General features: G+C 40.1%; 2 protein-coding genes, 1 long non-coding RNA gene and 1 pseudogene across 3 annotated transcripts in view; 2 read left to right on the top strand and 2 right to left on the bottom strand.

The window, feature by feature from the left end:
- Nucleotides 1-9,234, top strand: part of ppp1r14aa (protein phosphatase 1, regulatory (inhibitor) subunit 14Aa) — a 9,772-nt gene extending 538 nt beyond the window's left edge. Inside the window, exons 2-4 of the mRNA XM_077547543.1 lie at nucleotides 1,458-1,538; nucleotides 2,749-2,781; nucleotides 8,262-9,234. Of these exons, the coding sequence (XP_077403669.1) occupies nucleotides 1,458-1,538; nucleotides 2,749-2,781; nucleotides 8,262-8,435 (288 nt within the window). The 3' untranslated portion in view covers nucleotides 8,436-9,234. The remainder of the gene's footprint in view (nucleotides 1-1,457; nucleotides 1,539-2,748; nucleotides 2,782-8,261) is intronic.
- Nucleotides 9,235-11,978: 2,744 nt separating this feature from the next.
- LOC144036539 (E3 SUMO-protein ligase ZBED1-like) lies at nucleotides 11,979-14,512 on the bottom strand (annotated as a pseudogene).
- Nucleotides 14,513-19,034: 4,522 nt separating this feature from the next.
- Nucleotides 19,035-40,442, top strand: exoc3l2a (exocyst complex component 3-like 2a). Its single transcript, XM_077546855.1, has 12 exons — nucleotides 19,035-19,217; nucleotides 20,739-20,956; nucleotides 21,654-22,413; nucleotides 22,495-22,609; nucleotides 22,683-22,793; nucleotides 22,867-22,967; nucleotides 23,148-23,258; nucleotides 23,368-23,503; nucleotides 24,168-24,290; nucleotides 24,374-24,529; nucleotides 36,512-36,633; nucleotides 39,050-40,442. Exons 1-12 carry the CDS (start codon nucleotides 19,162-19,164, stop codon nucleotides 39,369-39,371), a joined length of 2,331 nt encoding a protein of 776 aa, XP_077402981.1. The 5' UTR covers nucleotides 19,035-19,161; the 3' UTR covers nucleotides 39,372-40,442.
- LOC144036323 (uncharacterized) lies at nucleotides 36,402-51,795 on the bottom strand. The gene is made up of 6 exons (XR_013288624.1): nucleotides 51,310-51,795; nucleotides 42,728-42,792; nucleotides 39,197-39,283; nucleotides 38,980-39,071; nucleotides 37,796-37,900; nucleotides 36,402-36,607 (listed from the first exon to the last, which is right to left on the bottom strand). It is a non-coding gene; the product is annotated as an uncharacterized LOC144036323 (long non-coding RNA).
- Nucleotides 51,796-72,089: the final 20,294 nt, after the last annotated feature.

Raw genomic sequence — 72,089 nt, forward strand, 5'->3', positions numbered from 1 at the left:
ATTTAAGAGTAGAACAGAGGTGGGCACTGAGCAGGTCCGCGTCTCCTTACAAGGCCAAGCACCCTGTCCGATTCTCCCAGATCTGTATCTGTCTCAGGAGTTATTTCCTTTCATGGGCTGTCTGGAACTGTGAGGCGCTTAAATGATGAGAAAAATAAGCAAGAGGAGGGAAGACAGCATGAAGATAAACATGTGCATCACAGCTGATTGTGCAGCCGCCATTTAGATTACATGTGAGGAGACGGATTCTTTTAGTTTGTATATAAAATCTTCAACTTGGTCTTGTGGCTCGCATCCAAACCATAATGTAAAAAAAAAAAAAGGACCTATAAAGAGAGACAGTACGATACACAACAGTGCATAGTGAGGATGAATCTGAACCCCCTCCTTCACCCCACTTTCCTCAGAGAACACTCAGTTGATACAATAGCTACAATGGGCATTTGTTCAAAGGGAGCAGGCCACTGTCGCGCTGGTATGACGAAACAACAGTTTTAGTATTCAAGCCCGCAGCTTGCACAAATGACTGAGATGCAATTTTCTAATATCGGTCTTTGCATGTGAGGAACTTTTCTTATCTGCCATGATTTACCTCATGAAGACAATTAAAAACACTTATTATTATTATTATTATTCAAAAATGAGTGAAAATAGAGATTGTGTTGAATGACTAAATCCCCTCTTGAATAATTTCAAGTTGGTGTTATATATATTGACGTATATGAACCCATATATGAACTCTTCTTTGAATAAGACCAAATAAGGCTGTGCAATTAATCAGAATTCAATTACAATTTCAATAATTACACGCCACAATTACAAAATCAGCATAATTATAAAAAAGAAGACTATTAATACTAATTTGTGAGTTGTTTAAATTGATCCATTTGCACATTTTTAAAATTTTAAAATAACTAAATACATTTTGTTTAATCCAAAATAAACTTGCATAATTATACTGTTTCAAATAATTTTATTTGTCTTCATTTTTTTTATTAGTTTTTAATGTTTAAACATTTTCTTGTTTTGTATCCAAAAATAAATTATTATCCTACTGCACAGTGGACAAGCTGCACTCCAACTTTAAGTTTTTGCCAACATAAATAAATAAATATATATATTATTATAAATATATATTATAAATTCTGTTTAGTCCAAAAGGAACTTACATAATTATAGTATTTCTATTAGTATTATTTCTATTTTTTTCTTAATATTTTTAAATGTTTGAAACTTTTCTTGTTTTGATTTTGTTTGAATAATTGTGATTTCAGTTATTGCGAAAATAATCGTGATTATTATTTTTCCATAATTGAACAGCCCAAAGACCAAACATTAGACAAGAGTTTGCCTTTTTTAGTTTACCCTCACACACACGTTTTGATATGGATGTGGCCTTTCTATGATAACCTTTCATAAGTTTTTTGTCTTTATCTTACTTATTTCTGTGGTATCAGGAGGGAGATATGCCAGAAGAGGTGAATATTGATGACTTAATTGATCTACCTGATGATGTGGAACGCATTAAAAAACTGCAGGTATGTAAAATAGAGATAGACCGATATGTTTTTTCCAGGGCCGATACAGATGCTGATAGTAGTCAAGGAGTTCAATAACCGATATTTGAAGCGGATATTCATTTTTAGTAAAAAGGAGGAAAAAATATTGGCATCAAATTTTTTTTAAATACAAATGCCAATCTTGACTTTGTTGCAATCTTAGACAATATATTTAATTTCAAATTTCTAAAAAATGTTCAGGGAGTTCCCAAGGTTATCAGTACATCTTAAAAAGTTAAATGGACACTTAAATAAGTAAATAACATAGCTCAGTTTTTTCTTAAACAAACCCAAGCCCCCCCCCCCCCCCCCCGGAATTTTACTTTCACTTTTCTATGTTTTAATATCAAACAAAAACAAAAGGTTCAGAAGGTTCCCAGGGTCAGCAGCAATTTAAATGAATAGCTTCCTGAGATTAAAATGGTTTTAGCTTTACCTTTCATTAGCCGTCAGATTTTGAAAAAAGGCCGATACCGATATTTATCAAAATGTCCAATATCGGTGCCGATCATCGGCCAGGCTGATTATCGGTCTATCCCTAATGTAAAATTCTGTTTAATTGGAATGAGTTCATAGCATTATAAAGTATTGTATGATTGTTGATTTCTTACTATATAGAGCAGGCGCTAACATTTTACACCGGGTTTTATTCATGTGTGGCATATTAAATGAATATTATAAACATGTTCCACATTAGAACATTACAAAGGTCAGGGTCATGTTGAAAACAGGAGATCACAACAACAACCGCCAAAAGTGTAACTAGAACAAGTCCAACCGTTGTTTCAAGATCAAATTAGATGTTATATTCTTAAAATATATTTGACTCCTTTGGTTTTACTGTATTGTGTTTAATGAAAAGAAAAAGTGGCCCATGCATAATTAATTTTTCTGTATGTGGCTTATTGCAAAAAGGTTGCAAATGTGTGTTTGACACAAAGCTGCTTTGGCAAAACGAAATCAGTTAAGAGCTACGTGAGTTCTATTAATAGGTCTATGACAGACAGATAACATCAACATTTACTCAAGTGTATGCACTGCAGCTGTTTTTCCAATGTAGATCTTTGCTTCGACACCAATTGTAAAGTCTCTCTGTCTCAATTTGTTCTTGGACCCTTTGGTGAAGTACCTACCAATATGTTGGAGACTAAAGTAGTATTTTTTGTATCCCTGTTTTGTTTTTTTATAGGAGCTACTTCACACCTGCAATAATGACACAGAGGTAAAAATTGTTTTTATTGCACAACATATGAACCTATTTTTATGCACACAAACATAAATGGCAATTTTGACTTGATCTTCTGTACTTCTTGTACTTCTTCTGTACTGCTCAACCTGTTGACAATTGTGGGCAGAGGTGGCAAATCCAAGTCCAGAAAGTAAAAACCCTGCCACAGTTTGGCTTTAGCCCCAGGTTCTAGCTAGCTAGCTCCCTAGCAAGTGCCCATGGTGCTCGTTTATCTGATAGGGAACTATCTAGCATTTGGGGGGTAAAGCCAAACTGTGCCTGTGTCCAAATTCACAAGGCTGGGTCCTCTGAAGGTCGAATTTGTCGGCTGCATGATGTCACTCATGGCGCAACTCGACAACACGTACAGACTTACACATGAATGTAGTGTCAGTCAATGCGTTATCGACAAGCAGCATTGACAATCCAGGTGGTCTAGAGGCACCAAATTTTATGTACTACTATATAGCTAACCAGCTACAATATATCGTTCTATGGGCACAACCCAACAGAGACACTAACTGTTGGTTGGAACTAGAACAGAAGGATTGTAATAACCTCAGACTTCGAGATTTACTCTTTATTACAACATCGATTAAGCGTCATAATTGTTTTAAAAACCCAATGATTTCCGCCACCGTGACTGCCTGGTGGAAGGCACTAGAATTGACAAAAGCCCAAGTGGAGCCCTGTGGACTCTCTCCCCTATGGCATAACCCCGACTTTCAACTTAACAACCAACCGTTTCATTTAGCTGTGTGGGAGCAGAAAGGAATTACACATCTCCACCATCTCTTCTCAGATAATATGTTTATATCATATACATCCTTGCTCCAAAAATACAATATAAAAAACGGAATTTTTTTACATTATCTACAAGTTAAAAATATGATAAAGAAAAAAATTCCAACACTTCGGGGTACGCTCCAACCGCCTGTTTTAGCTAAAGATATTAACAAGCTTTCTCCGACAACAACAACAAAAACTTTCAAAAATATATAAGTTACTTTCATATACTGATAAAATGTCTTTACCCATCTCGAAATGGGAGACAGACTTGTCTATAGCACCGGAACCTGACTTTTGGATTCAAGTTTGTGAAAACGCATTTAAAATGACAAAACACACAAATTTACAACTTATCCAATATAAAATTATTCACAGAACATACATTACTCAATATATGATGAAGAAAATGGGACTCTCAGACTCCGACATTTGTCTCCAATGCTTACAAAACACTACAGACACTTATGTTCATGCTTTATGGTTATGTACTCCGGTTATGTATTTCTGGACTAAAGTCTTAGAAAAACTTTCCGCTATTTTGGACTGTAGGATACCTTTATCTCCAAACTTGTGTTTGCTAGGTGACCTAACAACAACTGACTTACCATATAAACAATTTCAATCTACACTTGTAGCCCTTACTATCGCTAAAAAAACAATTCTTGTTAACTGGAAAAATAAACAAACTCTGAATATCGACCAATGGTCTAACCTCCTCATAAATCACATTTTAATGGAAAAAATATCTGCCTCAAATAAAAACCAAATATCAAAATTTATAGAAACATGGTCTACGTATATAGAATTTTTTAACCTAATTCTGGTTACTTAATTCTGTCTGTTAGCGAGAGCCACTACATCGTGATAACTTACATTGATGTTTCTGCATTTGGCAATTTATTATTATATTATATTATTAGTATGGGATTTTTTTTAATGGGCTTTAGGTGAACTGATGAATACACACACACTCGCACGCATGCACGCACACACACACGCACATACAAAAAAAAATATATACATATATATACATATACACACATATATATATATATATTTTTTTTGTATGTGCATGTGTGTACATATACATATACACACATATATATATATATATATATATATATATATATTTAAAAAAAAAAATTAAAAAAAATTATTACTTTTTTTTAATTTATTTGTTTTTTTAAAAAAAGGAGAGCAATGATGATGTCAAATCGAATGAACAATACTGAGCTCTCCTGGAAAAAAAAAGAAAAGAAAAAAAAAGACAATCCATTCATATGTAAGTCAATGCGTGCTGTCGAGTCGCGCCGGGAGTGACATCATGCAGCCGACAAATTTGGCTTTTGTAGGACCCAGCCTTGTGAATTTGGACACAAGCAGAGGTAGGGTTTTTACTTTCAGGCACTAGCTAGTTAGTTGCCTAAACTAGCTACCACGGTGCTCGTTTACCTGCTAGGGAGCTAGCTAGCTAGCTAGCTAACGCCGGGGGCTAAAGACAAACAGTGGCAGGGTTTTTACTTTCTGGACCTGGATTTGCCACCTCTGACAGTAACTAGTAGTTACAGTAACTATTAAAAAATTTCATTAGCAACATAATCCAAGTGCCATAATATTAAACTAATGTAAACTTGATTACTTTCAATTACTTTTGGATTAATCCAATACCAAATATGCGGGAAAAAAGGGAGGTGGGGGGGAATCAATATGGTTTATATTTACTGTACTGTATATTTTTTTGTTATTTTATTATGGTTGTATAATATGAATGGTTTTGGAATTCAAGAGGAGGCCTGAGCACCCGCAATCCAAAGCACAGAAACAGAGGCAAACATTCTACACTTGTGCACCAGAGATATAGAGATAGGTAGATAGATAACTTCGTCCCATCCATCCATCCATCCATCCATCCATCCATCCATCCATCCATCCATCCATCCATCCATCCATCCATCCATCCATTTTCTTAATCGCTTATTCCTCACAAAGGGTCACGGGGGTGCTGGAGCCTATCCCAGCCAGCTTTCGGGCAGTACACCCTGAACTGGTTGCCAATAACTTCGTCCCGTGAGAAAAATTAGATTTGCTAGCTTCATAAAGTTTTTCAAATTTTTCCATATGACCAGATGTTTGTTATAACAAGTGAAGGGTAATAAAGAGAAGTTAGCTTCAATCCCAACGGCTATAACCATGAAAAAAAGTATGTAGCCCTCTTTATGTATTTATATATTCAATTCCATGTCATTTATTTTGCAGATATATCAATAATATGGCATTTAAATTGTATAAATAAATAGTAGTGGGTGCTTTGTGACTGGAGTCATTGATATATTTATATTAATTGCAGGCGTAGCGCTAGCAGTTAGCCACTACAGTATAGCTCCATATGGTAACCAGCAGTCCAGATCATTTTGATAGCGCACACATCTCTATCAATTTTATTTAAAATGAACAAGTCCTCCAGTGAATATGATACAATACAGTCATCATCTATTCATTCTCTTTGAGACAGTTTTGACCTGACCGCTTTAAGAACCACACATATCCAGTGACCTGTCCCATTTAATTGTTGACCAACAAAAACCTTATGTGGGACAGCAAGCGCAGTCCAGTGGTCTATATTGTGACCAGTTATCCACTTCATTCTGGGAAAGTTTGTTTTGCCAATCAGTTTGAGAGTGGGGAGCACTCGACACCGGCAACTCTGTCGCCACATTAAAAATGTAATCCTGCAAACTAATTGCCATTTTTTGTATTAGGGCCAAGTATAAATATATTTTTGGGGAGGACGGGGGCAATATTCAGGAAAAAAAAAGTCATAAATTTGCGAGTTTATAAAGTGGCAAATTTGCGAGTTTAGTGGCAAATTTGCCACTTTATAAAGTGTCAGATTTGCGGGGGGAAAAATTTACGAGAAATACATGTAGCGTAGCCATAGTCTAATGTGAGGATTCATTGGTGGTTAATGGGACACTGTTTATAAAACGAAAAGGCAGGTTGGAGACGGATTTATTACTAAACTTTACTCGTCATACACGGCAGCTAGAGCGACAACACTTCCTGATCCCCTATCAGCTGACCAAACACTAACCGATCAGAAGCTAGCATACTTTAGGTAAATGCAAGTGAATGACGGAGCGCAGCAGATTCGACACATCAACTTAGCTACTTGTACAAAAAAAATACCAAAATATATGAATGTGCAAATAATAATAATTATGGAAACACAAATATACTAGTAAATGTTTAATTTAACAAATTAACTCAAATGTTTGATGTGGAACTTCACAAAGCAAGAAGTCTTTGTTGCTGGCCGTACCTAACGCTTCAAAGTGCAAATGCTTAACATGATATGGTTAAAGCCTTTACTATCTCCTTATTTGAAAACCCGACCGAAAAGTATTGGCACAAACATCCGAGTAGTACGCTACGTGTATTTTTCGTAAGTCTCGAAAGTTTTTCTCTCGCAAATCTGCCACTTAATAAACTCGAAAAATGTGCAAAAACATATACAGTGGTACCTCGGAGTTTGAACATAATTCTTTCCTGCAAAGTGTTCAAAGTCCGAATTGTTCAAATTCCGAAACATTTTTTCCTATAGAAAATAATGTAAATGCAATTAATCAGTTCCCAAGCTCCAAAAACAAAAAAAATCCTATTTTTATTTATATTAATGTTTTTTACATTTACAGTACAGTACAGTATTTAAACAATAAAAATAACTTATCTTCCCTGTTGTGCTGTGATGGCATCAATGGATGATAAATGCTATGTTAATGTTGGGCTTTAGTTCAGTGCTGAGGTTGTGTCTTTTACATTGGGCAAATTGTTAGACTACTAAGTGGTCCTTATGTGCGTTGTTTAACGTCAGGCCCGTTGTTGAACAGCTAAGGGGGGTCCTCGTGCCAGTGATTACAGAAGTAGTCACGGTAGTTACTGTGGCGCAATAATCTCCTTCCTAATTCCACTGTGGTTCGTAGCACTGTATGTTTTTCTTTGCTGCCACTGGCACTGTTGTCTTTCTTTGGGCCCATGGTGAATAAAATTGTCGTGGAAAAATCAAAATGCACTCGCGAGTATGGAGCACCACCAGGAGTATTTAGGATCTGACTGGAAATGAGCAGTGCATCGTCTCAACTACCGCAACTTGAGCATTCGGCATTGCTCGGCTTCACTCGGCTACCCGCTTTCAAGGTATGTTCGGCTTAGCTTGGGTGTTCGAACTCCGAAAATAAGTTCAAACTCCGAGGCATTTTTTACTCAGATTTTTTGGTTGAAGTCCGAATTGTACGAGTTCCAAGACGTTCAAACTCCGAGGTTCCACTGTATATATACGTGGCCCTAATACGCCATCATATAAATTAATCTGTAATCTGATTAGGTGTTTTCCCCCCCTGTAACTATATTGGATCACAGTTAAAAATATATTTTTGGGGGCATCTATAGTACGTATTGCCGGTACATGAATTCTGTTACTCCCCTAGCCTGATGGTCTGATCGAGCCCACAGATGATCAGTATGTGGGAGGTTCTAATCCTACCTCAGACTATTTACAGTTCAAGTTATTGTTCAGTTTTTATGGGCAGCCAGGTCTAGAAAGAGTAAGCTAATGGTTACAAGCCTGACAGGAAATAACAGAAAATCCTTGTACTTGATATGACATGATATTCTGTGTTCTTCCTAAGACCTTCATCAGAGAGCTAGTGGAGAAGCTGGAGGGAGTTCACAAGGAGGAAGAGCTGCAGAGCGAAGGCATCGAGCATCCTGTCATCAGTCACAGCCACCATCGTCATGAACCTTATCACTTCAACAACCCCCACCATTTCCACCACACCCAAGGCCAAAACCAGACCCTTTGATGACCTCACGCCACCACCCCATTATACACACAGTAGTGAAACTGTCAACAATGCATAACACTCATGTACTTAATTATCCTAGTTTGTTTATCAAATACATGCAAATGGATGTGTAAAACTTTTGTGGTTTGAGAATTGTGTCAACCTGTCAACTCCATGGTTGTGGCACAGCGTGAAAGGAAGTGTCTGTTCCTTAAATATAAAACTTATAGAAAACATATAAAACAATATTCAATTCAATGTTTTGTGATAGGAAAGAATTGTGTCCCTTACATGAGGCCTTGCTTGCCATATTAATGAGTTTCAAAGAACTTTTGACTATTGATGTAAAATGATATTAGGAAGATATTGTTGAGCAGTGGAGAATAGTTTACTTACTCAACAATTTTACAAAATTAAATAGCCTACAGTACATCGCACTTCTCACAGAAAACATGGAAGAGAAGCACAAGCTCAAAGCATGTAACCCACTAAAAAATATTAACACTTGTTATTAGCATAATTTGGAATTAATTACATTTAAAAGTGTATTCATAAAAATAATGCATGCATTTAAATAGCATCCCTAATTCAGAGGTGGCAAATCCAGGTCCAGAAAGTAAAAACCCTGTCACAGTTTTGCTTTAGGCTCACATGCTATCTATCTCGCTAGCTAGCTCCCTAGCAGGTAAAGCGCACCATGGAACCTAGCTAGCTAGCTAGCACCTGAAAGTAAAAACCCTGCCACAGTTTGACTTTGGCCCCTGATGACTTGTTTACGGCAGTAGCCGCGTTTTACGACACCCTGATAAGTCTTACGTAGTTCCACACTGTTGTTGCCCTGCGAGTCTGTTAATAAATCCAGCTGTTGAACCTCCATAAATATGTGAATTCATGACAGAATGTTTGTAATGTGGGCAAAGGTGGCAAATCCAGGTCCAGAAAATAAAAACCCTGCCACAGTTTGGCTTTAGCCTCAGGTGCTAGCTAGCTAGCTCTCTAGCAGGTTAACAAGCACCATGGGAGCTAGCTAGGTAGCTAGGTAGCTAGCTAGCACTTGAGGCTAAAGCCAAACTGTGGCAGGGTTTTTATTTTCTCGACCTGGATTTGCCACCTTTGCCCACATCACAAACATTCTGTCATAAATTCACATTATTATGGCGGTTCAACAGCTGAATTTATTAACAGACTGGCAGGGTAACAACAGTGTGGAACTACGTAAGACTTATCAGGGTGTCGTAAAACGTGGCTACTGCCGTAAACAAGTGGTGGTAATCATTTCTAAGACTGCTTGTACCTCCTAGTGGAGATCAATAGAATAATCCTTTTTAAATCACACCACACATTCAACATCATGTATTCATCAGCCAATGGTGGATATTGGAGTATATTTACAATCAAATAACCAAGCTGCCATTGCAGTATTTTAGTTATTGACTATACATGTAGCCTACAGTGAACATTATCTTCTTCCAAAATATTATTTTCATGCTGTCCCACAATACCAGTATGGGGTTATACACGTTAAATTAATCCAAATTCTTTGTCCACATAGTCAAATTTATTTAATGACATGTCACTGATAATCATTGCTTCTGTTTTGAGCTTACTTCTACACAGAGTTGCTAATAAAGGTAACATATTGTACTTTTTGTTGGCCCATACTGTATAATTTCACTATGAGCATATTGAAATCCAGATGAGGCATCCTGTACTGTACAAAGTAGATTGTGAACTTGAGCTACAGTCACAGCTAGCGCTTCTATGGTTTGCCTTTTACTTGTCTTGTTTATGTTCAGTATATGATGAAGGAAGCATATTGAACTGCAGGTTTCTTTCATTACATGTTGAAGAGGTGCATTAATGTAAAATGACAAAACGTCCTCTTTTGGGACGACATTTAGGAGGACAGACCATTTTCTTACGTCCTCTACATGTGTCCGGGGTTTTTATAAATTCATGAAAATGTCCGGTTGGCATTGCGTGACTAAAAGGAGGTGAAGTACACTGTGTAACTGCGACTGGTCCCACAATTTCAAGGCCGGGGCAAGTGTTCTCTTTTTTTGGAAATGGGAATATGGTCACAAATATGGTTCGGAAAGAGAAAAAAATTGCAGTGCAGAAGCAAAATAGAAGATACCATCTTGTGGCATACCAACATGTTTGCTTGTTGGGTAGCTGCACTTGTTTATAACAGTTTCTAGGTTACAAACGGTACTCAATAATCTAAGAAGAACTGTTGAAATTAATCGATTAATCGACAAATAATCGATTATCAAATTAATCGACAACTATTTTAAGAATCGAGTAATTGTTTGAAGCCAAAATTTTTGTTTGAAGACAAAATTTTTAAATTTAAAATTGTCAAAATCTTCTGATTTCAGCATATCAACAGTAATTGTTCACAGATTTCTCTAGTCCTTCGTGAAAAAAGACTGATTACTGTCATGTTTCGGTTCTGTGGGGGTTGGTTTTTTAGTTTGTTATGGGTGCTATTTTTGTGTGTGGTTGGTGTTTTTGTCTTGTGTTCCTGGTGTCTTCCCTTGTCTTGTTATGGCTAACCATGTCCACATGTGTGTGTCTTCCCTTCCTCAGGTGTGTCTCATTAGTGTTAGTGTATTTAACCTGTTGTGTTTGTCCAGTCGGTGTGGGTGCATTGTCTATGTATGTGTGGAAGTTTGTGTGTCAAGTCGCCACAGCCAAGAAGTCCTCATCACAGCCAAGAAGCCCTCATCACAGCCAAGAAGCCCTCATCACAGCCAAGAAGCCCTCATCACAGCCAAAAAGCTATAGGCACTCCATAGCAAGTCAAGTCTAGGCAAATCAAGTCCTGTCACGTCACGTCACGTCCAGTCATGGCGACCAGTCCAGTCATGTCCCGTCTAGTCATGGTGACCAGTCCCGTCCCGTCCCGTCATGGCGACCAGTCAAGTCACGTTCTGTCCAGTCATGACGACCAGTCCAGTCACATCCTGTCCAGTCATGGCGACCGGTCACGCCATGTCTGGTCATGGTGACCAGTCCAGCCACGTCCCATCCAGTCATGGCGACCAGTCCAGTCCTGTTCCGTCTAGTCATGGTGACCAGTCCAGTCAGGTCCCATCTAGTCATGGCGACCAGTCCAGTCACGTCCAGTCATGGTTATCTGCTCACCTTTCTCTCTATAATTAATTAAAGTACCACACATTGCACTTGATTCCTGTTTCCCTGCATTTGGGTCCACCATCCCTCATCCACTCACTAACATGACAATTATCTTCTGTGTTTAATCAATATAAGACATTGGCAAACATCTTTGGAAAACAATGACCGAACCGGTAACATAGCACATCAATCTTCCTTTTTTTTTTTTTATCACTTTATGAACACGAAGTACAATATAACCACCAATCGCTGGTTAATAAACAGGAAAATTTTTTTTTGTAATCCACTTTAATGCAGAATTAAAATGAATCCTATTAGTCAATTAATCGATTGAACAATAGATAGATTAATCGATTCTAATAATATTCAATAGTTTGGACTGGGCGTCCTTGTGCGCGTCATTGCTACATGTGACAACAGTCACGATGCCACCTACAAAAAACGAGGAAGTTGAGGAGATAAAGAGGGCACCTGACTTTAAGTCGGAAGAGATTGCTACTGAGATTGCTACACCTGCATGTTTGGACCACCAATCTAATGGACAGGATTCTGAACTAATGGTAGGTTCTGATCTGTACCGACGCACAAAGTACTCAATTGAGTCGTCATCCGGTTCAGAATCAGACTCAGATGAAGCAGCCAAAATGCTTTTTTTTTCTTTGTTGGCTCTAAAGTTTTTTCTTCCACATATTTCAGAACAACCAGCTGTTGCCTGACTAAATTGGTGACTGAGACCCATACCTCATTCCTCTCAGCTCAGGGTATACACTTGAGGTCCTTGAATCTAGGGTCCAATGCAGTAGCAATTTTCAAATATGCAATGTTGGCATTTTCCTTACGTGTCTCCAGGTCCTTTCTGAATGTAGATTTAAACTTGGCCACATACGCAAGATCATCATTTGAGCTCTCCATCACCCAAGCGAGATGGCAAAAAGCAGGCAGAGCCACAGAGCACGAGACATACTTTTCACCTCCCAAAAGTTCAGTCACATACCTGTAACAAAACCAACTCCACATCAGTCAAATTAAATCAAACCCACATGGTTCCTAGGGGTACCTGAATTTCAATGTTGTGTTTCAGATTCTGAAAAGTGCTTGAATATTAGTTTCAGTGCTTTACATTGTAACTACATATATTTCACTAAATTGACATCCTTTAATTTCTAAACCTGTTTATATAATGTGAATCATATAAGAAGTTTATAGCATAATAAAATGTACCTGGTGATAGAGATAAGCGGTGACAATATATAATCATGAGTATGTATTCCTGTAGATGGGCATTTTACTCAGTGAGGGAAACATTACACAACGAACATCGACATGAATTTCCCCAATGGGAATATTCTCAACATATTAACAATAACACCACACATGCACGCACATACACATGCTGTCTTCCATGCACACATGACAGGATTGTGAGAAATATGATGTACTGTAAATCATACCTGCATGGCTCCAGTAGCGTTTCTAACCTGCGCAGTTTGTCCATTTCATGTTCTGATGGCATGGCAATCTTGGTGTGTGTGTGTGTGTGGGGTGAGGACATCCCTCAGTGGCTGTTCATTTCTGATGATGCTTTTTATCATTGCCAGAGTTGAATTCCATCTGGTTGGAATGTCTTGTATAAGTGACTTCTTATTTTGTCCATGTTCAACTTGTCGTTGTTCCAATTGTGCAGCATTTACTGGACTGTGTTTAAAATGCCCCACAATTTTTCTGCACTTGGCAAGGACATTGTCAAACGCACTGTTATGCAGAGATCCTGTGACAGAATGCTGGAGAATATGTGCAAAGCAGGGGATATGTTCGAAAGGCAGGTGTCTCACTCTCTCACTGCAGCAACTATATTTCTTGTACTGTCTGTGCTAAGCGTGGTGACTTTGTTTGACACATTCCACTCCTGAGCAACTTGCCAAAAATGTCCCGCGCACGTTTCGGCAAAATGCCTCTCATTATAGTCAGAGCATAAAGGTAAGGTAAAGGTAAATTCCACTGATTGTCACACCCAACTAAGTGGGGGCGAAATTCATTCTCCGCATTTGACCCATCCCCTGAGGGAGCGGTGAGCAGCAATGATTGCGCTCGGGAATCACATGGTGATCTAACCACCCAATTCCAACACTTTATACTGAGTGTCAAGCAGGGAGGCAATGGGTCCCATTTTTATAGTGTTTGGTATGACCCGGCCGGGGATTTAACCCACAACCTCCCAGTCTCAGGGCGGACACTCTACCACAAGGCCACTGAGTTGGTGTTGCATGTGAACGCAGCTCCCACTGTTCATCAATGTAATGCACTGTAACCACAAGGTAATTATGGTTATCCAATGACGTCCAGTAGTCCCCGGTGAGAGCAACAAAAGGTGCACGTCGTAAATCTGTCTCTTGCAGTCCTCTCCTTTTTGTACAACTTTTGTGTTCTTCTTGTGATGGTACGTCTTGAGGGTGTCATGTTTGGGTTCTGTTTTTCTCTTGGTCTTGTTAAATGTAATCCAGCCCTTCCTTGTGTCAACCAATCAATGCCCTCAGCCACTTGTGTCTTGCCCCAGGTGTGTCCTGTGTCGTTAGTGTGTGTGTGTGTGTGTATTTAGTCTCTTGTCTCTCCTCTGTCTGCGTCAATTCATTGTTGTTTTCCACCCGTTATGCTGCCAGTTTTTTTGCCCTGTTGTGCCCCCCATGTTTTGCATTGTTTGCCTTCTTGGAGTTTGTTGTTTTTGTTTCTGGACAGTACATCGTTTACCTCCTTGTTTTTGGTTTAATTAAATCCCTCTTTTGACTGAAACTCTGCCTCCTTGCCATGCTTACCTGCGTTTGGGTCCGCAACCACCACCACTACCCCCTAACAGAGGGAATCTCATACCCGCCGTCATTTGTTGCGACTCTGAAAGCATTTCTCAATCCGACATCTTCCACAACACTCACAGGCCCGCAGTCCGTTGCTATCCACATGGCGATGGCATTTGTAAGCTTCTGTTGCCTTTGTTTATCGATAGTTCTTGCACAAGTTGCATCTAACGTAGTCTGGCGAAGCGTAGCTCCACTGCTTGTTTCATTGAATGGTTTAGTAGTGTCGACCAATCCAAAAAACAAACCCAATTCCACACTATACAAATTGTGAATAAAAGCGGAATGCAATTATGTGGAAGTGCCAAATTTCAATATTTTGTTCAGAATAGAACATAGATGACAGGTCAAAAGTTTAAACTGAGAAAATGTATAATTTTAAGGGAAAAAATCTGTTGATTGTAAATTTCATGGTGCCAACAAATCTCAAAAAATGTTTTGTAAGAACGCCACTAGCAAATTAAGCAAGTTAATTGGGATGTCACCCTTTTATGGCTCTCAACACAACGCCGCTGTTGGCCGTAGCAGACGCCGGAAAAACTAAGTACAACAACTCATGAGTCTAGCAGAAGAAACCCAACAACACACGCAGCCAAACCGCACGTCCCCCCGCCACGCGACACCCATGCTGCGCTCACCAACAGTCAAACACAAGAGTGCCAAACATAAATGGCAACCCCAGAACACACACACAACACATTTAGTTCATTACAGTATGTTGTTGTTGTTGTTTTTAATCTGGCTGGTCGCCAGTCTGCCACTATACTTTCTTTTCCGACGTGAGCGCCGCAACCGGAAGCAACACACTTTCATAATAAAATAAAAAATACGAATGACGTTAGTGCTCGTTTTTAAACGACGAATTAAAAGCAAGTCAATTTATTTCCGGACAGAGGAGTCTATACATTTCAGAGCTTTGGGTCAATAGCTACGCCTATCTAGTCACTAGCAAAGATTATGTAGATTGACAAAGGTTATCTATTCCTGGACCACTCTTAAAACACTTTTTCAAAGCAGAAGTGAGGCGTTGTCTTTGTCTGATTGGTCCAAAGCTCCTTCTCGTTGCCGTTGAGGTGAAGAAGGTGGGTGACTTCCAGTTGATGATGTCAGAAGCTTCCTCTGTTCGCTTGCCAGCCATTTATGCACAAATGTTTCATTTTTAACAATTAGGCCTTTAACTTTTGCACATGAAGCTCAGAACAGCCTAATCTTATCCCTTATGCTTGCCTCCCTGTCCTTCCCAAGCTACACAAGAATTTTCCCATAATAATTCCAGGCACTCATCTGTATTACAATAAAACATAATTAAATAAGTATAAGTCAAGCTACCAGTGTGATTATGTCATTTTATTATTATTATTATTATTATCATTTTTTTTTTACAATTAAGCAGCATACATATACATATATATATATATATATATATATATATATATATATATATACCTAAATAAATAAATAAAAGTAAACATATATACAAAATAAGTGATAGAAAAACGGACAAAAATAAATGTTGAAATAAATACAAAAATAAATATAAAAATAGAAATAGATGTCAATCAATAAATAATGCACTGCTCTCACATTTATTTATTTTGAGCTCAACCAAAGACAAGCTTATTTATTTTAAATTTTGGCAGTTTCGGTCCTCCATAGTACACTAGGTGGCAGAAAGCAGCAACACGAATTCAGTACTGTATCATGAAAGCTTTTACAGGTGGGCTGTACGTACATTTTCATTCAAAGTTACGTTACACAGTACAACTCAACCCTTTGCGCATATCTTCATACACAAGGACAAACGCATCTTCAGCAGCTTCCTTTTTGTGATATTAGAGCCCTGCTATGGCAACACAACCCTCAGTTATGTTACACACAATATGGCAACAACCTACTGCATGTGTTTATCATCATTTCTCTCAGATCTAAACTTTTCAGCTGAGAAAGAATACGCTACTGCTGATGCAAGAATGTAATTTGGACTCAAGGCCACGGGCATCGATGCACTCTTCAAGTTTTACCACCCAAAGAAATAAGTTAAAGGGTTTATTATGCACTCTATTGTGCATGATAAAATTATAATACACCGTAGGGAATGCTGTGGACCCTCCACTCGGCACTCAATGTAATTAATGTACAAAACTAGGTTCCCTTGAGGGCATGCAGGGTTGGGCAAAGGAGTGGGGGCTGAAGGTTTGCTGGTGTAGGAGGGGTAGAAGCGACAGGACAGGCCTTTCCTCAGGAAAACATATCACCTTCCACCACAATAGAGCTCGCCAGGAAACCACGGGCAGCCACATTGCTCTCTTGAGTCCATGAGTACTTTCAGACACACTCTCACACTCATCAGTCACACACGTACACAAAGCCCGCACACTCCAGGATGACACACTACTGAAACAGTGCAAGGATATCTTCTCAGGTAAGACTGTTTGAATTGGACTTTTGATATGTTTCAATAAGCTCCATCACTCAGGGAGCTGATGTGGTTTGTGTGTGTTTTCTAATTTGTTGTCTTCCTCCATACAGATGTGAAACAGGTAACGTCTCTAATAGATTTTGTCTACCCACCAGACACTTCATTAGGTACACCCACAAAATCCAATGAGATCCAATACAACAATCTTGTACACCCTGAAATCATATACTGTACAAAATATTTCAAATGGAACTTAGCAGTAATAAACCAAGACAATTACAAAACAATGACCTTAACATTATTATTGGTACTTATAATACAGTAACGAAGCTGTTGAATTTTATTCAATTTCAGTGTGTAGGTGTATGTAATGATGTGGCCTTTGAGTACAACTTAATATTCTGTGAGGCAAACACATCATTTGTCATTATTTGTTTAATGTAGCAGTCACTCCCAAAACTTTTTTTTAAATTTAGTCTTCGTTTTGACAACTGGATATACATCAGTACACTGTAAAAAAAAAAACAGAAAAACAAAAACAAAACTGTAATATAACAGATTTATTTATTTAATTTATTTTTACATTTTTTTCCCCCTGTATTTTAAAAATATCATTTAATTTACAAAAATAAACTCTGATTTTACATGTCAAATGTAAAATAACATGAAATTCATTGTAACTGTAAAAACACACAATATTTCTATTTTTGTACAAAAAAAAACTCCATTAGAAAAACATATTGATTGTTAAAATAAGTTCACATCGGTTGTCTGTTATTTAATGGAATAAAATTTACAATTCAACTTAAAAACCCTAAAAAATATTAAAAAATATATATATTTACTGAGTAATTAACAGTAAAAATTCATAATGTTACCATAATTTCTTTGTGAATTGACAATTTTTTAAAAAGTGAAAAAAACTCAAATTTCTTTAATGTCCTATAGATGGTAGCATTCATTGTATAACATTTATTTTGAAAGGACATCTAATGAGGTATATATAGTACATTGAAAGAACCTTTCTTGTCAATATAACTAAGAAAGTACGTTTAAAAAACAGCTTGACTTATTCAGAAAAAGTCAGTTATTAACAATAATAATACAAAAAAATCTTCAGTTTTATTGTCATTGTACAGATTACGCATGTATAACTGGGCATTGGGGGAAAAACAAAAAGGGTATACAGAAGGTGCCGTAAATATAAAATTTACAACATATTTAGATTATGCTATATCTTAATCTAGTTATATGAGGAATATTAATATGTAAACTAAGGCTAAAAATATACTATGATATTTAAGGCAAAATGTTTCTGACTTTACAAAAAGTGTAAACCGTGTGACAAGAAGTACAAAAACAGGATGGAATACGTCACAAACATATAGGCTGATGAATCCCAACCATGGTTTGATTTCAATTTCATGGTCAGAAGTTTGTTGTCTGAATGTAAGCATGTTTTGAGTTTGATGTCTTGTAAACAACAGCAATGTATTATATAGCTGATAACCTGCATGTGACAGCTTTTAACTTCTAAATTATTAACCGTAATGCCAGAAAAGTAGCTTTTTCAATTTCAATATCAGATACACCTAGGTCAACTAGGTTGTAATCATATCATATCATATCATATCATATCATATCATATCATATCATATCATATCATATCATATCATAACATATCATATCATATCATATCATATCATATCATATCATATAAATACTATTACTACTCATACTAATAATAATATTGTGTATAATAGAGAATTACTGAAGCGGCATAGTTAGTCATAACCTAAAGCTGCTTTTTTCCTCTTCTTGTTCAACAGTTCAAATCTCAAGTGCAACCATGCCAATTCTAAAGAAGCTCCCAGGTAGGTCAAAGAGCTGCCATGAGTTCCCCAGAATGAACGGTGAACTTATTCTACCAAGACTCGACTTGGACCTCAAGGACTTGAATGATCTTAATGACTTGAATGAATTGCACGACCTGAAGGATCTGAAAAATAACCTGAACCCTTTTGAGGATGTTGACCTGGATGAGGGGGAGAGGAATGACGGTGACACGGGCCTCATCATGGGGGAGGTCAGGGGGAACATCGGGCTCAGGTCCTCTCGTGATGGAGAAGAAGAGGAAAACGAGCTAAATGCGGAGAGACACGGAGCGGGAAATCCTAAAGGGAAGCAAAGGGGCACCCTGGAGCGGATTTGTGGTGTGTCACCACTGAAAACCCTTGGAAAATTAGGCAAGGGGCTCCGTAAATCTGGACGGAGTGTGTGGGGGCACAACTCACCCCACTATAGTCCTGGAGACTCAAACACGCTCCCAACAGAGATGGAAAAAAGGAAAGGACCGCGCAGAAGCTCAGAAGGAATTATGACGCTGTTCCGGTGAGGATGGCTACACACAATTGTTTGCTACTAAAATATTAATATTTATCTTGAGGTGGTCAAAGCCTATTTCCTGATGTAGACACATAAATATGTTGGAAGCTTCATTTATCATTGGAGTACCAATATAAAATTTACACTGCATAATGAACATTTTATGTGCATAGAAAAATGCATGAAAAGAACTATAATTATTTTATACTTAAAGTTGTGCTTGAAAGTTTACATACCCTTATGGTATGTAAACTTATGAAGACACAAGACAAAAGGTTAATGCCCATAAAATCCAAAATACGGTAGCAATTGTTTTGATAATTCCAGATTTTGAAGTTGACAAGTGTAGTGATGTGTGTGTGTGTGAATTTTGTTGACGATTTGTAGCATTTGTAGCAAAGGTATGTAAACTCTCAAGTGCAACTGTACATCTAAACCTGGGGTTTCAAACTCATATTAGCTCAGGGGCCTCATGGAGGAAAATATATGACTAAGTGGGCCGGATCGGTAGAAAAAATGGTATGTAACCTAAAAACAATTGCCGTCAATTGTACGTATATTTTTGCTATTTGTGGACCAGCTCTAAACTACGGAGCGCAACTGTAATTATATTGTTTAAAAAAATAACACAAATGCAAATAGAACGCGGCAACACTTTGCCTGTTTGAGTTCCGAATGTGTTAAATCTACCTGTTTTGCATATATATTGTTCCCAGAATGAATTGTGGGACGCAGTTAATGAAGTTATAAGGACGTTAATCGTTGTCATATGTATTTGTGCTCCCAGTAATTTAATTTGTGTCATATTCAACACGTTTATGTTGGTCTATGACATAAAAATTAAAAATAAATTTAAACAAACCGTGACTTCAGGTTGTGTGTAAAATAATGACATCCAGGACGATTCTGTGTACAAGTTGCATTGCTCATCTGAGGACTTTTTGTGAAATTATGAATTTATATGTTTTGATTGTGGCCGGCTGATTAATTCGTCCGACAGTACAATTTTTTTTGTACTTTCAAAAATCATCTCGTGGGCCGCCGGCCGTATGTTTGACACCACTGATCTAAACCATATAAAACGCCGTGAAGCCTTTACTAAGTGTTTATGGCCATAGACTTAAGGAAACAATAGCCAGGCTTTATTATATACTTCTCACAGAATATAATCACAGGGGTCAAACTAAATGCCCGGGGGCCAGATCGGGCACGCCATATCATGTTATCAGGCCTGCCAGAGCAAATCATGTGCATTGATTTAATGTTTCTTGCTAAAATACCAAAATTGGTAATTGTCGTCACTTTTAAAAAAATTCGATATTTTGCTAGTATTTTATTTTATTTTTATCTAAAGCTGTTCATTATGCTTGACAGTAGCACAGCTTCACAGTATAGGTGTCACTTTTCAAAAGAATGCCATTTCTTCTATCAACAATATTTAGCACCAAGCCTTTAAAATGGCCTCTTCTTTTCAGCCCCACCCAATTTATATTGTTAATTTTGTTTTGTATTGCGGATCCTGTGCAGCATTACCAACCGTCGTAAGGAGGAGCGCAGAGAAAGCCTGCCCTGTGGGGACCTGAGTGTAGCCAGCGAGGCGGAGGCTTCTAGGCGGCCCTCCTTCCTCAGGATGGTCAGCCTTGGCAAGCTGAAGAGGGAATCCATGTCCGACAAGGCCTCACAGGAGACTGACGAGGAAACAGAGGAAGAGGAGCCAGTGGTCAAAACTAGAGAGCCTCTCTCAGGTAGTGAATAAGCAATGAGTCACCTCTGATAATAAGTGATACTACACTGAATAGCCCTTGTTTTGGGGAACCAGGTTCCTTCTGCCTAAGCTCCAGTATGTCCTATGACATGAAGTCTATAACCAGAGGTGGCAAATCCAAGCCTAGAAAGTAAAAAACCCTGCCACAGTTTAGCTTTACCCCCAGATGCTAGCTAACTCCCTAGCTAGCTCCCATGGTGCTCGTTTACCTGCTAGGGAGCTAGCTCAATGGCTAAAGCCAAACGTGGCAGGGTTTTTACTTCCTGGACCTGGATTTGCCACCTCTGTCTGTAACCCTTTTTGAGCACTTATGGCAGTACAGTAATTTGAAATTCAAATACAGTGGAACCGATTGGGGCAAGAGGTAGTCTATGACAGCCGATTGTCTGTTACATGATTGGATTTTTCTCAGTCTAAAAAACCCATAGAGTGCGAAATTATTATTATTATTATTAATTTATTTATTTTACCCTTTTCATAGCTTATAAATGCCCAGTTCAGTTAAGAATTATTGTTAAAAACAAAAAAACAAAACCCAACATTTAAACTGTTTGACATTTTTTATCTAAGCTTACATTGTTGGTGTTTGGGGGAGATGTGCATCTGGTTGAGTTCATGATGCACGATGTTAGCACTTCCTTGTTTCACTTCTTTGGTCTATGCTTTACTCTCTACAGTACTGGAGATTCTCCAGTTAGTCAACCATCGAGACCTGCTCCTTGCCGACACACATATTCAGGAGCTTGAACGAGAGTGTGAGCTGTTGTCTCTCCTGCCAGCTCCAACCAGTCCCGTCCTCAATCCTACTTTTAGTCCCTGCAGTCCTCCTGGCATGATTCCACTATCATGTTTATCATTGGAGGAATCACTCAGCTCCAACGCAACTCTGGATTCAAGCCGTCGGAAAGAGAAGGACGTAGAGCTCCTCTACGAGGCTTTGATGAAGGAAATGTGGGATATCGTGCGCGAGTCTCTCCGTCAGCCCAGCGCGGGGCCTAACCTTGGGCTTGTGGTACTGGTTATTCAACAGGAGGAGCATGCAGATGTGACCTGGGCTCTCAGAGAGGAGAGCAAGCCAGAGAAAGCTCTAGACATAATTCCCCAGACCCAACAAAGCCACCGTCCTCGGCGAATCAAGATGAAGTGGAGGGAAGCTGTGGCGGAGGCTGCTGATTGGAGCCTGCCACACCAGGTGGCCATTCAGGCAGGCCAGCTGGCATCATACCTGGAACGCCTAAGGAGTCGGATGGTGGATGACCTGGACGCAGCGAAGAGAAATGCTGTGTTGATTTACCCTGAGGAGTTTTCTGCGTTCCAGGTGTATGTGGAAAGTTATCATCAAGCTGTGGCTAAACGCCTAAGATCCCTTACCCGTGGCCCACTGCAGATTACTGATGTCTACTCACTATTGGACTGGTTCTACAACATCTACAACCGGTAGAACCCCAGTAAACTCTGTATAGTATATCAGGACTACAGTGAATCTCATCTAAAAAACTACATTTTTGTCTTTATAAGTGATGTTCTTGGAACCATTGGCACTGTAACACCAATCAACTATGCCTCCCTGGAACCTATTCTGCCTCAAGACACAGTGGCTCAATTGGAAAAGGAGTGCCTTAGTATTGTTAAAGTAAGAAACTAGTATTCCTTTGACTGCCCCTTAAAAAATGTAACAAGACAAATTTTTTACATTTCACTTGCAGGAGAAGGTGACCAAAGAGCTCATTCAGGTTCTGGATGAAGAAGAGAGGCGATGGGCCCATACGTTACACATTGAGGAGTATCAGTCCCACCTATCGCGATCGGTCATTCAGGTATTTATTTATTTCTTTTTAACATTTAAAAACATGATACAACTATGACACAGCTACCTTAACACAATTCCAGAGGCTGAAAGTAGATCTGGACAAATCTACGTCTGTAAACCAGTTCCTGGGGGCAAGAGTGGCTCGATTTAGTCTCATCGGTTTGGCTGACTTTCTTTATAGGTGAGTTTTAAAACAACCCCAAAATCAGTAGATTTCTGTAGCAACCATGCTCGATGTTAGTGGCCATTTTCTGACTACATTGCCATCTTCTGTATTTGGTCTTGCCCTTTATATGAAATTGCCACTGCTGAATATGGCTTTTTTGTGGATCGAGATTCTCAAAGAAAATGTTATGTACAGTTTCCAGAGAAAAGTGGAGATGTTTCATGAGACTCAGGCAGAGTTTGGGGATCGAGGGGATGGATATGTTTCCAGGACAATAGCTCTAGTCAACTGTTGCCCTCCTCTCAGGTAGATCAACCATTTATTCAAGCTATACACTATTCTTATTTTTTTTTTGTTTAGGGTGGATTTCAGTAATTTGTTTAATCTTTATTCAAATCGTCGTTGGACACTGCAGATCGTTTGTGGAACGTTGCAGGCAGTGTGATCCACAAGCCAGTGAGGACTCAGCAAAGAGAGCCAACTCCTCCCTGGACAGGATCATCAACCAGTCTGTGAGGGTGTTGGTTGATAGGTTGTTTGAGCACATTAGGGTGAGCAAATTGTTCAGCCAGATCATTATAAACAAACCACCGATTACATGGCAAGATGGCAAAGATCATCAGACTTGACTTTACAAGTATAACGAGAAAGAAAGTTCAAACAAAATAGGTGGTGAAAATTTGAATACAATATACTAGGGATGGCGAGATCTAGTCCTCAAGGCCCAGAGTCCTGCGGGTCTTGGATATTTCCCTTCATCAACACAGCTGATTCATGATCAGCTCATCATCAAGCTCTGCATAAGCCTGATAATGATTCTGTTAATTGGAATCAACTGCAGTTCAAGTAAGGAAACCTCTAAAACCTGCAGGATTCCGGCCCTTGAGGACCGCAGTTTGCCATCCCTGCAATATACTGTGGGGAATAAGCGGCTAAGAAAATGGATGGAAGGATGTAATATTGTCATCAGGGCTACTATGGAAGAAAAATATCCAAGATCCACATTTGAAATGAAATGGGAATTTAGCAGTATAAATAAATGGATCAGATTCTTCTTCTACACAAGTGAAATACCATTTACCATTCTTGTTACCATCACATTTGTCATATGCCAGTTCCGTTATTAAACCAGAAAACAAAAACAAAAAAGTGAGTGGTGAAGTTTTTGTCAGAAAGCTCCCATTTTAACCTTTGTTGCTCCGTGTTTATTTCCAGCCCTTTTTTGACAAAATGATAAAGAGAAAATGGCTGAACAACACAGACACATTTGAGGCCATTGAAGCAAGCATTAAACAACACTTCAAGAAGTTCAGAAGGATGGATCCTCCACCATATCAGGTTTGTGGTAACAGAATCTAGTGTTTCACCAGGTTGAGGTCACATGAGAAAAAAAGTATCTTGGGATTTTTCGAATGACACAGACGCTTGTGGGTGAGGTGCACCGTCAAGTCCTGGTGGAGTATGTCCGAGCCATCATGCGCGGACGGCTCATTTGCACATCCTCCAAGATGAGAAAGAGAATGGCTTTCCGCTTACAAGATGAAGCCAAACAGCTTAAAGGACTCTTTAAGGATTTGGTGAGTCTGTTCTTCATCCTGAATAGAATATTATCAGGTAATGCAGAGTTATTAACAAAGAGAAAGCCCGAGATACTACAGATTCATAGTTTGTTATGTTTGCAATGGCTCTTTAGTTAACTTGGGCCCAAAGGTTTACAATCTTTTTGTTAATATTTATATTTATATATTTATAACTAATTATAGCAATAGCGAACTTAGTCATTGTTATCCTTACACTCATTTTCAAGTTATAACTTAGTCAAATGAATTCCAGGGGTATCGCATAGCTCGCATTATACCAAGCGTGTTTCCAATATTGTGGTGACATGTATGGGTCAATATTTAATATCTGTTAATATGCGAATTTACAGGTACCGAACTGCAAAGATGCATCAACTATAGTTTTCATTTGAAATATAACCATTCACCACTCTTTCTCTCCTGAATCGCAACAAAGGTGGACATTTCTCACTCTGCTCCCCTCCCAATCTTATTGCTTGTCCAAACTTCTTCTCATTCCTACCTCACACTGTCTTTTCTTCCAAAAACCAAATCATGGAATTCGTTAGCTGGTCTCTCAACACAATTGTTCAATTTTTTCGATGAGAAGAAAAAGGGGTATTGTTGTTGGTATGTGAATACATCAAAATAAAGAATAAACCTGCGGATTTATAGAATTCTTATAACATTTACTATAAAAAGGAGCACCTTTCCTAAAGTCCCTTTTAAACAGCATTAAACAAAACATTGAACAGGAAATACACAGTCTGAGTCATAGTTAAGCAGTTTTATTTTATTTTCATCAGTTACCTGAGTTTACATATTATACTCCCTGCAATGTTCTCACTTACTTCTGGTTGGGAATCACTGCATCGGACGACCTAATCCAAAGTGATGTTGAAGGGTCAGATTCGACTGATGCTAGGCATGCTAAGAGCTGCCCCCTCTCCATTAAACAAACAAAATTAAAAGCAAAGCCTTTTCCCACCCTAATTTATTTTAAAGTAATATAGAATATTTGACCTGTTTTAGTGCAGACAAATCTTGTTACCGTAAAATATTTTGCAGCTATATGTTGAGTCGCTGTCATTCTTTACGTCATCTGAAAGTACGCTATGCAAATTGAGCCAACTATACATGAGCAAATACAGTCAAGCTGTATCTCCCCAAAAAATTGTGCGACCAAAACTTGTATGGTGTGACCAACTGACAAAGTTGGTAGTACCAGTGCTACCAGTGCAAGAGTTAGTGTAGAGCCCTGAATATTTTTGTTTGCACTATTTTGCACCAGAGTGCTGACTTTTAATTTTGATTTGAGATTTGCACAATAAATGTTGGTATCCAAAGTACATTTATTCTTTCATTGTTTTTTAAATCCAAAAAGCTTCTATAAAGGACTATGTAAACCAGTAAGCAAATTATTTATAAAAAACAAAACAAAAACACTTAATTCTATACCATGATATATACCGTTGTCGGGAAGGGTTGCAGTTTGTACCGTGATATGAATTTTGGGCCATATCGCCCAGCCCTTGTTTCAGGTATCCTGCTGTTGGGAGCTGGCAGTTTCAAACTCAAGTCACGAGTGAACTCTAACACAGGTTGAATGTGATTTCTGAGCCACTTCGTGTATCGTACAGTAATGTGGAGAATTCAACAGCTCGTTTCAACGAACTGATCACTAATTCCGCCAATTATTCGCCATCGAGAGCGCCAGTGAAAGACTCAAGGTTGACTGAGTTGTTGACAGACATTTTTTAAATAATCATTTCTCTTGGATATTGATGCAAAAATAATTTGCACTTTACAAATAACTCAATAATTGGCATAAGAAAAAAGACATAGTTTTAACCTTGACTTAAAATAATTACACATGGGGCTATCTCCACTTCTCTGTGTACAGCTAAATGCCACTTCAACATGTTTGCTTTGAACTCCGTTCTGTACTATAGAGATTTGGACGTCACGTGACTATTTCTCTGAACACGCCCCCCCCTCTGGCAGGATAGTAGCGGCGCCACGTGACTACAATGGCGAGTAGGGATAAAACTAGCATTTATCCAACAACTTTACGTCCAAGAGAATTCACACTCACTTTGATGAAAAGGACATAAAATACATGCGCAAGACGGACAGGCTGGATGATATTACCGTTAGCTATGAAGCTCCAGGAATGCTTTTTTTCAAATCAGCGATGGCTGGTACATGGAATTCACCCCGCACTTACACTGGTGAGTGCAAATGTGACAATACAAAGGCTTTACAAGTTTCTACAATCCAGATTTGTTTCCCCTTTATGTGCGGTCAAAATCTAAATGAGCAGTTTCACGCAAAGCTTGCAATATTATTTTAACATATTAGCAACCTAGCGTCTACTGATTCACCCGGCACCACCTATAAAAAAAAGTCTTCTCTAAGCTGTTGGCCAGTTATAAAATTCAACTGTGTAATATCTATTAAACCAAGATACTAAGTGCCCTATCAAGTCTTTCGCCTTCATTTAATAACTACATAATCGAGCTCCATCTACACGACTAACTGATTCAGTAATGGACTCACCTGACATAGAATTATCGCTACACAAGCGATATCTACCGTTGTTCACCCTTTTCATGGCTGCTATGATCCATTGGCTATGCGTTGGTTCTTCTTTTGGTAGCCTGGAGAATGCTCATTCCTTTTTTTGCCTCTTCTAGTTGTGGCGCCTGGTCCACAACAGCTGTCTATCATTGTAAAAGTGTGGCCTTTGCCGTTTATTCAAAGTAGCGGGTGTGTCTTCTATCCTGCCAGGATGGCGGCACTAACGCGCATTGTGGGATGCGTGACGTCAACGTCTAGATCTCAACGGGGGAGATGCCACGGACTTCCGACTTCCTACACTGTTTCCGGTTACTGTTGCGCAATTGAGGGGCACAAGGGTGGCAGTGCGAGTAATACGTCGCAACAGTAACCAGAAACAGCATAGGTGTGTGACTTGCGGAAGTCGGAAGTCCCGCCTCTGCAGACCTCAGAGCCCTGCTGGGTTTATACTTGATTAGCATTTCTTTAATGTAATAAAGTCATAAACCAGGCAGTGATCTATAGACTAGTAGCAGAACTTTAAAGTTGATTCTCTAGCTGACTGGGAGTGAGTATAAAGTCTTTAGAACTGGAGTAATATGCTCTGACCTCTTTGTTCTTGGAAGAACCTGAGCTGCAGCTGTTTAATGCTCTTTTGAGGGAGTCCAGTCAGAAGACCATTTTAATAATCAAGTCTACTGTAGATAAAAGCATGAATATGTTTCTCCTTGTTTTCTTTGAACATATAGCCCTTCCTTCTGGATGTGTTTTTCAGCTGGTAAAAGGCTGTTTTAGTGATTGAGTTGATTTGATTGCTGTAAGTCAGATTCAAATCTATCAGCGCACCAATGATTCAGACTTGAGGACGGTGACTCCAGGTAGGGATGGGCAGATCAATACCAAAATATCGATATTAATTTATTATATTTTCCTTTATTTTTTTTAAATGTTTTTGTGCATACAAGCTACTTTTTCCTTCCGCCTTCTGCACGCATGTAATCAATCAACCAGCGTCTGCCCAAACCCGTCCGTGTCACGCATGCTTTTCCTTCGCCCTTCTCACAAACAAACATTTGGAAGCATGGCAGCAGCATCATCGGCATCAATTAATAATGGTATGTGTGGTTGACTGTAAAATCAAATTCGTGGACACTGCACGCCACTGTTGACAAGGTGACATGGAATTGGTAACACAATAGTTTGAGGTAGTTTGGTTAAACTGAAGATGTGTGTGCCCCCATTGGTGTGAGCACAGCGGCAGCGCATATGTGTTTTTTTTCCAGCTTTGTCTATTAAAAAAAACACACACACACACACACAAAAAAACACACTTCCGGTACTGATATATAGAATCGGTATCGCAGTATTTGGTCCCAGAATTACATCCAAAATCACTAGTATTGCCCATCCCTAACTCCAGGTGTTTACTCTCAACAATCCTCTTTTCTTCATTTCTAAAACAATGATCTATGGTTTTGATTTAATTGAAGGAACTTTTAGTTTTAAACAGTGACACAAGACCACAATTAAACTGTAGTTATTTTAGGACACTGCTAGATGTGAAAGTGTGTATTAGCCATAATGGTTAACATTAGCGTTCAGAAGAATTTGATCCAAGGGTAGTATATTCAGGCTGAACAAAAGGTGCCCAAAAACTTACTTTTGGGGGGGACGCCATATTTGATGGACATTTCATCAGATTAAAACTTCCAATTGTCACAAAATAACTCCTACCTTTAAAGTATGACCAATGGCGGAGGCACGTGGTGGCCAGGGGTGGCCACGGCCAACTCCCTCCCCGGCCACTCCATGCGCCCCCCGGCGGCCACCCCCCTGGATCCTGGATATTCAACAATATTGCCTACTAAATAATTGATATCTCAGCTCCTGAAGCAAATAGAAACATAATTTAAAAAACATTTCAGAGCTTACACATGTGGCGTTCACACAAACCTAAATTTATTATCATAAACTTTCAATATAAAAAAAATCAACAAACAACTGTGTCACATCTGCAGGTGTGTTTTCAGACACGGTTGTCATGTTGCCTATGTGAATGTCAGACTATGTTAGTGCTATGTTAGTCCATTAAAAGGCATACCGGTAATTTACTAGTTTTTGTTATTTATTTTTATGTTTAATGTTCAGTGTTTTTAACAAATAAATGTGTGTTAAAATTAGACACAAAAAGAAGAAATTTGATGTATCAATCTTGTACAGTAGGAACAAGCTCATATTTTAAAAGGACACAATAAAACAATGAATAAATAAGAACTACAGAAAACAATATAATAAAAACAAACCAAGGGTTCTTTTTAACCTGTATTTCTTGTACAAAATGGTCCATTCAGATATTATCATTGTATTCAATTATGAAATCAAATACACTTATTTACTTTGTTTACTTATATATTTTATTAATTAGCTGTAAAAATATCAAATAAGACGGGACAATGTGATAATCAAAAATAAATTTATTAATGTGTGAACTTTGACATCCAACAAGATGCCAAACAGGCAAAGAATTCCTGCATCAACTTAAGTTCAGAGTCTTAAGTTCTGTTTACTAACACAAATATAACTACAGGTAATAGATTTTACCACAGGAACGATGGAACTATGGGGAAAAAAGTAATATTTTGGTGAGGTAAGGCATCAACATAGTTTTTTGTTTTTAATACTTAGTCGTGAATTTCGCTGTTCGGTTTCCATTTCTACTTATTGTGTACAGGTCAGTAACTGACATTTGACTTATACGATACGATACGATACAATATACTTTTATTTTCCCCGTGGGGAACTTTTTCCTGGACTCCGTCCAGCTGCAGTTTACAGTAAAGAGAAAACAACAGAATAGAAAGAGATAAAATTAAATAAATAAGAAGTGCAGCAATAAGTAGAAGACTTCCCAGAAGTCTTCACAGAAGTGTACATGTGTAGAGAAGTACATACATGAGGACTGCACACACCCATATACACACACACACTCTTATATATATATATATATATATATATATATATATATATATATATATATATATATATATATATATATATATATATATATACACATGAGTATGTACAGCACGGTTGCATATATTACACACACACAACATTGCACCATATATCTTATTGCACTGGGTTAATGTCGGTTGTTAAGCAGTGGTTCTGGGGGCCCTGAATGTCCTGCCGGAAGGCAGTAGCTGGAACTCATGATGCAGAATGTGAGTCGGGTCAGTAATAATTTTCTGTGCCAGTCCGGTGACGGACCGCTCATAAAGCGTCTCTAGGGAAGGATGATTCCTGACCCCCATGATCTTCATGGCAGTCCGCACCAGACCGGCAATCTGTGACCTTGACTGCACAGTCAGGTTGCCGTATCAGGCCGCAATGCCGTATCTGATGATACTTTCCAATGCAGCCCGGTAGAACAACAGCATGATCCTCTGCTCCACCACTCCATAGACCCTAAGTCTGCGTAGGAAATAGAGACGCTGTTGGAGTTTGGAGCAGAGACTTCCAACATGTACCCTCCAGCTGAGTGTGTTGTCGATGTGGACCCCCAGATACCTGTATGAACCCACCTGGCTGATGTGGTTGTTTTTAATGACGACTGGCCTGTGGTCACCAACAGTTTTTGGATCAAATATCACCCCCTCTGTCTTCCCCACATTGAGCACAAGATGATTCTGGTCACACCACTGGACAAATTTCTCTATTTCTGAGAAATAGTCCAGTGGGCTACCGCCGGCCTGCAGTAAGCTGACGATAGCTGTGTCATCAGAGAACTTAATGATAAAGTTCTCTGGGTGTGATGTCACACAATCATTTGTGTACAATGTGAAGAGGACCGGGGAGCTGACGCAGCCCTGTGGGGCGCCTGTGCTTATCAATCTGGGTTCCGAGAGGGAGCTGTTGACCTTGACTTGCTGTGTGCGCTGTGTCAGGAAGGAGTGATACCACCTCGAGATGTACGGGTTCACATTACATGAAAGCTATTCCACTCCGTGCATAGGAAACATCCTTTAAGGGTCTCAATGCTGTCATGAGACCAGATTTTACCAGTCTTTCTCTGTGGTTTGCTGCGTTTGAGAGCTGTTTTGTAGGTTGGGATGAGGTGAATTGTGTTGTGGTCTGAGTTGGAGGGGGGGGGCTCTACTCACATATGCGTTCTTCACGTTTCCAAAGCATTTGTCCAGGACTCTGTCTCCCCTTGTTCCACATTTTACATACTGATGAAAACCCGGGAGAGACAGCTCCAATTTGCAGTGGTTGAGGTCTCCTAAGTACGTCGCCCCCGGTCGATCGAAAGGGAATCGGGTTCAGATCCCCGAACCTGGAATAGCGGAGAGGGGCGCGCCGGCGGTCCTCCCCCTCCGGCCGCGGCGGGCTTTCCATTCCCCCTCACGGTGGGGTGGTCGTTTCGAAGACGATCAGATACCGTCGTAGTTCCAACCATAAACGATGCCGACTCGCTATCCGGCGGCGTTATTCCCATGACCCGCCGGGCAGCTCCCGGGAAACCACCAAGTCTTTGGGTTCCGGGGGGAGTATGGTTGCGGGGGTTCGCCGGGCGGGGGATACGGGGACAAGGGGGTGGCTCCGGCCACCTACCTACCCCCGGAACCCCCCCGCCGACGGGCCACCCCAACCCCGACTCCGGAGCCCACCTCCCGGGATGTCGGGGTGATGGAGGCTCCGCCCGAGGACGGTGTGAGGCCAGTAGCGGCCCCCGGCGCGCCGGGGCGCGGCCTTCTCGGAGTCGGGTTGCTTGGGAATGCAGCCCAAAGCGGGTGGTAAACTCCATCTAAGGCTAAATACAGGCACAAGACCGAATCTTCGAAATATTTGCAAGTGCCACCTCTGGAGCCTCTGCAGCGGGGGCTCTCGCTTGCCATACCCGACATAGGAGCGCTATGGGGCGGCCTCCCTGACCACATTTGGCCCCCCCTGCCTGGTTCTCAAATTTTTTCAAAGTCAACCAATCTTCTTGTTGTTGAACGGAGATGAAGGCGGCGGCAGAAACCTCTATTGTAACTGAGCAACTCATTGACAATTGTAACCAGTGGCGTAGCAAGGGTGCCCAGGGGCCCTAAGCAAGAAGGGATTGGGGGCCCTGGCAGATGGGGTATGGGTGGGAGGTTGGCACGGGGCACGACAGACAACCATTCGTAAAATGCATGTTGTTAAATTTTAAAATTGCACATCTGCATCTTAAAGAATCAACATGAATTGTGCATTATTCTATTAACTTGTTGAAACAAAAGAACAACAGTAATACAATAGTAAAGTGTGCATAGGGGACTACATTTATTTAAACAAACAAATTTGGAACCAAAAATAGAATACAGCACAGGCCAAAAGTTTGGACACACTGAAGGCATCAAAATTATGACAACTATCAAACATATGTGGAGTTATGTACTTAACAAAAAAGGTGAAAATAATACAATAAATACATTAATAAATAACCCCCCTTTTCTCTGATGACTTTTTTGCACATTCTTGGCATTCTCTGGATGAGCTTCAAAAAGTAGTAATCTGCAAGGGTTTTCCAACAGTTTTTAAGGAGTTCCCAGATGTAAGGATGCCCAGAGTATGCAAAAAAGTAACAGAGCAAAAGATGGCTATTTTGAAGAATCGATACTATAAAACATGTTTTCAGTTATTTCACTTTTTTTTTGTTAAGCACTGTAGTAGACCAAACATGGACAAGGACACAGGCACCTCAAAAAAAGATTATATTTAATAAAATCAGAGCAAAAAGATTTAGCAAAAAAATTCCAACATCAACTAGTAGCTAAAGTTTTGGGCCCAATTTAAAAGAGGTGAACTTAACATAACACAACTTAAACTGGACTGACCTTCAGACAAACAACTCAAGTGGCTTAAATTGGGGTGGACCAACCTAAAAGAACTACAAATCAAACAAAAAGACCAATTTAATTCTATAGGACACATTAACAAAAACATATATCAACACTAACGAGTGAAAACTAAAGTGCATTTAAACCAAATTAACAAAAAGAAATACTCCAAACAAATCATTAAACAAAGTTGTGCAAAAACAACAAAGGCTTTATGTTCACAATTCAGTGATCTTACGCTGTACTCGGTTGAAATTAAAACCATCCCTGAAAGTCTCTCCTAACACAGACATAAACAACTCTTACTGACAGTCACCACTGTTTTCTTTTCTCTTCTCCTTTTTTTCTTTAGTTTTTCACTCCCAGATGGATAGCTCCTCTTCATCCTGTCAGTCTTTTCGGAGAATCTTCTGTCACCCCATTTTGTTTACACTAGCGCATGCACGCTATGACTCTGATGAGCAACAAGTGGGGGAGGGGCGAGTTTGTCTCGCGGGGCCCCTATAGGGAATTTTAAACTTGGCACTCCTAATGTGAAAGAATAAGATATACGGTTTGTGTGAAATCTGTTGGCCCTCACTAGGGGGCCCCAAGCAATTACCTGGTTTGCCTAATGGCAAGCTACGCCTGTGATTGTAATAGCTCCAATGCATTGAATTCATAACATATATTTTATGCAGCCCACTCATCGGCGCTCACAGCCCAAGGTCGGCATGCGAACGGTATGGCTGCATGGTTACTTACCACTTGTTTAGATATTTCAGGTATGAACTTATAGCCACCTCTATATGAGTCATGGTTTCACCCTGGCCACCCCAATGAAAAGTTTCTGGCTACGTCCCTGAATATGACCGGTACCATGTAAGACTGTTCTGTTTTGTTTCCAACCTGTCCAACCTGCAAATTCCCATGGATTAAAATGTGGTCACCTACGAACGTGCATTGCTCAGCTATATACAGTACTGTACATAGAATAATATAAAAGAATAGACTGCCAAGTTGAATGCCAAGGTGGTTGAGAATGGATCCAGCCCTTCCAACTTCCTAGGTCAGAAATTAGCCAGACAGTGTTGATACAGGAGGGAGTTCTGAAAAATGGCTGCCGTCAATGAGATGGAGATGGATGATCCTGGCTTACGTTAGCACCAACCCGAAGGGGGAAGAGGCTGTAAAACAACTATGCCGGACAGTGTGGCATTTGCCCTCTTTCTGTGCTCGAGTTCAAACAAGTGTCCGTCACTTCAGTTGACAACAGGAAGGTGCTGTATTCAGAGGGAACTTCCTGTTCCTGTCAGCTGGGTGACTTTGAAGTGAGTCCGGGATGGCCTTGATGGCCTTTTTCGCTGAGGAATAGAATTAAGTGACTATGGAAAATGGGAACTGGGGTGGGGGTAGCTTTTTAGTGACGGTTTAAAAAAGAGATTGTTATTTTTAGCAAATTCCAAACCAAAAAATTCCGCTGTCTTTAGAGGAAAACAATGGCTAGAAAAAAACAGTTAGTTTTGTTATTCACTTAGAGTTAAAAATAGCTTCTAATGGTAGTTAAGTAATTTTAAATATGTATACTTACATAAGAAGTGCATTTACCTTTGCTGCCAATTTTAAGTTCTGTGGAATAGAGAACTGATTTTTCTTGAGGTCTCTTGTCTTTACTCTAGTGTTGTCACAATACAAACATTTTGACTTCATACAGTCCACACAACTTTCGGCAATAGTGGGTTGGGGGGGTTGCTTGGCTGTTTGGCGGCTGACTAATAAAATGCTACAACAACAAACGCAAATCCACTATGTATTTTTATGTACCTGTACTAGCAGTACAAACACCATATCAAGGAAAACAACGCTTTAATATGGTGAGATCACTATGGTAATGCTTAGGAATGATACAAGCAACAAAAAAAAGGGGTATTTTGTAGATATAACAATAAATGTGAAGTCACATTTTTATGTAAGTATATTAGCAGCGCCCTCCTTAAAAGGAACCCCGACTGTAATTACAAGTTAGTTCTATATTATTTATTTGGTTGTTCTAATGAGATTCATTTTTCAAAAACCATTTACAGTTTAATACATTTTGTAAAAACTTTTTGGGGCCGTAAGCTGCCATTGCTATTTACGTCGCAACGCATTCAGTGCGTAGTGACGTAGCATGGCGGCTAGCTCTTTGCCGAGCAATGTGAAACATCTATAAAGAAAGCAAGGTAAGTCTCTGTTGTGTTCCTAAAGGGATGAAAACTCTTGAATGCATCTGGTGAAAAATGAGTGCACGGCGCCCTGTGACTCTCCCTGTTGTTTCGCATGTTGTTTTATTAGGAACGCTATGAGGCTTACCTTGCTTTCTTTATAGGCGTTTCACATTACTCGGCAGAGAGCCAGCTGCCATTCTACCTCACTACACACTGAATGCGTTGCAATGTAAATAACAATGGCGGCATACGTCCAAATAAAGTTTCTAGAAGATGTATTAAACTGGAAATTACTTTTGAAAAATGTTTCTCATAAATAATATAAAGCAAACTTGTCATTACAGTCGGGCTTCCTTTTAAATGCACCAACATATAACAAGACACCACAGAACAAATTTGAAGTCCATGAGAAACTCTAACTCACTCACCATAACCAAATTAAGAGCCGCTTGCCGCAGAGCGGGCCATCATACGTGGAAATCACCTGTAGCTGTAAGTCCATGCACCTTACTTTTTCTTCTTGTTGTTGTCTCAACGCTGGGCCTTTTCTCAGTTACAAAGAAACTTTCCAAATATGTCAGTTTTTTTACTCAGGGAGAAACTTTTCAAATCAAAATATTTTTAAGCATCGGCTAATCAATTAACCGCAAGTACAGTAAGTTTTTTTAATTCTTTCAACTGTTCGGCCCACCTTGGCCCGGTCCAAAGTGCCCCATGGCCCGGGACTGGTCTGCGGCCCGGTGGTTAGGGACCAATGCACTACAGGAGTGACTGTTGCTTTTTCTTCTGCTTCTCCGCGATAAACATTTGCTCTTGTTACAAAATGTTTCTAAAACTGAAAATCGAAAACAAGTGTTTATTGAAAATATGCGTAGGTAATCGCGTGGCTTACAGTCATATTTATTTGTTTAAATACTGGTGCAAAAAAAAAGAAAAAGATACAAAGCTGTTTTTGACGCCAAAACATTGAGGTACGGTACTGGCACCGGTATCCCGTGTAACACTACTGTACTTTATTCACGTAGCAAAGCGCAAACATATTACAGTCATAAACCAGGCACCACACAACAACTCCACCAGTGTTGTCACACCATTTGAGTTTCTCAGGACACAACTTATACCAACATTCATGTTGTCTAAGGGTGCCATGTCAAGGCTATTGTGCTGTTTATGCAAGGGGGGGGGGGGGGGGGGGATCCCCAGCATGTTTGGTTATCTGACCATATGATTCTTGAATCTGGAACACGTGGTGGTTAGTTGTCTGTATAAATGTTGAACCTTGACAACCTCAAGGAACAATATAAAAGGGATGAATAAATTGTAATGTATAAAACAAAGAATATATTAATATGATGAATGAGACAATTCCCATTACATGTCTGTTTCAGGAATCAAGTTCATCTTGGTTGGACAGTCTAATCTGCCACCTGGCTGACATCATTCTCCTTGAAGACACGCCCTCCATCCAGATGGAAGTTGCTGTCCTGGTGAAAGAGTTTCCAGATATTCGGTAAGGGTTTAACAAATAAAAAGTGTTAGGATATTTTTGTCAATCTGTGTCTATATTAACAAATTCTCTGCACTGCATGCAGTCTTATATTATTAATGCTTACTATCACACATTCACAGTTGTTTTTGGAGCCTAGCCAAACAGGAAAATGAATCAGTATGTATGTTTTTTTGTTGTCACAATGGATCAAAACAAGGAAAGGAGCATGAAAACATATCATACATTAACTTTGCTATTTTTGGATTTGCTATTTTCTTTTGAAAGTGGATAAGGGTAAGTGGCCTCCGAGTAGGAGGCAGCCCAAACTGCCAAGATGTTTGTTCTGAGTCTGAGATGACAGTTGGCAATTTAACCTCCTGTGACGCAGAACTCTCTAAAGAGCAGACAGGAAGCTGCTGTGGAGTACTTCCTGTTCCTGTCACCCTGCAGGAGACAGACTGGTGCCACATAGGGAGAGATATACAGACCTGACCTAGCTCACTGCTTGCTTCACCCTTTTTCTTCACTGTGGTATTCCCTGATGGTATTTTAGACATTCTCGTTTCTGGTTGCTTTAAATAGTAACATTTCCAATAAAGAATAGTAATTTCATTCCATTCATTTGAAATAATAGAGAAGATATCAAGGTTACACTTGGAAGCTATGCTACAGATTAATTAATTGAATTATTATACTGTGCAAGTAGTCTTAATGTTGGCTAGTGAAGTACGTAATGATAGAAAATCTTTCTGCTTCAAACTAAAAGTATTAGGCAAGACAAAATTTTGCAATTGAGACTTCAGGGAATTTATGTCCTACTTACAATAAATGAAAAATTTGATTAGTTATATTTTAGAGACGGAGAAAGATTTTGATCCAGAGAAGTAGAAACTGTTGACCTCTTCATAGAGAAAGAGTAGACAATATGTGTATATATGATATATTGATGTGATATATATATGACAGTATGCCCTCAGGTATTCAGAATTAGACCTTGTCCCCACATATCGGTGTTTTTGTAAAACTGAATATCCTGCCCCTCTGTCTGGAAAATAAACTTCCACCTTCCTTAAACGCCCACCCCACCTCGTTATTAGAAAGAAAACCATCTAAGTGCGTTTTTAAGCACATTCATAAGCATGCAATAACTCCAACAATGACAGTAGCGAGAACTGAGACATACGGAAATTTTTACACCATTCCTCCGGCAGCATTTCCGTCTTAAGGTTCTCCCACCAGCTGGCTGCCCTTTCCAGTCTGACCGTCGTCGGTGTCTTTGATGAACAATCTGCCTCAGAAGGGGAATAGCAAGACCCATACTGTTTACGAATGTAAACATAGGTTGTTGTAATGTAAGAACATGTTTTGTTGCAGGAAATGATGTTATTTGGACTGATTTTGCAAGGCCCACAGAATATTTTGTCCTATTACTATAAAAACATGGAAACTACCAAAAGAAAGATTATAGTCTAAAAAAGTATATTTGTATCTGTTTTTCCGTTTTGCAACAATTAACATTAGAATATAGCTAAGTTTCATCATTATTCACAAACACTGGCAAAAAAAGCTTGTTGCAACATGGCCTTGGCTGATCTCTTGTACTCTGCTGCCACCTTCTGAACGTTTTTTTTGTAATACCTACCATTGCTTTAAGCGACCTCTTCAGGTCAGAGGCTGCATCAAAGCCTTCTGTATGCTCTAGCATAAAAACAAAAACATTGAAAAACAAAAACAAAAAATATGTTTTTGGGAGTGAAGGACAAAGTATTAAAAACTTATTTATACATTATTGGGATTTAATGAGTTAAAAAATCATTCTAATAACCTAAATTTGCGTTTTCGTAAGGATGACAGGCCAAATCGTAGAAAAATATCTTTGTTTTGTGAGTTTGCGTGTGGACAAACCCAAAATTGTAAGACTTGCCAGCAAAGCAGCACTTTCTTTTTTTCTCACCGTATATCATTATTATTTTTCCTTTCCAATCCCTATTCTTACTGAAATGTCATGTACATTAGTAAACATAGTATACATAGTAAATTACCTGAACAATGACTTGTGATCCCAATGTCAATTTATTTGCACATTTCGCATCAAAATTTATTTTAGAAAATGCACCCATTATGAGCAGCTATGCAATGGCCAGCGGCCTCATGGCAATGACCGAATCACAGCTGTAATGACATTCAGTGTATCACACCTTCTTGTATATTGTTTAATTCTGACATTCCTTACCACATTATCAGTGACTAGTGTGTGTAATAACATTTGTCTATTTATGAAGCATTCATAGTTACAATGTGCTTCAAATATCATCAGTTCCTTTCCAGAAACAGATGACTCAGACGGATGTGATGCAAAGTCATTACCATCTCGAGCCAATGTCTATTAGCAGTCGCCACCTTCCACTCATCACCTGTGTCTCCTTCCTCTCAACAGGCAAAAGCACGTCTCCACCCTGCTGAACATACGAGGCATGATGCGTCAGACGGAAAGTCTAGAGATCCTCAACATAGTCAAAGACTTTCAATGCAGCTCTGCCTTAATCTGCCGGGATCGTGCCATCTTTTCTGATATCCCCATTACCTCAGAGATGCACTGCATTAGCCTGGGATTCCTGCGTCTCGCCATGGCTGTCACCAACTGGTTCTCGGAGCATCGACCAAGGCAAACCTGCAGGAAAAGTGCCAGAAACACAAGACCTCAATCCACTGAGAGTCAAAACATTGAAGACACAAATACATTGAACAGAGAAGAATAGCTGTTGGTGTGAAATTGAGAAGAGCAGTTGCAGCCATTCTGTGATGGGATGAGACGTATATGCACCTTGACAAAAAAATTTGGGACAATACTAGCTTTTATGCAAACTACTACGTAAAGAAACCTGAGGTACTGCTCATTCTGTTCACACTCACGTAACACTATTCTGAACAACCATGACCTTTATGACGACGCCGTATTAGAGCCACGTATATTTGTTTTGTTTTTTTCAGAGGGGGTAATATTCTGAGTGAGTCTATAAAGTGGCAAATTTCCGACTTTATAAAGTGGCAAATTTGCAAGAGAAAAAAAACTCAGAAACTTACAACAAATACACGTAGCGAATATATGATGGAGGATGCGGACGGATTTATTCTTAATTTAAACGTGACTCGTCATACACACAGCTAGAGCGACAACACATCCTGATCCTCTATCAGCTGACTAACACTAACCAATCAGAGGCTAGCATACTTTAGGTAAATGCAAGTGAAAGACGGAGAGCAGCAGATTCAATACATCAACTTAATTTTTTGTACCAAAAAAACCCAAAACAAAATGTATGAATGTGTAAATAATAATTCTGGAAACATAAATGTACAACTAAATACACATTTTAAACAAATTAACTTCATGGTATGGACCTTCACAAAGCAAGGCATCTTTGTCGCTGGCCGTACCCAACACTTTTTTAATCTCTGCTAAAGCAATTACTAGCTCTTTATTTGAAAACCAGACCGAAAAGTATTGGCACAAACAGTAGTACGCTTTGTGTATTTCTGAGGGTTTTTTTCTCTCACAAATTTGCCACTTTATAAAGTCGCAAATTTGCTCAAACTTATCTCAACCTTTTTAGGCCCACTTTCAGTATGACATGATAATGCCATCATAGCAGAGGCAATTCAATATGATGCTTTGTTTTTTATCATTTATTTACCAGGCAATATATACTGCACCCATTTTTGGTTCATATACTATGGCATTTAGTGATATGTTGAACTCTCACTGTGAATGTTATGGATCCACTGCTGGAAACCTAATAAAGACCCATTGATTGGGTAGATTGAGCAGATAGGAAGTGGTGTCATTGTGTGTATAAGTAATGACAGCTAGGTTAAAGCGGAAGTCACCCAAAAATTGTATTCATAATAATATGCTGTAAATGCACCCACTAGTCTAAGCACGACATTCTGATTAATATTGTGTTTGTAAAATATATATTAAGCAGCGAAATCCACCAGTTTTTATCCATCTCGGAGAGCGGCCATTTTGCCACTTGCTGTCGATTTAAAATGCAATCACAGTTGCTCAGAGCTTAGGTAAAGACCAATCACGGCTGAGCTTCAGAAAACAGGTGAGCTGTGATTGGTCGTTACCTGAGCCCTGAGCAACTGTGATGTAATTTTTAGTCGACAGCAGGGGACAAAATGTCCACACCGAGATGAACAAAAAGGGTGGATTTTGCTGCACAAATACAATATCAATCAGAATACTGTCATTCGACTCGATGGGCTGCATAGAACTTATTATTGTAAAGAAATTTTTGGGGTTGACTTCCCTTTTAAAGAGAATCAGCTTGCAACTCACTTGGCTGACCAAGGTTCAATTTTGAAACTTTGTTATTGAACAATTGTCCTATTCCCATCTGCCTACTGCTAACTTTAGGTGTTGTGGTCCCTGAACATGGGTGTGTCAGTCTGCAGCTATTTTAAACAATACATACCAAACAGACCAGGTTCTGACGCAGAAGCAACACTGCCACTACATAAACACACGCATACACACGCACACAGAAACACACGTCTTGGTTGCTTATATTAACGATATGGAAGTTTTGTTCAGCATTCTTAAGATCTTAAAATATGGGCTCCACTGTGACTACTTCATGACGTTCTCCCTCTGTATAACAAGAAGGGTCAACAACGGGATGTTTTTCGATAAACAAAGATTTCCTGTTGTCCACTGAGGTGCCAACGGATGCTTTTATTGGAGCCAAGTTTACGTTTTGCACCGGGGGGAATTTCCTTTCGTCCAAGTGAATGTGCAGCAAGGAGCATAGCTTTTTTACGTCAGAGTTGCTCTTAGGCTTCTCGTATGTACTGTGCCTTGTGAAAGTATATGCCCCCTTGAACTTTTTGACCTTTTTCCACATTTCAAACTTCAAACATAATTTTATATATATATATCTATATATATATATATATATAGAGAGAGAGAGAGAGAGAGAGAGAGAGAGAGAGAGAGAGAGAGAGAGAGAGGGGTGGGGGGATGGATAGATAGATAGATAGATAGATATTAAAAACAAACAGTCTAAAAAATGCTTTTGCTTTATGTCTAGGATTATTGTCTTGTAAGTCAACCTGCGTCTCAATCTCATGTCTATGGAAGATCCAACTGTTTTTTTTTTCCAAAATAGCCCTGTATTGGCTCCATCTTCCCATCAACTAAAGCTATCTTCCCTGTTGAAGAAAAGCAACCCCAGACCATGATGCTGCCACCACCATGTTTGACAGTGGGTGATGTGCAATGTTGCTTTTACACCATGCATACCATTTTGCATTTAGCCCAAAGTTCAATTTTGGTCTCATGTGACCAGATCACCTTCTTCAATATGTTTGTTATGTCACCCAGGTTAGGTAGCTTGTGGCAAACTTCAAACAAATGTTTTTTATGGTTTGCTTTGAGAAATGACTTGCTTCTTGCCACTTTTCCATAAAGGCCTGATTTGCAAGTTGTCCTATGGTTGGTCCTCATAGTTGTCCTATAGACAGATTCCCCCGCCTTAGCTGTGGATCTCTGCAGTGGTATGATACTATCTTTATTTCAATATAACTGAGATGTTTAAAGCTTGTGAAAACATTCCATCCTAATCCTACTTTAAACTTATCCACAACTCTATCCCGGACTTGCCTGGTGCGTTCCTTGGACTTTGTGATGCTGTTTGCGTCCCAGTATTCTTTTAACAGACTTCTAAGACCATCACAGAGCAGGTGCATTTATACTGAAACACAATTACACACAGGTAGACTCTATTTATCATTAACATTGGATCATTCAGAAATTCATTCTGGAGTCAGTTGGCTGCACTGGGAGAAAAGGGGGTGAATAATAATAATATGCCATACTTATTATTTTATTTATTTGAAAAAACAACAACAATTGTGTCCCGCTTGGTATTGATTCTTCACCCCCAAAAAATTACATTTTATAGCTTAATGTTTGACGCCTGAAATGTGGCAAAAGGTCAGAAAGTTCAAGGGGGGCTAGTATTTTTGCAAGGCACAGCAACAGCAGTGGTTGGTCTCTGCTCAGGTTTCTTGGCACACATACAATTTAGTTATATAATTAAATAATTACAAAGAGACTTGTTGCTTGTGTCATCCTCGGAAACCATCGATTCAGAATTCAAGAATTCAGCCAACCTACACAGCAGTGAAAGGACATGAAGTGCTGTCAGTACACAATGGCAGTGCAGGAGATCATTCTTGTCATGGGTCTTCATCATTGTTTGCAGTATTTACAGTGTCCAAAGCGATACTAAAACTTGTATTGTACTGTACAGTCCAACCTATTTTGTTGCTGTCAAAATGCCAACATGCAGGTTACTGTTGCATTTTGATGTAATGAGATTGCATTTTATTACAGTATTATGTGATCTTTTAGCATGAGTACAAATTGAAAGACAATTGAAACATGAACAAACATAAAAAACAAGGGAAATGCTAAAAAAATAAAAAATAGAACATAACATTACATATTTTTCCAAAATGTTTACCTGTAATCAGTGCCCCAGTTATTTTTGGCCTCAACTTATACAGTTAAATGTGTGTGTGTGTGTGTGTGTGTGTGTGTGCGCGTGTGTGTGTGTGTGTGTGTGTTTTACCAAGTTCCAAGAAGCCATCGTACAGTGCAGGAAAGACATTAAGTCGGCATCAGTTGAATGTTAGCTTTGGCAATGTGAATTGCCAGTCACATGTTTCTGTATAATCATTGTCAGACATCCTTTCATATATCAAGCTAATGGCGGATGCCGGACGGCTGTTTTTCAGGCATCCCATGTGGGGAATACCGTTTGTGACTGAGAAAGGCAGGTAGGAATGAAGCCCAAAAACTTGATCGAGGTTTCTCTCGATCAAGCTTTGAAGGAGGAAGAGTCGTCAGTATCACAATGCAATCCCTGGGAAGTACTCCCCTACTTCCTCTCATTAACACGGCTCTGCAATGGAAAATCCATCTGTCTGGATTTGCTGTTTGTTTTGGGAAGCAAGCATTGCCCTGTCTTTGTTTTCACTGTCATGCAATTTCATGCATGCCGACTTTTCCGTTTGTTTGCCTGTCATTCTTCTTATATCTATAAGTGCTTAATCCAGTGGTAACATGCCGCAGGATTCTTTGGTCCAAATATGTTTTTGTTCCTCTGTTGTGTGGCACCAGTCTATGCACCATCTATGTGCTTTATTGCAAGTTTTTACGAAGACAGAATTTAGGTTTGCTTCACAAGATAAATGTTCTAGGTTAGATTCTTAGTTGGGCCCCCCCCAGTGTGGATTTTGCATGTTCACCCGTTCCTTGTGTGGTATTTCATTGGGCATTCTGGATTTCTAACACATAATAATGATGTACAGTATGTGTTACACTCTAAAAACAGTTGGGTAAAAAATAACCCAAATTGGGTCAAAAAAGGACCATCCAACTTTTTGGTTATTCAATTAACCCCAAAAATTTGGTCAAATTAATGACCCACTAAACAACGCAAAATTTGGGTTGGTTTTAATAATAAATAATAATGCATCGGATTTATATAGCGCTTTTCTAGACACTCAAAGACACTTTACAATGGAGTGGATACATTATTCATGCACTCACACTCACACTGTGGTGGCGGTAAGGTACTTAAGTAGCCACAGCTGCCCTGGGGCAGGATGACGGAAGCGTGGCTGTCATGTGCGCCAACAGCCCCTCCGACCACCACCAAACATTCGCACCTTCCATACACCAGTGTGAGTAGCACTGGAGGTAATGCGTGTGAAGTGCCTTGCCCAAGGACACGATGACACATGACTTGGGGAGGGCAGCCGACCTTTTGGTTACTGAACGACCATCTTTACACCCTGAGCAACCCTGGGTTATTAATTTAATTTTACCTAACATTTTGGGTTAACTAACTCAAAGTTGGGTCGGTTCATTTTTAACCTAATTCAATAGGGAAAACCCCACAAAGCAACCCAACAAATTGGGTTGATTGGTGGGTTATTATTTCATTTGACCCAACGTTTTGGATTAAATAACTCAAAAAGGTTCATATTTGACCTAATTCAATTGGGTTAGTCAATTTACCCAAAAAGTTGGGTCAAACAAATAACCCACAAAAGAAGCCCAAAAAATAGGTTGATTTTTGGATTATTAATCTGTTTGATATACCTTAAAAAGTTGGTTTGGTCCATTTTTGACCCAGTTTGGGTTATTTCTGACCCAACTGTTTTTAGAGTGTAAGGTAAGTGAAAGCATATAAATTGTCCATCAGTGTAAACGTGAGTGTGAATGGTTGGTTGTCAATATGTGCACTGTGATTAACTAGCAAACAGTCCAAGCCTAAGCGTGTCTCTCACTCAAACTCAGCTGGGATAGGCTCCAAGCTCCTCATCATTCTGAATCACACACCAAAACAAATGGTTTGTGATTTAGAGTGCGAACGGGTTCATTCGGATAAATGTGTATTATAGAAGGTATCCGTGAAGCAAATGTATCATGCGAATATAGTCGCTGTTAAAAATCCGCTATGGAGCAAACACATACTTGAAGCTGCTGGTGTTTCTGGAGCCCCAAGAATTTCTTAATGCAGGATCCTCCCAACGCCCAATTCACACTGACTACAGAGCGGACGCGGAGTGGTTTCTATACGGCATCCGTACAGACTGCAATCCACACCGCGTGTGTTGCGTGAGCTGTATGTGTCCAGAAATCTTCACCCGCCAGACCACCAGATCACGGGGGTTCACGCTTGGAGAGTTGAGTTTACGCGATAACAGCCATGTATATAGAGACCTATTGGTAAATTGGCTTGCCTGTTGTTACATCGATGCTTTAGCGACATTATTTCTGGGACTTCTACCATGGATCTTCTACCATGGGTAAGTACGTTTTGTGTTTAAATAGTTTTTGGTCTTTTAAATGTTCGACAGATGTCAAGCTATGTAGTTAGCTTAATTCCCGCCCCCAAAAAACAAGTTCGCTAATGTTTTCATTTTGAAATATACCAGCTCTACATTGATGCCGACTCCTGAATTCCTGTCCAGCTCGTGTTATTTCTTCAGCTTCATGAAAATCCGCATGCGGAATCTGGAAAAAATAGAAAGCTTGCAGAAACCTTTCGTAGCTCTGCATCCAATCCACACTGCACTGAAGCTATTGTGAATTGACACGCAAACTTAAATGCTTTCTATTCCACTACGCGTCCGTTCCGCAGTCAGTGTGAATTGGGGGAAAGGCTTGCTGTCTTGCATAAAGCACCACTAACAATCTGCATAATGAGAAGTTCAGGAATACTAATATTTAACTCCTTCACTCACTGACAACATTTACATGCAGGCAATAACCCTTTTAGAACCAGAATATTGGCAATGCAGTATTCGGGTTTTGTAAGGCCATGTTAACAAGCGCAATAACTCGAATATGCTTTTTGACCTTTTGTCACATTTCAAGCTTCAAACATAATTATATATATAAAGTTGTTGTTTTTTGTGTGAAAAATCAAAACCAAGTGAGACATAATCAGAGGTGATAAATCCAGAGGTCTAGATAGATAGATAGATAGATAGATAGATAGATAGATATTCGGGTTTTGTAAGGCCATGTACACAAGCGCAATAACTCGAAAATGCAGTTATTCGGGTTCTTAAAAAACAAAATAAGACTCCTTTCATAACCCGAATTCTTGCTCATATAAACACATTTGGAACACCTCGATTGAATGGCGCATTGTTTTTCACTGTGCGCATGCTCTCTAGTTTCTTCTTCATCTACTTTTCTTCTTCTTCGCTTATTTGAACTCGCAAGGAATCTTGGTCTTTGTAGTAACGACTTATATGCGCAGCTCCGCCCTGCTTGCTGAAGGAGCCTTGCTTGAATACATTGATTTGTCTGCGGCGTATTCACATTATTTTCTACGGGGAAAAGGCCACTGTTTGTACCAATACACCGTATATACACGTATACAAGTCCGTGCTTCTGGCGTGTAACCCACTGGAAATACTCAAGCCGGGGTAAACAAGCCGGGGTAAACAAACATAATAACGCAGCAAGAACCACACTTCTGGAGCGAGGAGGAAACTGAATAGTTTATTTAGCTTGGTGAGTGAGATGAATATAATGTATTTTATTAACCATAGAAAGTTAAAAGTGGAAATGACGTCTGTTTACAAAATTACGTCTGTGCGTCGCGATTCGAACTGGATATTCCAATCGAGCACAAATGACCATGTAAACCAAGAATAACTCTGTCCGCCATGCATGTAAACATTGAATGTTGACTGCATGTAAACGTAGTCACTGATGAATGACGCACTACTTTGGATAGTCCAGATGGATGGAGTTCTGGCTAGTTGGTGGCTGGCCACTTTGTCCTAAACAGGGCTGCAACATCAACAGCAAGGATGTGGCTAGTGTTGTTGTGAGCGGCGGTAAATAGGATTGAGATGGTAAGCCCTTGAAAGTTGTCTAAAGGGGAAAAAGTCAACCAAGTCAAATAGGTCGACCTAAAAAAAAACAGTTGACGCAAAAATATTTGTCCAAGGCTTCGTTTGCAGCATGTACGTCATCCATATAGACATTTCCTGCCTCTATAAACATCCAGTCATGACTTTTCACACCGTATATTTGTGGAAAGATGGCAATGAAACCAGACAAAGACACTTTGGAATAGGACTGTGCATGAATTGGTGGTGCCTTGAATTGAGATATGAATTGGCCGTTAAAGCAACACTAAGGAACTTTCAGTTAACATTGATTATGGTGGCATATTATGGACAAAATCGGTAATGTTATCCTGAAGGAAGAGCACATTTCCCATGAGGAAACGTGCATTGCGTATTTTTTTTCGCTCACGCCAGCGAGTCAAAGCTGGGTCAATGTTGTTCCCTCACTGTCCTTTTATCCGGGTAGCTTCCCTTTTTATTTTTTGTCTCCTCAGACAAAATCTTTCTGTTGGTTTGCAGTTTCTGTCAGGAAAGCGGTAATCGTGCATCGACATTTGAATTGACGTCTTTGTAGCGAATGGGTAAAGGGGGAAGTGATGTATGCCATAAATCAGTCAGCACATTTTTATTTTTTTGTGTGACAGTGTTGCTACCATCCTCCTCAAAGTTGCTTAGTGCCAATAAAAATGATACAGACCCCCTCAGGCCATGGCAAAGGTACCATTCAACTAATTTTAAGTTGATGTTTCATCAGAAGAGTTATACAAATATTTTATTATTTAAGGTTAAAAAGTTCCTTAGTGCTACTTTTAAAAACAATTATGTTGAATCAGTAGGGCTGCCACCTTGGATTTGTGGGGGAAAAAAGGGACACTTGACCAAGCAAGTATGTACATGAGTGTACTACTACTACTACACGCACACACAAGCAGGCACGCATGCACACACACACACTTGCACAAACTTGGTCAAGGGAAGCTCAGTGCTACTTATGTTGCACCAGCTAGCTAGCAACGAGCTTCGGCTGGCTACTGGTCTGGCAATAAATCACATTGCGCAGTCACTCCTAAATCAGTAATAATTACTTCCATGCTGGCAAATAAGATACAAGCCATGGTAAATGCTATGCTAACCAGATTAACACAGCTAGTGCGTTTAACACCAGAATTAATTGCTTGGGTGATCGAGTATAGGAGAGAATCAGCATTCCCTGCATCCTTTGTTGCAGTTAAAATTAACATTTGTGACAAACCCACGGGCTGTATTAATGGGCTTTGCGGACTGTATGAATTGGTTTTGTGGGCCAGAATAATGGCCCTTAGCCGCTTATAAACCAGTCCGGCCAACCAGGAATTTTCCCAGTTCTCCAGATTGGCCTGTATAGATAAAAAAAATTCACAAACTAATTAAAATTCAAAATCAGTCCAGATTTTGATAACATATTGCACAAGACAGTGTGCATTCCTTTACCAAATTACCAATGTTTATGTCTAGCATAGCCTGATTTGTTTGGCCAGATATTTTTGCTTGAGGTGTGGTCAAGTCAGCCGACACATTGCATAATGTACGTAAACGTCTCGTTTGGGGCAAGAGAGAACGTCCTCTCCCATATCCAGTACACACTGTCACTCAGGATGGCTGCCCACTTGAACCAAAACAATGGTACACTTTGTCAATGCTGGTGGGATATCCTGATTTATGTTATCTTGGGTCTACATCAAGTGTAACTTTATATAGCAATGAGGAGATGCATGGTCCAGGCACACTGTGCCCACATGTCTGCAGATTAGTCTAAAAAACATGCCAAAATGTTCGTTTTATTATGAGTAGATGTTAAATCATCACTGTCAGATCTTGGCATCAGACAGAGTGCAGGAAATTCACCTTTGTTCAAAACTGCAGCGACAATCAAAAATAACTTCTTGGAAAGTATCAATATTAAATTGTCTGCTCCTGGAATTTATGACCAAAACATGTGCATTCATCAAGTGTTGTTTGAGATTTTGGATCCATTCCCTTAAAATGGCACTAGCAGGGCTTGTGGATATGAATGTTATGCTGCAGCAGTTCTATGCTGGCCTGATGCCACTGAGTCTGTAAACATCCCAACCTGTGGGCTTATTTGTTTTCCTTTGTTTAAACTATTTTGACGTCTCTATAATAGAGAAAAAACAGGGTGAGACGATTGTTGGTCAAGCTGTATTTATGTGAGCACATCCCATCGCCTCAACAGACTTGGCTGTTCAGTACTGTACTGGTTTTCAATACCAATCAACCAATGATATAGTCATCAACGGAAAAAACAAACATACTATAATCCCAAAACAGTGTTCCTCTACTTTACACTGGCTTAACACTGGCTCCCAGTCAGCTGTAGAATAGATTTCAAAATTCTGCTACTGGTCTATAAATTACTGAATGGTTTGGGTCCTGAATATATTCAGGAAATGCTGATTGAATACAAACCCATCAGGGCTCTGAGATCTGCAGACTTGGGTCAACAGGTGGAACCCAGAGTTCAAAGTAAACATGGTGAAGCTGCATTTAGCTGTTATGCTGCACACAAATGGAATAAACTATATATATATATTTTTTCCCAATTTTAGATTTGTCCTGTTTTTTCCAGAATACCCTGTTCCCTCCGTTCTTTGTGGAAATATGTACGTGAATGCTCATCAGCATTTTTTTAAAGAATTCTTTGGGTTTGTAAAAGGAAAAGTTTTTAAAAAACTTAAAACTTGAAAAAAAATTAAATCTTTTTTGGGGGCCGCCATTTTCCCATCACTGTTCTACTGTATAAATAAATCCTTAGTGTTTCTGCTTGTTCATCAGGAAAAAAAAATACCACAGCCCCTCTAATAAATATATAAATATATACGTGAATGCTCATCAGCATTTTTTGGGGTTGTAAAAGTAAAAGGGAAAAAAAAAGGTGTTGGGCCACCGTTTTCCCATAACTGCTCTACTGTATAAATTAATCCTTAGCATTTGTGCTTGTTCATTGTAAAAAATAAAAAAAAAGACCACAGCCCTACATTATTAAGGTTTTACAAGTAAAATCTATCAAAATAATTTGATTACTAATTTGAAATAGAGTGATTCCTAATTTTAGATGAAATGCTTTATTTACACAATATGGTGCCCAAAGCGCTTTACCCTACAGCAACCTTTCAAGTTTAGGAAGTTCGGTCAGTCTACAACACTTTTTATTATAATGGTTAATTGAAGACTGCGAATTGCCAATAGGTGGGAATGTGAGTGTGATTTTTTTTTTCTAAATGTGCCGTGACTGAATATCAATCAGTCCAAGGTCTACCCGGCCTCGTGCCTAAACTGAGCTCACTTGTGACTTAAGCAGGATGAGCAGTAGAAAAGGGAGAGATGGGTGGGTGGGTGTGTTGTTCTCTGTATCAATATTACAAATTTGTTTGGCAATCTCAAAAAAGTTAGTTTGAAACTGTCTTGTGCTGTTATGTATGCATTTTCATTTTGCAATCGTCGTTTGTTGTACTGTAGAATGATTGGCCAGTTCAGTTGTCTATAGGTATTTGCGGTTAAAATGATGTGAGAACGCACTTCCTTATCATCACACTTAAAATAATGGCCAAAGTCATATTTTGACAAAGATAAATATGTACAGTCAAGCCTGAAATTATCCATACCACCGGCAAATTTTTATTAAAAGTTATGCCTTGAGACATTGCCATCAGCAGAGGCCACATTCACCAATATGGCCTTGGTGGCGATCCTTGAATTATTTTTCACCTTTCTCACTATGCTCCTGGCCAGCACTCGTGTCACTTTTGGCTTGCGGGCATGTCCTTCGAAATTTTCCACCGTGCAGAATGTCTTGCAGTTTTTCAAATAATACTTTGCACAGTAGCTACTGGAAGTTCTGGAACTTGAAAACATTTTGACATGGCCCTATCGCTCTTTCCACACTTGTGAGCAGCCACAGTGTGGAAATGCAGACACTCAGTGTGCTCTCGTGGCCTGCCCTTTGACTGTCCAGAGTCAAACGTGCAGCAGACAGCTGCTGTTTTTCACCTGTTGAGTTCGAGTTGACGTGAAAAGCTTTTCTTTTTTTCTTTTTTTTTTCTTTCTTGGAGAGCTCAGTATTGATCATTTGACATGTCATCATCATTGTTCTGCTTTTCTTTTCTTTTTTGCATGTGGGTGTGTGTTTGTGCGTGTGTGTGTGTGCGTGCGTGCGTGCATGTAAAAAAAAAATTAAAAATCCCATACCGTTCACCTAAACCAAACACTTGGGACATCACCCACCGGGCCACCAACCAGAGTCCTTCACCAACCCCAGAGACATCCAAACTCCAACAAATCAGGGAGACCTCAAGGGCCCAAAGGAAAGACTGAGGAAAGGTAGGAAGGACAGACGAAGCAGAGTGAGATCCCAGACACCAGCATCCACCGATTCAATGACCTGAGGGAGAAGCAGATTGTGTCTGAGTTACGATAGATGCTGGTGTGGTGGATCTGGCATGCATGAAAATCTCCACAAACGAGGGGAGCCGTCGACCCCCGCCAGGACAGAGCGAGCGCAACGCCTCAGGGCCCCCCAGGCCAGCGCCAAAGGACGACCCCCGGGCCCCGCAGGAGCCACCGGCCGGAGAGCAAACCCAGGAGCAGGAAAAACCCCCACCTCAACGCGGCCCGCGCCCCCAACCCAACGCAGCAGGACGGGGCACTGCAGGCCAGGCACCCCACCAGCCCACAACCCCCGCTCCCCCCACGACCCCCGCCATCCACCCCAACCCAGCCCCAGCCGCCCCCAGGTCCCCAAATCCCCAGACCCCCCCCCCAACCCCAGCACCCCAACACCGCCACCCCCCCCAACCAAGCCGCCCCGCCCCCACCCCCACCAACCGGCAGCCCCCCAGCCCCCGACCCCCAGACCCCGGGGACACCCCGCACCCAGGCCCCGGCGCCGAAGAGGGGCCGGGCAGCGGAGCGGAGAGGGCATCCACGCCCACCACGCGTAGGGACGGAACACCAGGGGCAGAAGGGCAGACGGGGGCACCGAACCCCAGGCCCAGCGGGTAGAGGCCCCGGTCGTCACCCCAACGTTCTAAGTGAAAGACTAACCCTGTTACTGAGTTCGCCAGCTCGCCGACTGGCGAACTCTACCCCTAAACCTTGAGTGTGACCCCACCCAGTGTATATACATAAGTGTGTGTGTGTGGTGCATTAAAATTGGGGGCAGGTGAACCGGAGCAGAGGGAAATGATATCCCCCTCTGCTCCGATCCACCCGCCTCCCAGGCATGTCAATGAGCGTATGTGGTGCATTAAAATAAATTAATGGGGGGGGGGGGGGGCACACGGACAGGGGGCCGCAGCACTGCTCCATACTGCGGACTGCCCCAACCGATGCCCCCCCCCCCCCCCCCGGTTGTGTGCTGCATTAAAATTGGAGGGGAGTTGCAGGGCGAAGATGGTGTTTCCACCCTACCCCACTCCCCCCCAAAGTGTGTTATGTGCCCTCTATGTCTGAAGTGTATTGTGCAAAACTAGTGCAGTGAGTTAAGAGGAGCGACCAGCTGGGCCCCCCCCCCCCCCAACCGGGCGGGGGCGGGAGGCGCACCCGACCACCAAACCCCCATCCACCCCACCGGGACCACCGGCGGGCATATGGGACCAGCCCGGCGGGGCGATAGGGCTCGCCCCCCGGATACTGGGGCCCGCCCGAAATGCCAGGAGGTCCACCAGAACGGGGCGGGCACAACCCCAATCCCATTCACCCTCCCGGCCCCCGAAGCGCCGAGACCCAGGCCACGGATGGAGCCCCCGGCCCAGGGGAGGGGGAGGAAGGCGGACAGGGGAGGGGGAGGGGACGGGGAAGGAGACGACAGGGAGGGCAGGAGGCAGCAGCAGGGCCGCAGAGAGAGGGGGAGAGGAGGAGGAAGGGCGACGAGGGAGAGGGGACAGGGAGGCGGAGGACGGGCGGGGAGAGGCGAAGAGGGAGAGGAAGCAAGGGGGAGGAAGGGGGAGGGGAGAGGGAACCACGGGGCACCCCGGCGGCCCACAGGCCCCGAACCGCGTCGCCGGGCCCAGAGCGACGGACCGCGCCGGGGCGGCGCCGCCCCGAACACCAGGGAGAGCCCCGCAACGCAGCACCCCCCACGGGACCCAGGGAACGACCAAGACGCAGCCGCCACCCAGCAGCCAACAGAGGGGCAGACCCCACGCCCAGCCAGGGGGAGACAGCACCTGTAGAATTAGCCCCCTGGCATGCAGTGAATCCGAATATTAACCCTTAGTGCCCATTGGAGGTGAATCTGCTCGATCCTTTTTTTTTTTTTTTTTTCTGGGAGATCTCAGTATTGATCATTTGAAATGTCATCATCATTGTTCTCCCTTTTTTTTTTTTTTTTGTATGTGTGTTTGTGCGTGCGTGCGTGAGAAAAAAAAAAAAAAAAAAGAATTCCCATACCGTTCACCTAAACCGAACACAAAATCCAGCCAGAGTCGTGGGGCCGCCAGGAGACCCGAAGGGGGAGCAAAGAAAAGAAAGAAAAGCGAAGCCAAGCACCGACCAGACACCACCCACCGGGCCACTAACCTTCACCAACCCCAGAGACATCTAAACTCCAACAAATCAGGGAAACCTCAAGGGCCCAAAGGAGAAACTGAGGAAAGGTAGAAAGGACAGACGAAGTAGAGTGAGATCCACAGACACCAGCCTCCACTGAATCAATGACCTGAGGGAGAAACAAATTGTGTCTGAGTCTCGATAGATGCTGGTGTGGTGGATCTAGCATGCATGAAAATCTCCACCAAAGAGGGGAGCCGTCGACCCCCGCCAGGACAGAGCAAGCGCAACACCTCAGGGCCCCCCAGGCCGCGGCCGCGCCAAAGGACGACCCCCGGGCCCCGCAGGGGCCACCGGCCGGAGAGCAAACCCCGGAGCAGGAGCGCCCCCCACCCCAACGCGGCCCGCGCCCCCAACCCAACGCAGCAGGACGGGGCACTGCAGGCCCACCAGGCACCCCACCGGCCCACAGCCCCCGCTCCCCCCACGACCTTTTGACACATTTTTGAAAGTTTTTTTGTTGTTGTCGGAGAAAGCTTGGTAATATCTTTAGCTAAGCCAGGCGGTTGGAGCGTACCCTGAAGTGTTGGAATTTGTTTCTTTATCATATTTTTAATTTGCAGATAATGTAAAAAATTTCCGTTTGTTATTTTGTATTTTTGGAGCAAAGATGTATATGATATAAACATATTATCTGAGAAGAGAGGGTGAAGATGTGTGATTCCTTTCTGCTCCCACACACCTAAATAAAACGATTGGTTGTTAATTCGAAAGTCGGGGTTATGCCATAGGGGAGAAAGTCCACAGGGCTCCACTCGGGCTTTTGTAATTTCTAATGCCTTCCACCAGGCAGTCAGGGCGGCGGAAATCATTGAGTTTTTAAAACAATTATGTTGCTTAATCGATGTTGTAATAAAGAGTAAATCTACAAGTCTGAGGTTATTACAATCCTTCTGTTCTAGTTCCAGCCAACAGTTAGTGTCTCTGTTGGGTTGTGCCCATAGAACGATATATTGTAGCTGGTTAGCTATATAGTAGTACATAAAATTTGGTGCCTCTAGACCACCTTTGGATTTACTTTTCTGAAGAGTAGATAGACTAATCTTAGCTTTTTTTTATTCCAGTAAAATTTTGTAACGGCTGAGTCCAACAACTGGAACCAGTTAGCCGTAGGTTTAAATGGAATCATTGAGAAAAAATAATTTATTTTAGGTAAAACTTTCATTTTAATGGTGGCTATTCATCCTATTAAAGAAATAGGAAGATTATTCCAGCGTTCCAAGTCACTATGAATGTTATCCAGAAGTGGAGAGAAGTTTAAATGAATTAAATCAGTTAATTTAGGTGAAAATTTAATTAGGTAAGTATTTTACCTATAGGAAATGAGTAGTGTGGGTCCTGGCTTGCAGGGTTCCATGAATTTTCTGTAATAGGTAGAAGTGTTGATTTTGTCCAGTTAATAGAATAATCTGATAACTGTGGGAATTTAGTTATTAAGTTAAATACTTCCCCTAACGAAATCGCCGAGTTTTCTAAATAAAGTAAAATATCATCGGCATATAGATTCATTTTATGTTCTGTTACCCCAGAGTGAATTCCTTGAATCCTTCTTTCCTGGCGTATGGCTAATGCAAGTGGCTCAATAAATATTACAAATAATAAAGGGGATAGTGGGCATCCCTGTCTTGTGCCTCTCTGTAAAGTAAAGCTCTTAGATATAATCCCATTAGTAGTAACTGTAGCTTTGGGAGAATCATATAATACTGACACCCAGTGGATAAATGATTTCCCAAAGCCAAATTTATTTAAAACAGCAAAGAGGAAGGACCAGTTAACTTTGTCGAAAGCTTTTTCTGCATCCAATTATATAATAACTGCCTTCTTATCATGCCGCTGTGACATGCTAATAAGGTTAAGGTTTCTGGCTTTAATAAAAGTTTAATTGCTGCTGTATTCATATGTGGACGTATGTAACCATTAGTTTTAATTTCTGTTACTACTCTTAAGAATAGTGGAGCAAGCATTAACCAGTAGTGCTTAAAAAATATAGCCGGATAACCATCTGGGCCAGGTGCTTTGCCATTAGGCATACTATCTAGAGCACTATACAACTCGTTTATAGTAAGTCGCGCCTCTAACATATCTTTATATTCAGTAGTTAACTGAGGCATATTTAAGCTACTGAGAAATGCCTCAATATGCTCAGGGTTAGGCTTGTTAGTATAGGTTGCGATAATAGTTATAAAAAATTTGATTAATTTCTTCTGGTGACTGTGTACATTCCCCAGTTGTCCCTTTAATAGTCGTTATAAGAGATTTTTCCCGATTGCGTTGAAGTTGGTTTGCAAGAAATTTACCTGATTTGTTATTATATTCAAAGTTGTTGTATCTCAATTGTTGTATTATAAACTCTGTCTTTTTAGTTAGCATATCGTCTAACTGTATTTTTGTATTTTGTAAGTCAGTCCATATTTGGTTATTTGGGTTTATTACATACTCATCCGTCAGTTGTTTAATTTTATCTTCCAAGTCTTTTTCAAATTTTTGATCCTGTTTCTTTTTATAAGATGAATATGATATAATTTTACCTCTAATTACTGCTTTCCCAGCTTCCCAGAGAAGAGATGGCGATAGGCCTGGGGAGTCATTTATTTCCAAAAAGTCTGCCCAATCTTTCCTTATAATTTTATCAAACTCTGCATCGTTTAGCAGAGAGATGTTAAAACGCCATGTTGGTGGTGGTTTAAAGGTATAATCAACTTGTAGGGAAAGGGAGACTGGTGCATGGTCGCTAATAATAATAGGATGTATTTTTATAACAGTTTTAGTTTTTTTGAGTTATTTGTAAGAAAATAATCAATTCTTGAAAAAGACCGGTGCACAGCAGAAAAGAAAGTAAATTCCTTCTTATTTGGGTTTTTAAGTCTCCAGCTGTCAACGAGGCCAAAATCATCCATATATTCCCCTATTACTTTAGTAGATTGTAATCGCCTTATACATGTTGTGTTATTAGAACGGTCTATTAATGGATTTAAGACTGTGTTAAAGTCTCCTCCAATAATAATAGTAGAGTTCGCTGCTAAATCAAACAGCTGAGAGAAAAATTCAAAAAAAAGGCCGGATCATCATTATTAGGGGCATATAAATTGCCAAATGTATATATTTTATTAAATATAGTTACCTGAATAATAATGTATCGGCCCTCTGGGTCTGTTATTGTATTATTTAGAGTAAAGAGTAAATTCTTATGTATGAGTATACAGACTCCTCTTTGTCTACTGTTATAAGGGGCAGAGTATGCTTGGCTAAAATTTTTATCAATAAGTAATTTTTCTTCAGATTTTTGTAGGTGGGTTTCTTGCAGGAGGCAAATATCTGCTTTTAATTTTAAGAGATGGTCTAAAGTTTTTATTATTTTTGCCTGTGAGCGAGCGCCACAAACATTCCAGGAAACCAGAACTAATTTATGCATACAAACAATATAGACTCAGTCCTGTGTATATATCTGCATAGGCCATTTGTCAATATTGGCATGTTATAGGATAGAATCAAAGTAGTTAGGTGATTTATATAATTTGTGTAAAATATGAGGAAATGTGTAAGTAAATATAGCAGTGAAAAAACGGGTAGGGAGGTGAAAGTGAAAGAAGTTAGTGGGGAATTAAACAGCATTAAAGTACTCCAGAAACTGGTAACCCAAGCGAGATTTTTTGTTTAAATATACTTTAGATATAGTTATGTATTATTATTATATTTATAATATAGCCTAAACATAATGAGTATTCATATTTTAGGTTTTATAACCACATATACAGTATATGTATACATCTAATAATCAAACAAAGTTTAGTTCCATCAATGCCAATTAGAACAGCCAGGGAGTGGAGTTGGGGTTCCGGAATAGTAGGCCATCGATGTATAGTTTATCAACGACCATCATAGTCCGTTTACCCTCCTGCCTATTTTGTTTCATTATAGGAAACAGTACCTTTCGCCGCTCATTAATCTCTCTAGGGAATTGGTTATTCATTCCAAATGAGGTCCCTTTAAGCTCCCGTCCTTTACTTTTAACAAATACTTTCTGTTTAAAATGCTCAAATTTGGCGATAATAGGACGGGGTCTGTTGCCCCTAGGGGCTCCAAGCCGATGTACCCGGTGAAAGGAGATGTTATTTACCATCTCCTGAGGAATTTTTAACGACGTCGTCATAATTTTTTTTATCTCAACCTCTGGATTGTCAGAGGTATTCTCGGATATACCTAAAAATATTAAATTATCCTGCATGCTACGGGATTGAACATCCAGAATAGTTTCTTTTAGCATTTTATTTTCCTTTTTAACGGTTTCTAACTCGGCTGAAACAGTCACGAGTGTAGAGTGTAACTCGGCATTATCGCGTTGGAGATCACTCACCTGTTGGCTGAAGAATTCCATGCTTACCTTTAATTCTTTGACGTCCTCGCTGATTAGGGAGAGGACCTCTATTTTTTTTATTTATGGACTCCAGCATACTGACCGAAACCTCCGTAGTGGTTAGGTCGTACGTGTCCGTCGCTGAGTCATTCTTTCTCTTTTTAGAGGGTTTCTTCGACGGTTTCTCGACGGAAGAATCCTCCATCGCGCAGTTGTAAAAATAACCGTCAATGAAGCGTTCGAGGTCCTCCACGTTGGGTGGTATTCCAAATCTGTCGGATGAAAAAGAGAAGAAAAAAAAAGAAAGGCAAGATATATGATGGTTAAATTCGGATTAGTTTAGTATAATAGAGCTAATTCTATTTTAGCAGCAGGGCGCCGCCATGTTGGGGATTCCCGGTCTCGCTGTAGGTCTCGCGATAATCACAGCATCTCGCGCATGCGTCCTGTCAGCAGTCTGTGTCAGGCTTGTGTTCATTGTCAGGCTCGTTCGAAAAGCTTTTCCGAATCAATCAGGATAATTAGGATGCTTAAGAACAGTTTGAACTATTTGAAATTGTTATGGTGCGTCCACGGAGCGGAGTTGAGTCTGTCGGCGTGTGGAGTGGAGTACCCAAAATGCAGGGAGGCAGGAGAACCACGGCCAGAGTGCGGGTGAGACTGACGTAATTTATTTTACAGAAAACACTAACCGGGGTACTGGTTAGTGTTAAATAAACAAAGAACTGAAAAGATACAAAATCAAAGTGACAGACAGATCTCCGGGGGTGACCGTGACAAGCGGCAATGATCCCACGCCGACTGATCACCACCCGGGAACTAAATACACCCACACTAATGGGGTAACTAGCCACACCTGGGGCCAGGCATAAGTGGCTGAGGGCCCGGATTGGTCAACCCGCGGAAGGGCAGGAACCCACTCAGGGCCAATCGGGACCCTCAACCAAAACCAGATCTTCCCAGACATGACAGAAATAGTTTAAAATGTTGGATTTTCCAAAAGAATTCAACAGTTTGCAAAGGGTATGAATAATTTTGGACGCGCCACTTTTTGTTCAAATGCAAATAAGAGCTAAGGGTATATTTTTTCCCCACAGTGATGCCTCTTGAACAACATCCTATTATCTTATGTAAGACACCTGTGTCATTTACAATTCAGGAAAAATTGCTGGTTGAATACAAGAACACTTTAAACCTAAATTTGCCGGGTGAATGAATAATTTTGGGCTTGACTGTATGTATGTATGCATATATATATATATATATATATATATATATATATATATATATATATATATATATATATATATATATATATATACACAGTCAAGTGTGTGTGTGTGTTTGCAGTCAGTTAAGTTCAGTTTTTCTGAAAATTGACTTAGGCCATTATTTTAGGAAGATGTCAGAAGATGTCAGGTCGTAGGTGGGGGCAGATTTTGTCAGCGTAAGACAACTTTTATGAGCATTGAAATCATTGCTCCTTAGAAATGGCCAAACTGTCAAACTACAGTAAAAATAAACATCAGTAGCAAGAGAATTAAAAGTCAAATGGTAGCAGCACTGACCCAACAATTCAGTAAAACATTGTTCTTGTCAGCAAGCTTATTAGACACAAAACAGACAGGAAGTGAAATTTTTTTCCAACCATTTCTTAAAATAAATATATATGCATATTGTTTTAAAAAGTCCAGTTTTGTGATTAACGGTCAACATGACAGCATAGAGAAGATTGCGGCGCCAATGCTGGTGGCTCTCAATAGTTTTGCCAAATAGGACAAAACACAACATCACAACCAGTGGAATCTGTAACAACAATTTAGTGGAGCATCCCCAAACATATCTACGACTCCACGTCATAATCTGTGTTTTTGTCTGGATTATATTTTGTTTTGTTTCATGTTGTTATGCCTTTTTTTTTTTCTTGTGTCCATTCTTGCTCTTTTTTTTGGGGGGGGGGGGGGGTGTCACATATTTTTACTTTTATTTATTAATCTTTTATTTTTTATTTATTTATTTATTTATTTATTTATTTATTTATTTATTTGTTTTACAAATTATGATTGAATGTTGACATTCTTTGTAGGAACACATAGGCCATTTCTCAATAGGAAGAATGCGGAGTACGATCTTGTGAATTTACCCAATACGTTCTTCTAAAAACTTTCTTTCTAAGAATGCAGGTCTCTTTGTAAATTGGAGCAGATGTGTACTTGTTATCCTCCTTCCCCTACCCTAAACTCAAATGTATTTCTGTGATAAAAGCAGGTAATGCATCTTGGGATATTTTCCTAGCCAAAACGTCCCAAATATCCACCTGATGAATCTTTGGTTTAACTCTTTGACTGCCAGACGTTTTCAAAAACGGGTTGTCGCCAGTGCCAGCCGATTTAAGCATTTGAGTGATCTTTCAAGGTCCACAAAAAATGTTGTGTTTGGACTATGGAAACACACATCCTACCAAATGAAAGATTGGACTCTCATCTTTCATCAGAAAAAAAAGTTTCTACCTTATTCCGTTCTTCAGTAATCAACAATAGAAAATGGTTACTTTCACCGAAATTCTCTGTTTTGAAACAAAAAACGGAGAAAAAGAGCTTTTTGTGAAACAATGTTATTTCATGCACTCTAGTGAATTGTACACTTCTTTTTGTCCATGAATGATGCCACAAACACCTAAATAGTGCTTTACTTCTGTAAAACGCTTTCACCAACAATGAAAAAGTGTTTTTTGATTGCAAAATGCGTTTATTTCCATTCAACAGTGTAACAATTTGACAAAACAATTTCGCAAACTATTTACAAATGTGTGCAACTGTGGTACTACTTACAATTATGTGGATGTTTCAAATACAGTTTTTCTTTTTGTAACGCTCTCCTGCGTACAAGGAGACGCCAGGACTCGCACACAGTTTACTTTCACTTTCGCATTGGTCCGTTTTGCGTGCAAACGTTACACTTTCTTGACGGCCTTTTTTTTCGGGGAATAAAAAGCAAGTAGCAGACTGTACACACTTCCTCCGATGAATATGCATTGGACTCGGGGCACTCTCCGTCGTCCGATCGAACGTCCGCCTGTGCGTGCTCGGTTGCGCTCCGCGTTACGACACCGTCATAGCCGCCGCGTCAGCGGTTCCAATTTCGCCGTCAGGCTCGGATTCACCTCCATCATCATCGATGATGACCATCGTCGTCATCAATGTACTCTTTTAGCGTTGGTTGATGCCTTTTGTCTTGTAAGTGTAGAGCTGCTTGCAAACGCTCGCCATTGCCCGTTCCCTCCTCCATCTAGCTCCATCTAACCTCTTCTACTGCCGCGTCAATGCTTTCCAACCACGGAGTCACTATCATCTTCATCATCGATGATGATCATCGTCGTCAACAATGTGCTCTTTTAGCGATGCTTTTGGTCTTTGAAAAAAACGGCTCTGGCGTGAGCTCCTCGCGACCGGCCGCCATTTTTCCTTTGTCTTCCATTCTGATCTCCTGCTCGACGCTCTAGCTCCGCCTCTACTGACGCCCACCCGATCTTGTCAAAAGAGAGTCATCGCTGCCCTCTAGGGGCCAAAAATAGTCATTAGGCTCACGAGACCTGCTTAAAACTTTCAGGACAGCTCCGCAAGCCTTCCCAGCACCCGTTTCAAAAAAAAAAAATGGGAGGACGTCTTTTAACGTCTTTGGCGCTCCTCCGTAGGTTTTTGCAGAACGTCATTTAACGTCTTTGACAGTAAAAGAGTTAAGATAGCTGACAAGAACAACATCCGGATATTTCGTCCGTTATTGGTTTATTAGTAATTTGAATTTGAACAGTACTTGACCGTTTCATGAAATGACAAGGACGTAAGAACGGACAAGAATGCAACAGCCATTGGGTAGTTGGTGAGCATTACCGGCCATTTGTTGAGCACAGGAAGCACACAGGAGAATATGCTCCTAACTGCACAAAAACAAGGAGGGTGACAGTTAGTGAGTGACTGAGCTGTTATAATTGAAAATATAGTTTAATTACAAACATACACACTCAAATTGTGTTTATTAGGGAAGAATGTTTGTCTCTGACTTGACACATTCGCTGTATGCTGCCATGACCATGTAGTGGCTAAGAATGAACCCTTTTGTGACACAAAAGTGGCATTGTTGTTTGTGAAGAAGCATCCCCCACTTTGCTTTGCTAAACATTTCTCTCCTGCCATTTTGCAAAGAGGGAAACTATACTTTGCATTTCAAGGATTAAGCTTGCAGTTAAACAATGGTTCCTCTTGTGAAATATGGCAACAGGCGGCTCACCTTTGGCTCCTTGTGCCTTCTCCCTGAGCTTATTTACGTAAGCAGGTTGTGTCCTTTACCCCACCAGGAAGAGGTGTTGCAGGAAACCCCAAAACTGTGGTCAGATTTAGAGTAAACTGACTGCCACAGACTTGCAAATAGGGCTTGTCTTGTCTGTAGAAGGTGAATAGAAGTCTAAACACAGACATGACCTATGCACTATCTGGAGGAGCTCTCTCTGCTTTGACTGCATATTTCCACATTGTTGTGAGGTTGGGCTGACCTGAAGCATAACCTGTCCATTGTGTAGTAAATTCCGCCAGCTTTGAATTTATGGATATTAAATTAATCTGGTTATTTATTTATTTATTTATTATTATTATTATTACTATCGTGGCAATGATCATGGCTAAGCTATGTTGCACAGTACCAGCTAGCTACAAACTACGGCTGGATAGCTAGCGCGGCTGAAAAATGTCTTTCCATTGTGCAGAGCTTTTCACCAAACTCACTAATCTTTACCTCCATGGCGGCGAATAATCTATATTTGTGACAGGTGTTGTTATCACAACAGGACGAGGAGCTACTTAACTGTACTCATGCGACACACCAAGCAAGACGAGAGAACAGGAGAAGACGCAATATGCTAACCGTTAAGCTATCGTGAAATTTCGAGTTGTGAAACACCACGCTCCCCGGGTGCTTGTTTACCTGCTAGGAAGCAAGCTGGTCTGCCACAGTTTGGCTTTAGCCCGAGATGCTAGCTAGCTAGCTCCCCGGGTGCTTGTTTACCTGCTAGGGAGCTACCTAGCCTGCCACAGTTTGGCTTTAGTCCCAGGTGCTAGCTAGCTACTTGAGTGCTTGTTCACTTGCTAGGGAGCTAGCAAGCTAGCACGAGGACTAAAGCCAAACTGGCAGGGTTTTTAATTTCTGAACATGAGGCGCACCGTATTAAAAAGCACAGTCTCAGTTATGGGTGCTATTTCTGTAATTAGCACATACATGTAAGGCACACCGTATTATTGAGCGCAGGCATGGTAAAACATACAGCAGCTTAAAACATGCGGTAACATGCTTTCACGCAAAAAAAATACTCTAGCATGCATGCTAGCGTATGTTTTTTAAAAGGCAGTGGAGCAAAACTCGGTTGTACTTTATTGAAGTATTTAACAATGTAAACAGTGAGTTTGGTTGTAGTTGAAGTATTTAACAATGTACTCACGTTACTTTTGATCAATCCTCAGCCACAAATCCCTCAAAGTCCTCATCTTCTGTATCAGAAACGAACGCCTGGGCAAGTTCTCCGTCAAAGTTTGCTGATCAAACACGGCAGGTCCCCTCTCGTCATTGTAGTATTGTCAGAGTCAGTCTTGTTACTGTGCCACTCCTCAGAAATGATGCCGGCTTTTTGATTTCTGCTTTTAACTTTCTACGGTCAATAAAAGACATTACATTTATATCACTCACCACGCTAAATAAAGTAGTCAGTTTCTTCCTCGCTCCAGAAGTGTGGTTCTTTGCTGCGAGAGTCATTTTTGTTTACCCAGAGGCGGACTTACCATTAGGTGAACCTAGGCAGTTGCCTAGGGCCTCACGTTACTAAAGGGGCCCATAAAATTCCTCATACACCAATAGCCAATATAGTTTTTACTTATTTACACACATTAATTATGTTTTTGATCCAAATCATTTTGCTAAAATGCCAGTAAAAGGCTTCTTGTATCGTATGTCTCTTGGGCCCTCCCCTCAATTTCCACTAATGGATCAGGCCATCTTACTGCGCTAAGTGCGCATGCGCATGCTCAAAAACAGAGCGGAAGGGCGCGAAGTGACGGCAGTTAGCGAGACTGAGAAGAAACGTAAAAAATTAAACGAAGTTATCCCAGTGGGGCCGAAAAAAATGAGGAAAGCAAAAAGTTTACTGCCAAGTTACCAAAAATTATTTGCGAATTGCGTCTATGGCGACTTATAGCCTGCAGCAGCAACAACAAAATTGACGCCTGTTGGCAACGCAAAAGTCGTGAGTAGCTGTTCAGCTGGTGACATGTCCTCTGTATTGATAAGTATTACTTCAACTCACTGAACTTGGGAGGCCCCGTTATCGTTGCAGTTTACGGTTGCTATTTTTAGAACATTTAGGACATGTACGTCACTACCCTGGCTACGTCACCCCGCAAAGGAATATTCTTTCACTTTAAATCATCATTTTGGGGGTGCGTACATGGTTTTTGCTGAGCAGGAATGGGTTAATAAGTAACCAGCAACATAATGTACAGTGCTCAGCGTAAAAAAAGAGTACACCCCCTTTGAAAAGTAACATTTTAAACAACACCTCAATGAATACAAAAATAAATGGGATAGTGTTTTCTTTAAGTTACACCCATTTATTATCAACTGTCTGCTTGATACCTGTGTAATGAATAATGAAACTCATCTGTAGACGCTTGTATAGTCTAAAATTTGGGCTTTGCTCCAGAGACGTTCTGTGCGGTGTACTCATTTTTGCAACACCCTTATTTAAGTAAAACTGAAAATGTTGTTCTCTAATTCATATTATTAACCTTACTTTCATGTTATAAGTCAAACAGATGTTATATAAAGTACGTCTTATCATCATTTTGGAAATTGTTTTTGTGTTAATTGACATTGTTCAAAGTGTTATTTTTCAAAGAGGGTGTACTCACTTATGCTGAGCACTGTACACTAGTGAAGTAAAGAGTGCAGTATTTGCCTCAGAGATACAGCGGAGCAGACAAAGTCCTCAAATTTCTACATTAGCACTTGAGTATTTCACTGAATAAGAAGCCTTATACTGTGATGTGCTGTGAGAGTTACAAAATTATGTCATGCAATTTTGAGGAAAAGTACTATATTGGGATTCATATGTCTGCCTTTAAAATTATCTGTCTTTTTGGGGGGAGGGAATTTTTATGTACTAGTGGTATCGTATCTGGTATCAGTATCTGTGACTACTCAACAGTTGAGTATTGGCATTGGTCTGGGGGAAAAAAGCGGTATTGAACATCCCTATTTAAAATATATGTATCAGTCTTCTCATTCGAAAGGGCCCCATGGCTACCTTTGCCTAGGGCAGGGGTGACCAAGTTTGGTCCTCCGGAGCCCCTATCCAGCCTGTTGTCCATGTTTCTCTCCACTAACACATCTGATTCATGATCAGGATCGTTATCAGGCTTCTGCAAAGTTTGCTGATTAGCTGATCATTAGATTCAGTTGCGCTGAAAGAGGGAGACATGGAAAACAAGTTGGATAGGGCTCTTGAGGACCAAACTTGGCCACCACTGGCCTAGGGCCCCAGATTTCTTAAATCCGCCCCTGTGTTTCCCTCAGCTTGAGTAATTCCGGTGGGTTACACGCCAGAAGCACGGATTTATATATTTGAATAATAAGCACAAAACTGTGGCGTTTTCGCCGTAGAGTATACTATTATTAAATTGCATTTGGTTTCATTTAGTTTTTCATTTTACACATTACAAACACAAAAATAATAATCAGGGATTTTAGAGACACAAAAATAATGTGAAAATGCAGCGGAGAAATCAATGTATTCAAGCAAGGCTCCTTTAGTGAGTGGGACGGAGCTGCGCGTACAAGTCATTACGACAAAGACCAAGATTCTTTGTGAATTAAAATAAGCGTAGAAGAAAAAAAGAAGATAGAAAGAAAATAGAGAGCATGCGCACAGCAAAAAACAATGCACCCTTCAATCAAGGTATTCCAAACAGAGGTGCCAAATCCAGGTCCAAAAAGTAAAAATCCTGCCACAGTTTGGCTTTAGCCTTAGGTGCTAGTTAGCTAGCTCCCAAAGTGCTCGTTTACCTGCTAGGGAGCTAGCTAGCTAGATAGCTATCATTAGGGGCTAAAGCCAAACTCTGGCAGGGTCCTTACTTTCTGGACCTGGATTTGCCACCTCTGATTCCGTTTATATGAGCAGAAATTCAGGTTATGGAAGGGGTAACCCGAATAAGAGCATATTCGGGTTATTGCGCGTGTTTATATGGCCTTACAAAACCTGAATATTGCCAATATTTGGCGTTTAAAAGGGTTATTGTCTGCATGTAAACGTAGTCAGTCAGTCAAAAGGAGCCCTTACTGATGTCGCACACAACAATTACCGATTTTGGAACACATAAGGCGCACCTCTTATTATGTGTGGCGTCGATTTTTGAGAAAATTTTAAACTTTTAGGTGTGCCTTATGGTCGGGAAAATACTGTAATTTAATGCGCACCTAGACAGGAAAGGTCAGGTAAAAAAACAACAACAAAAAACGTAAATGTCTGAGTACTTTATCGCATTGTCAGCCAGCCAGGAGGAAGAGTCTATAAGGTCCAAAGTATGTTTGTTAATATATATTAAATCTTCATAATATTAGCAATGTTATTTTTGTTTGTTTGCACAAAAGAGTGATGAATTTTAATTTGGCGTTTTAAGATTTATACAGTAAATCATCTCAAAATGACATCTTGGTTCCTGTTTTTGTTATTGACATGTTTATTCATTTATTTTCTAGTCAATTTAGCTTTGTTAAAGGGTTATACAACCCATTCAGAAATACATGGATGATACTTTTAACACTTTGTTTATATCGTGAAATATACCTTAGCAATGAGAGGATTTAATTTATAACCTGAGGTGAGTTTTAGGCCAAATCGGTCAGCCCTGAATCACAGCAAACAATGTTGTTCTTCTTTGAGCCTTGTCTTCTTTAGAAAATTTTAACACTTGCAATTGCAAATCACCCATGAGGAGAGTTATAAATGCATCACAAACTCCCTCACCCTTCCCTGAACCACAATCAATCTTTCATCAGGAAAGCATTTAAGTTGCAGCCTAATGACTCCACATCCTTCTGCCCTCCTGCTGACAGTGCTCTGCAGAGCCTCCCCAATTTAACAATTGTTCCCTTCAACCCCTTTGACACATGAACTTGCTTGTATTTTCTCAAACTTGTCAGTACAATCTGTATGACCTAAACCCCTTTCGTTCAATTATTTCTGCTGTTTAAGTTTCACAACAAATAAAAAATGTGTCACAAGAGTGCTCCAAAGGACTGTGGACACCTGCAGAACCAAACAGGGGAGCCATCGGTGTGCAGTTGCAAGCTCACTTCTGACATCTAGAGGGTATGTGACGGGGGTGGGGGGGAATGATACAATTAACTTAAACAACAGTTCACAGCAGTTTAGTTTTTTTACGTCTAAAAGTATAAATCAATTCATCCATCAATTTTCTACACGTTTGGCCCTCATTACCAGAGAATGGTAGTGAATGTTTAGAAATATATATATATATATATCCACCGATCCATTTTCTTAACCTCTTAGTCCTCACAAGGGTCGCGGGGGGCGCTGGAGCCTATCCCAGCTGGCTTCGGGCAGTAGGCGGGGTACACCCTGAACTGGTTGCCAGCCAATCGCAGGGCATATATATATATATATATATAAAAGATCATTATATATAATTTTAAACTATTGAACTTGGGGAAATACATATGAGAAAAATTCTTATCCTATTTTTAAGCTACAGAATAGAACTATAAGAATTATTAATCAAGCTAAATACATAGACCCAACAAATCACTTTTTCATTAATTTAAATATTTTGAAATGTTATGATTTAGTTGTATATCATATTGTGCAAATAATGTACAAATTGCATAACAATTTAATGTGATTCAACAACAACTCACCTGTTCTCTGATGCTGAGCTGTGATTGGTTGTTACTTGAGACCTGAGCAACTGTCATTTTCACTTGACAGAAAGTGGCAAAATAACTGCCTTCTGGTATTGATAAAAACTGCTGGATTTTGCTGCTTGACTCGTATTCCACTAATGCAATATTAACCAAAATACCGTATTTAGACTAGTGGGGCTACATAGAACATAGGCTATTATTGTCAAGAAATTTTGGGGTTCTCTTCCGCTTTGCAAAATTCCAACTTCCCTTGTATTTTATTTTAGGTTATTATTAAATTGCATTTGGTTTCATTTAGTTTTTCATTTCACACATTACAAACACAAAAATAATAATCAGGTATTTATATGGAATAAGAATTTTGAATATTTGTAGGCTACAATTCAGAAGATGGGACAAAATGAGTGGTCATATCCCCTGGGGATCTTATCCAATATGGCCTCCACCTTTTTTTTTTCTTTTTTTTTAAATATTATATTATATATTATGGCCCTCCCCTATTTAAAGTGGCAGATCCTCTACTGGGGTGAATTCTGCAGTTGGGGGAACACCCCTTGTGCCAGATGCATGTGCCACCGTGAACCCCCCTCCCCCCCCCCCCCCCCCCCAAAGAAAATGCATGTGCCATTTTCTTAACTAATAAAATTCGTGAAAGCAACAATATACACGAGTAGGCACCTTCACAGGTCAACTCAAAACAACAACTCAACGTGATTAACAAATATATTAAACAAGTGTAAAAATGTGTGACAAAATTTATCAACCTGACAAGGGAGAATGTTTTGTTTTGTGAAGCAAGTTTGTGTTTGTTTTGTTTCTCTTCATGACTTGAGATGAAGAATCTTGTGTTTACGTGTTGTGGTTATTAATTACTGTTATGTATGTTATGGAATGTAAAAGGCCAGATAAGCCATCGCTTCACCTTACACCTTTTCAATTGGCTTGTTTGCTGTATTTCTGTTGATTGACTGATCGAATAAAATGAACCAACCATATTCATAATGGTAAAATATGAAGAAAAGCAGACTTCACAACTATTGAGGTTAAAGCATTCAGGTTTCGAGATGCATTGAAGGAGACGTAGAAGAACAAGTTAATTGAAGGCAATAACTTCAACAAGGCCGCTGGATATACGCAACTCGCAAGAAGAGCTCATTAACTCATTCACTCTAAGCCATTTTCAATGAAGCAACCCCCTTCGCTCCCGACTGTTATACTGGATTTTGACTGATTTTGGAAGGTTCACAGAATATTGTGTTCAATTGCTATAAAAACATGGAACCTACCAAAAGAAAGATTAGAGTCTCTTTTTTCATCAGGAAAAAGTATATTTGTATCTGTTTCCGTTTTGCAGCAATTAACTTTAGAATATAGCTATGTTTTGTCAATATTCACATTCCTGGTGAAAACACTGACAAAAAGAGCTTTGTTGCAACATGGCCCTCTCTTATACTCTGCTGCCACCTGATGGCCATTTAAAATTACCATTAGGGATGTTCGATACTACTTTTTTGAGATCGATACTGATTCTCAAATATTATACCATGATACCGATACCAAGTGCTGATACCATTTGTACTTATGATACATTAAAATACATTTTTTATATAAAAAAAAACTGTGAGATTTTTTTAAGACATATATCCCAATTGTAGCAAATTTCCTTAAAATTGCTTGAAATTAATAGCAACTATATTTTTTTGCTCATAAAAGTCATTTTGCATATAGCACACAATAAAATGAATAAAAAAAAAAGAGATAAATAAAATGAAACAAAAAATTCAGTGGCCAGGGGAAAAAAAGTCTCAATCAAAATATAATGTATTTTAGCATTTGAATACTCGACTGAAAATTAGTACTCAAGTACTCGGATAAAATGTATTTTTGCTTTGAAAAAGAGTAATTTAAGGTACACAAAAATAAAACATTGTCATTTAATAATGAAAACCAATTGGTTTCCTCTTTTTTTTTTTTAATCAACAGTTTATTTTTTTCAAATTGTACACTTACATTATACGCCAGGGTAGTGATTGTGCATTTATAAACTTGGAGCAGTTGACCATATAATATATAATAATAAGGCAAATTAAATAGAGTATTTTTAAGGCATTTTATTCTTTCGCGTTACAGATTTAAAATTTTTTTTTTTTAAAAGGATGACTGCACGTTGACTGTGACAGCATTTTACACCTACCCAGCCACCAGTGACTTGTTACTTTACATATTGCTCACCTCTAGTGTCTATTTTAGGTATTACATCACTGAAATGCAGACAGTCTAGTTTACATTAGGCAGACGAATAAACAGAGCAACAACAACAAAAACATTGGATGACATTTTAAGACTTAAGCAATTCAACAAATAGCCATCAATTATATTGTACGTATTTTATAAATACAATGTATAGTAATAGTCTATTCCCTGTAATTATGAAACCTAGTAGAATAACAATTGATGCAGCTACAGATAACTAGATAACATATTCATAACTAAAATTGACCATAAACTAGAAAGTGGACTTCTTATTAATGATATAAGTGATCATCTTCCGGTTTTTGCAATTTTCCAAGATTATTTTGATTAAAAAATTAAAAAATAAAATAAAATCAACAATAAATTACACATCAGAAACAAGACTAAGGACACAACGCTCTATGGCTGCCTTTAAATTGGATTTAGAAAAACATAATTGGTCTGAGGTCTATTCAAACGATGATCCTAATATCGCATACAGTGCATTTCATTCCACCATTATCTCTCTATACAATAAACATTGTCCATTAACAAAAGTCACACAAAATAAATAAGGCATGGATGATGATGAAGGGAATAGAAAAGGAAAAAGTTATTCCTATTCATAAAAATTGAGAAGACACATATTCACTAATTATAGACAAATATCACTGCTGCCACAATTCTCAAAAATTCTAGAATTTTTTTTTCATATAGACTGGACAATTTTATTGAGAAACATAAGCTTTTAACCCCTGGGCGTTATTTGACCATTTTTGGGCTTTTTGTTGGTTCTGACCAAGCCATTTCAAAATAAAATAACGCCCAGGGGTTAAGTGAAAATCAATATGGGTTTAGAGAAAAACGGACCACCTCAATGGCAGTCATGGACCTCATAGAAGCAATATCTACTTGCATAGATAATTAAAAAAATTACTGTTGGAATTTGTTTGTTGGAAAACGACTTCCGGACGGCTTCGAGGAAATTCTGGTCCACCATCCGGCGTCTCAGGAGAGGAAAGCAGTGCGCCGTTAACACTGTGTATAGTGGAGATGGGGTGCTGTTGACCTCGACTCGGGACGTCGTGAATCGGTGGGGAGAGTACTTCGAAGACCTCCTCAATTCCACCGACACGCCTTCCTTTGAGGAAGCAGGGTCTGGGGACTCTGAGGTGGGCTCCCCTATCTCTGGGGTCGAAGTCGCCGAGTTGGTTGGAAAGCTTCTCGGTGGCGGGGCCTCGGGGGTGGATGAGATCCGCGCGGAGTTCCTAAAGACTCTGGATGTTGTGGGGCGGTCGTGGTTGACACGTCTCTGCAGCATCGCGTGGACATCGGGGACAGTGCCTCTTTTTAAGAAGGGGGACCGGAGGGTGTGTTCCAACTTTAGAGGGATCACACTCCTCAGCCTCCCAGGTAAGGTCTATTCAGGGGTGCTGAAGAGGAGGGTCCGTCGGGAGGTCGAAACTCGGATTCAGGAGGAGCAGTGTGGTTTTCGTCCCGGCCGTGGAACAGTGGACCAGCTCTACACCCTCAGCAGGGTCCTCGAGGGTTCGTGGGAGTTCGCCCAACCAGTCCACATGTGCTTTGTGGACTTGGAGAAGGCGTTTGACCGTGTCCCTCGGGGAGTCCTGTGGGGGGTGCTTCGGGAGTACGGGGTACCGAGCCCCCTGATACGGGCTATTCGGTCCCTGTACGACCGATGTCAGAGTTTGGTCCGCATTGCCGGCAGTAAGTCGAATTTGTTTCCTGTGAGGGTTGGACTCCGCCAAGGTTGCCCTTTGTCACAGATTCTGTTCATAACTTTTATGGACAGAATTTCTAGGCGTAGCCGAGGCGTTGAGGGGGTCCGGTT

Source organism: Vanacampus margaritifer, chromosome 16 (genome assembly GCF_051991255.1).
Source record: "Vanacampus margaritifer isolate UIUO_Vmar chromosome 16, RoL_Vmar_1.0, whole genome shotgun sequence".
Lineage (NCBI taxonomy): Eukaryota > Metazoa > Chordata > Actinopteri > Syngnathiformes > Syngnathidae > Vanacampus > Vanacampus margaritifer.

Coding starts and splice junctions, on each gene's coding strand:
- exoc3l2a (XM_077546855.1), top strand. CDS start 19,162: ATGGAAAAAAGGAAAGGACCGCGCAGAAGCTCAGAAGGAATTATGACG. Junction 22,794..22,866: donor TATCGCGATCGGTCATTCAG/GTATTTATTTAT, acceptor ACACAATTCCAG/AGGCTGAAAGTAGATCTGGA. Junction 24,530..36,511: donor AAGGACTCTTTAAGGATTTG/GTGAGTCTGTTC, acceptor TGTCTGTTTCAG/GAATCAAGTTCATCTTGGTT.